Raw genomic sequence first — 72,089 nt, forward strand, 5'->3', positions numbered from 1 at the left:
TATTAGAAAACCAATGCTATAAAAATTAGTTTCAATCAACATTATTATAGGAAGTTACTAAATAAACCTAATATAAAATTTACTAAATATGAATTTTTGTTGAGTTTGAATTTTAGATATTTTTTATAATCAAAATTTGAATATTTTTATTTTTAAAAATTTTAAATAACTTTTTTTTGTGTTAAATATTGGTTGTAATATTGTCTTTAATTATAAAGATATGATCTTTTAGTTAGTAAGGACTAATACTCAGTACTCAATATTGTGTTAGAGGATCAAAGACTAAAATTAAAATTTAAGAGACAAAATTTTAGTCTTTACTAAAGAGTGGAGATACAAATAATTAAAATTTTTAGAAATAAAAACTGAAATTTTAATAATATTTTTTTAATAACTAAAACTATTTTAATAAATATTCTTATTTCATATATATATATATATATATATATATATATATATATATATATATATATATATATATATATATATATATATATATATATATATAGTGGCGAGCTTTGAAACGAAATTTTGGGGGGCTAGATAGAAGATAATTGTCAAGATGCTTTTGATATGAATCTCATTTAAGATAAGCTCGTCTAACCTCATCTCTCTGATTTGGGTAATATTGCCAAATTTGAAGCCATTTTCAAGGTATCGTTCTAAAGAATTAAAGTCAAACTCATCAGAAGCAACTCTTTAAACTTTTGAAGGTTGTATCTTACTTTTTTCGTGATTCATTAAAGTAGAAGAACTATCTACAAGTGTTGATATTGTAAAAGTTATATGTTTTCCTTCTTGAATATTAGCTTTCCTCTTAAAAAATGCATTATCAACTCTTTGATTTTTTTATGACTATTTTATATAAAAATTTGAATATATATTTAGTAAAATATGTAAAAAAGAAATTAGAAGGAGAAATATTAAAATTTATAATATTTATTGAATTTTTTTATCAATTTATACACATACAATAATATCAATATTTATTAAATATTCTAATATTTTTTATCATATAAAAAATTAAATTAAATAAACGATAAAATATAAAATAATATTAAATTACATAAATAAAAAATACCTAATTTTTTATATTTGAACTCAAAGGTAAAAGGAGTGTTGCTTATTGAATAAGAGAGCTGTGAAATGCGAATACACTCAATTCAGTCTAAATCCAATATGTTTTGAATGTTTAAAACTAAAAATTATTGTGCAATAAAAACAAGAGATGAAGATTAAATTTTGGTATTTTAAGTCATAATAAAATATTTGAGGCAACTGAACTATTTTTTATTTTTTGAAAAATATTACTAATTTTTTTAATAAAAGTTTGGGGGGTCATGGCCACCCCTTATCTGAACTAACCTCCGCCACTATATATATATATATATATATATATATATATATATATATATATATATTAAACCAAATAAAATACTATAATATAACTCAATTTTGTAAACTTTATACTAAATATAATAAAAAAATTTAATTTAATAGTCTTTTAGTCTGTCAATATTTGATTTTCAATTTCACCCTCTTCTTCAAACCGCAGCGTTACTAGTGTTTTTATGTTCAAAATGAGATGTAACCCTCCACATGGTTAAGAGAGATGTATGTATTTAATGCGTAATTACATACTCTTGTGATAAGATAGATACAGTTCTCTCTATCTTCCTTTAATACATGGTATGACAAGGCTTTTGTCATTTTGTAGCGGTGGACTTTGTCTATCTTCCCCCTAAAATTAAATGTGAACGGACGGTTTACTTTGGAACCATATGCCATAGTTGCTTGGTTTGCAACATGCCAACATGCATGTAACTATGAAATTATCCAAGTGACGAATAGATTGTGATGACCAAGAGAATATTACTACGCTCGATTGTGATTTATTGGCTATGTTCAATTGTTCATTTGTTTTCCATGGATATATCATATATGACATTATTTTATAAGAAATATATTATTTTAGCTGATGAACCGGATTCTAACATAATATTGAGATTGAGATTAATTTATTTTCTTTCTTCTAACTTGTTTTAATTTCTTTTTTAGTTCTGCGTGATTCTCTCTGCTTGCCTCGTCTTTTGTTTGTTTCTTATCATTTTCATGTTTATTCATTGGTACTTGCTTCCACCATGGCCATCTTTGGTGTCTAGCCCCGATGAGCCAAGTTCAATTCTCTCTTAACCTTTATCCTTAATGTTATTTCAGTGTTATTCTTGACTTGTGTGTAGTTTTGTCTTTCCTTGTGTAAATGTAGAAGAAGTAGGCGCCAGTGTTTAAAGGGTGCTGGCAGCGCATATACTTACGTTACCTTTTGGAAAGTAAAGCAGCTTATACATACCATAAGACACAGATAAATTTTTTTGTGACCGAATATAACACAAAGAAAAAAGAACTAAGAGAAAGAGTAGCACTCCTCTCTAATAATAATGTCTAAATTATTAGGGAGCAGTAACCACTCTAGATACACCTGCTTGTTTAAAGCAGCAGTCTTAGCCATTAAATCAGCCGCTCTGTTTACTGTGCGTTGTATGAGAACTAAAGTAGCTGTCCAATTGCGCTGGAGCATCTCTTTGATTTTGTCAAGCAGATCAGAGTCATTCCTAATCATGTTGGTTGTGCCTCGCGAAACAAGAAAAAACGCATCAAGATTATCAGTTTCACAGATGACCTCTTTGCACTCGTAATCCCAAGTCATAACAAGCCCTCTCCAAATAGCATGAAACTCACAACAGAGAACACTAGAAAGAGGTATACTGGCAGAACAACCTTTTATCCAAATTCCCATGTTGTCTCTAATAATACATCCAAAATCAGCTAATTGCTTATTTTCAAAAACGCTTGCATCGCAGTTCACTTTACAAACATTCATTGGAGGTGGTTCCCAGTTATATTTCAAAGAAGAAGGAATAATATGTTTTTGGTTGGTAACAACATTAGAGAAATCTCGAACAGCATGTTTAACCAAGTGAATAATTTTCTCCTTACTCCATGGATCATCTTGATGAAAGATGTCATTGTTCCTATCCCTCCAAATCCACCAAAAGGCCGCTGCAAAGAGAAACTCATTGTTGTTGAGGTTAGAACGAATCCAAAACACAAAATCCAAACTAGAGTCCCCAGCGGTCATTCCCAAATTTAAGCTATTCCTGATGGGCTTTTTGGCAAGTCCTAAAGCAGTGGTTAATATCCTCTTGCGCAAGATAACATCTCTGACAAAAATCAGAAGTAGCAAGACCTCTTTGAAATTGGTACCTAACTGTGGGAACTCCGTTGTTGAGGCAAAGCCAGAGCAGACACTTTATCTTCTCCGGTATTCTCAAGCGCCAAAGCCAAAGCCAATTTTCATTATCATTCCAGCCAAATTTCTTCTTCAATAGCCATTCATACCCGCTTTTAGTCGAGTAGGTGAGAATATTTGAGTTTGTCCAAAACCAACCTGTTTTATCTCCTGCCTGCTTGATAGGATCAAAGAGCATCAACTCAAGTTTAACTTCTTTTGGAATAATTGTGCAAAGAATATCCCACCGTCAATGCCCACGGTGCCAGACATCTTCTAACTTCAAGTGAGAATAAAAAATGTACACAAAAGAAACCAAAAGAGCTAGCGTTCCACATAGTCGCCAAGTATGATACCAAAAAGATTGAGACATCGTGCCTGTACACCATTTGAAATTATTAGTGTGTATATATTGTATTTGGTAAAACAATAAATAAATAAAATATAATAATTCTGAAATAAGTTTATATTATTCTTTATGATAAATTTAAAATAATAAATAAATAAAGAAATCATCTACCACCAACTCCATCATCATAGACTTATCACCATTCATACTTTGCTATAAATTAAAAAAATGGTATGTATTCTTTAAATTTTAACCTTTATTCAGTCATTAAATAAAATTAATTAATGTTTTAAATTTAATTTATTAATTATAATATCTTATAATAGATTTAATTTTTAAATTTGTAGAATAATAGAATACATTATATAACTTTTTTTTTTCCATTAAAATTGTTATATTTTTTCATTCTTCATTCAAAGCAGCAGTTACTTTTTGAATTTTAATTTTTCATCGTCATCACCGTTAATTTTTCCTGTTTTCCAGAATGAAACTCTTCAGCTTCATTGGTGGCTTCGTTGTGATACACTATTATTATTATTATTATTATTATTATTATTATTATTATTATTATTATAGAGAATAATAAATAAGTCCTTGACCGTTTGATCTCTAGATATTTAAATTGTGAACGGTTTAAAATATATTTAAGCTTTTGACATTTTTAAAATCTAAACATATTAATTTTTTATGTTTATTTGGGTTTGTCAAACGTGACTCTTGTTGTATTGATCTGTTGATATGGATATACACATGAAAAAGTTTATAAAATTGGACAAATTAAACTCAGAAATCGATATATCTAAATTTTAAAGAAATCGGACACTTAAATATATTTTTAAATTTTCATAAATTTAAATATTTACATACTAAAAAATAGAAAATCGATTTATCATTTTCTTTTTTTATTATTATTATTATTATTATTATTATTATTATTGTTGTTGTTGTTGTTTATTAATTTCTATTAATAAAGTAAATTCAATAAAACTATAGGAATAGTAAATTGAATTTATAGACACAGTAAGATAAAAGAGAACAAAGACATAAATTAAAAAAGGTTTTAAATATGACACGTCTAAAATTATTTAATTATATACAAAAGTATTTTTTGCACACATGCATCTAAAATTCTACAAATAAAATTTAAAAATAAAGTTGAGTTTTTCATATCGTATTTAAATAAAAGTACATCTAATATATTTGATCTTATTATTAGTTAGATTTTTTTACTCATTTGAATACTAACATTTATTCATTCTAATTTTGCTTCTTCTTTTTTTATCGTACGGTACTTTAACTACTTTTTAAAATTAGTTAATTACATACATTTATAACACATCTATAATAATAAAATCACACACAAAATATTTTTATACGCATCTAAAAATTATAAAATAAAGTTTAAAATTCAAGAATATAATATTTTTACTATAACACAGCGAAACATAACAATTAAAAATTACCAGTTGTTTATCTTATCACCACAAATAAAGAAGATAACAGCAGTTGACATCAGAGTTTTTTCATGTGCTGCAGAATCTGATTCATTAGCAGCTATTTCATGAAGAACTGTTGCTAGTCAGGACACTTTATCATAATTTATTCAATTCTCTACATCTTCTTACTAATAATTTTCCACAGCAGAAACCCGTGAACTGAGGGCGATAGCACGCAAAACCCCCTATCTGTGCGCATCTGTTGCCCCATCCATTCTCCTCTTTCCGGTGTTAATCTTTTACCCCTCCTCTACAGTGTGTGAAATCCCTACTTCCTCCTCTACAGTGTGCAAAATTTCTATTCTCTGGTCCATGGTGCGTCTCTATGTCGTCATGGAGTCGATCGCGTAGCTATCCATACATCCTTCTTTCACCGTCGTCGAAGTTTCTCCTTTCCTTAACCATGCGTGAAACCCTTACACCCTCTTTCATTGTGCGCGAATCTGAGCTATTGCGGCCTCTCTCCTTTCTCACTGGTTTGTTCTTTTACATTACTCTTTCTTTCTTGTTTTCATTCTTGATCACCTACAAAGTTTGAATCCTATTTTTTCAAAATTTATCTATATCTTTTTGGTTTAGATTATGCTTTTAGGTTATTTTGATTCAAATTTTGTCTATATATTCTATTAATTCAAGTTAATTCTGACTGTTTAGAATTAAGGATTTAAAAGTACTACCGTACTACTATTTTGATTTCTTGTGTGTTTTGTAGTAAAATTTTTTAATTAAAGTAAATAAATACAAATAGTTAATAGTTATTTGCTCTCTGATGCCGTTGATCATGCGCCTGGATCAATTGTGAAGGTTTGCTCTCTAATAACAAATTTAAAGTTTTGCATTTTTTTTGAAACTCAGACAATAATTTTATTGGTTTCGTTATCCTGTCATCAAAAGAAATGCCCAAATATCTAACATTTTGGATTTTCTTAAAATTTTAGAAATTGGATCAATGGAGACCAAAATACATGGGCAAATTTGGATTTGGTCATTTGGGTTTACATAACAAGTACAGATAAGAGATCAGCGTAGCAAATACTTGATGAGGTGAAGGTAAATATTCACAAAAGTAATTTTGTATATATTTGTGTCTACATATATGATTGAAATAAGTAGAACATATATATGATTAGTTGAGCTGATTAGATAAATGAAAAAATTATTGTTGTATCTATTATTTTGAATTTTTGATTTGGTTTTTTTGTGGCTGATATGAGATTGAATTGGAGTTTGTACTTAATATTAATGTACATGGTATATTAGTTGGTCTGTCAATATTATTTATTTGATAAAGGACACTATGATCTATAAAGTTAAATATGTGATGAATTATAGTCACTCCCTAGACTTAATTTAGTGTCAAATCAAAGCTTATATTTTGGATCCAAGTGTCACTACAAGAAATTATCGATTTTGCAACCGATTTTGGTTTGAAACCTTGGTTATTAAATGTTAGCGACTGATTTTTGAATAAAAACACCAAACTTCACTATAAAGTATTAGTTGTTAAATGGTGAGCAGATTTTTTGATCGCTAAATCAATTACTGAATATATCGATCGCTAGTTTGCAACCAGTATTTCGATCTCATTTGCTATCAATGTTTAAGTTTCTAATTCAATTGCTAAGTGAAGACCTGTAATTTAACAAGCAACATTTCAGTCACTAAAGCAGTTGCTAATTAGCAACCAAACATTATTAGTAACAAAAAATATTAACAAAAAATATTTCCATTATCCCAGATAGAATGAACAATCTTATTTTGCATTGAATTAAAACAAAACTTGACAACATGAATATTCTTAAATAACCACATTAATTGAAAAGCTTATTTTTTGGATCGTATACCAAATTCTTGACAGTAAAGACTTTTTAATTCTTATTCAATTCTAATAAAACTTTATTTATTCTGGAAGCACTAACAACTAACATGAAAATCGAGCAATTGCCTAAAAACCTTTATGAATATTCTTTTTTAGTCAAGTTCACCCTTTCTATCCAGGTACAATGAATAAGCAAATTATATTCCAGATTTCAATTGTCATTAAAAGAGTGAGTAACATAGGAGCAAAAACAGAAAATTATTACACATTTTAGTCACAAAAAGATTACAATCCAAGAAACATATAAGTGAATAGAAAAACAAGTGCTATTAATTGTTCACGCAATTGACACTTGTTATCACCAACAAGTTTGGTGTAGTCTTTTATACTGAGATGTAAATTAGAATTAGCGGTTGCTGTTAATTCTTCTTGTTGTAAATGTTGGCACTAACTCTTTTTTAACCCTTGGGTAAGAATAAAAGAAAGGGAGGGGTAAGAATCGCCTTTATCCTTGTCTTGGTAGATGAAAGTTGATGCTATGAATGTAACCATGTTACACAATTGATGATCCCTCCCCTCTATTAAAATTTTATTGATGATTAATTAATTTCATTTTCCGTAGAGTTGGGTTTGATTTGGTCTAACTTGTGATCCATTTATAGTTTGAGTTTCCAGAAATACCTTTCAACATACATGAGACATGTATTTTTCATAGTGCTTCCACCCAATAATCAGCCATGCAGTAAATAAAAAAAAAAATTAAAACAAAATCAACTAGATATTATGAAAATGATTCTGGACAACTACTTTTACCTAACTTCCAATGTCCATACATGTTAAGTGTGAGTTTGTGGGTTGTATTCCAGAAACGAATACATCGAACATGAGGAAATCACGCTATTGCTTTAACAGTTGTCGTGTGCTCACATTACTTCAGAACAGGCTGAGTTGAATGTTGATTCCAAACAAGCAACTACAGACATATAAAGGAAATTATTAGTGTACCAGTGCATGAAAATCAAAGGAGTTACACAGCAGAAAAGGGAGTTAGAAAGTTGATGAAACTTGCAAGTGCATACTCATTTATCATTTCCTACAGATGCTAACTCACGGTTATCATAAGTTCTAAAAACGAAAATCAAACTTATACAACAATTGAAGTGTCCTGCAAGATAAGGCATGGAGAACATGTAAGAAAGATGCGAGGGATAGGCATTGTGCCTGTACCTGGAAAACAAGCTAAGGGGCTTATTCAAATCAATTATATACAAAGAAAAGGTTAGGAAAACAATTTGTCAATTAGGTTTGAAAAAAAAGTTGCCAGGTCAAAAAATTACAAGTTCCAAATTTCGCATATAAAAAACAGGATGGAAAAGCAACAAAACAATTAAAAATCAATGAACTGAAAATAAGATTATTAAAAGATGATGGACACACCAGCAACTCCTAAAATAGACTTGAAATTCATGGCAGAAGAAGCATGGATAATAGTTGTTTGAATATGTGCCTTAGAAGAAGAAGATGATGCTTGAGAAGTTGTTATTGCTTCTAATTTTTTCTTGCTCTTTCTCTTTGATGGTGTTGAAATGCTTGATCCAAATGTCCCTGGACTTAACTTCCATCTCTTCTTTAAGTTCAACACCCTCACCCTATAACATAATCGCAAACATTACATTTTCGAAATTTTTATAGCACATTTAACAAAATTCATTTATTTTTCGTATATTTATACAGACATTCAATTTATATTCTTCTGCCAATATGAGACACATAAAACTCTTTATTCTAATCATACTATTAACATTAATCTCTTGTACTTAAATGCTATGTTACAATGGCATTACTTTGACTACTTACAATAGTCAACACACAAGAGCTCAAAATGGATAATCTTTCCCAAACATCAACCCAGAAAATCATACTTTGGCCTTATGAGGAGTTTGAATTATGATATTATTCATTTTATGCGCTTTGCAACGTTAAAATGGATGCAAATCTTGTCATTTCAGTTTTTTTTTCTTCCTTTAAAATTAGTTGGAAATAAAGGTAGGATTAGGAGGATAATTACCTTAGCTGATAAATTATCAGCAGCCACTTGCAATTTAATTTCTGTTCTAAATCTGTCACTTGGTTCTAGACTAAGTTTCATGAGAACTCTTTAGGGCTGCCTCTAGTGCCAACCTTTGAGATTCTACTCCTTTCTGCTTGGAATTTCAAGAAAAAAAGGAACTAATACAAGAGAAACACTCAGTAGTTTGAAATATTTTAAAGGAATAGCTCAAACACTTACATGACCACAATTCAATCAATCATGTGTCAAATAATTTGTTATTGTTATTATATTAAAATGTTAATATAATAAATTCCTTGATTAAATTTAGAGATTTATAATTATAATAGTAATCATAATATTAAGAGATGAATCTTTTATAATTTAATCTAAATTATTCTTGGTCATAGAATTATTAAAAAGGACATTATAATTCAAAAAAATCAATATATATAATAGTCTTCATTGGATGAAGATTAATAAATCTCATTTATTAAATTATATATATAGATGGTGCATATAGATATATGACTATTGTATTGACTCAATTTGAGAATTCCTAATAATGGTTATAATTACCGCATAGTTGTCACTAGGATATTCTCAAGATGAACATAGTAATAGAGTTTCCTTTTACCTGCGAACTATTATAGTAATTAACAATGTATTTATCATACTTTGATTTCGGATACCTAATACCCTAGGGTGCTAGTTGAATGGATATTGGGTATGATTTAAATACTTGTAGAATTAATGATTAGTCAATAAAAAATCTGTCAACTCTCGGTAAAGAGTTTGAGCTCTATGATTATAATGACTGAGATGAATAAAACCTTAGCCAAGGAGATTGAATGAATGAAGAAATGAGTTTTTTAAGTCATTCACAGTTCATTATAATAATAATAGTAACAAGTTAGAGTTTTGACAATTAAACCATACTCTAAGGGTTAATCAAGAGTTATAAAGATTGAAGGAATTATATTTTATTCTTCTGAGCTTCTTAGTAAAAGTAGATTACTTCATACTATCGGGTCGTTGAGGAGTGTTGCTAGACGCCAACCTTGATTAGTAAATTTAGTATGACTAATTTACTATCTGCTTAGTATTGAACTTATGGGGTTATACACTAACGAGTGTTCTAATATTTGCTTTAGAATTATTTAATTATTATTTTGATTTGATCAAATAAATAATTATATTAATTCAAATAGAATATTATTATATTCTTTGCTAGTACCAAAAATATAATAATAATATGATAATTGAGAATATTAAATGAGATTTGAGAATAATTAGTTATTCTATTTTTAAATTTGAATTCTAAGTTTGGATGAGATTCTAACTGATTCTGTTTCAAATTGAACTATGCTATGATTCATAAATTTGAAAGATTCAAGTTTAAAATAGTAAGATATGATTTAAATTTGAATTGAGATTCAAATTTAAAATTAGTAACAAATCTCATACTATATATATGTATGCCAAGAGTAGAGGAATAACAGATGAGAATAAAACACAAGTGTTTTATTCCTTTACCTCTACACACATAAACGTATGTGAGCCAATTCTTGGAGAAGAATTTTATGGCGTGCAAAGAGTTGCAAGAGGTTTCTCAATTTAGAGCAATGTCCATTGGTCAAAGAGTTGATAATAAATATTGGTCTCGATATGGATAAGCATAGCGCTTTTGTACCATCGAAGGAGAAAGTGATTTTTACTAGCGTGCACAGGTATTTAGATCTGATCTATACATATATTATTGGAATAAAGTATAAGCACAAAATATATCTTTAGGATTACTTTCTTTTCTTCCGCTGCATGTTATGAACACATGGTAATCCTTCAGCTTCTACCTTCAAGTTCAACTTATTATTGAGCTATTGTGTTGTGTGTTAATTTAACAAAAATAATTAATATCCTAATAGATAAAACCAAATCAAAATGAAAATACATAAACATTCTCTGGAATTATAGTGAGAAATCAAAATTGGAGATACGAAGTTGAAGTACCTTGACTGAAGGAGAAAATCAGCTTAACCGGAAGAATATTGTTGTTGTTACTGGAGAAGAAGTTATCACAGGAGGCGACGTTGAGAAAAGAACGATGCGATGCTAGCAACGGCAGATCTAGACGGAAATGTGACGATCTGCGACAATGGTGGAACGAACAGAGGAAGTATGCGGCGAGGGGCAGACGACGATAAAGACTCGAGGAGGAGAAATGGCACCGACGAGAACGGCGCCGACCAGGACTCGCGGAAAGTGACTTCTCTCTCCACTTCGCCGGAGAGTGAGGGAGGCGGCGAGAGGGACGCTGTGTAGGGAGAGAGCTTAGGGTTAGGGTTGAAAAATGATGCTTTTTTTTAATTTATTTTGAAATCGAGTTTGTTCCTATTATTTAAAACAGTGACCAATTTAGCAACTAATTAATTTGTAACTTTTATTTTTTAGTTGGTTGCAAATTCAGTCACTAACCAACTGCTCTAATGCTAAGATTTTATAGTTGGTCACTAAAATCGATCACTATATTAATCCTTAGCAACTGATTTAGTGACCGCTACCTTAGCGACCAACTATTTTATCAACATATTTTTAAGTCGGTTGCTAATTCGGTCGCTAAATTATAAAATAGCAACCAATTGATTAACTGAATGCTTTAAAACCATCATTTTATAGTTGATCGCTATCTTAACACTTAGCAACCGATTTAGCAACCGCTATCTTAGCGGCCAAATTAGCGACCAACGAACTATTTTATCAACATATTTTTAAGTCGGTTGCTAATTCGGTCGCTATATTATAAAATTGCAACTAATTTAGTGACCAAATGCGTTAAAACCATCATTTTATAATTGATCGCTAAATCGATCAATATCTTAACACTTAGCAACAGATTTAACAACCAACTTCTTAGTGATCGATTTAGTGACTAACCACCATTAAGCTTGTTTTGGTTGCTAATTCGGTTGTTAAGTTAAAAAAGTAGCGACCGATTTCAGCAACCGACTAGATTAGCATTGTTATTGGTAACTAAATCGGTCACTAATTTTTATTTTAGTGACCAATTTAGCAACCAAAAGTGGATGGTCACTAAATCAGTCACTAATTGAAATTTAGCGACCGATTTAGTAACCAATTTTTTTAAATCCAAGAAAAGTTTGATTGGTGATAAAATTGGTCGCTAAAATCGGTCGCTATTTTGAAACTTTCTTGTAGTGTGTAATTGCTCCAGAAATTGATTCTAAGATTTTCTGCAAACATGATCAACTAACATAAAAAGTCATGGCATATGGAATTACTTTGTCTCTATTTATTTTTTTTTTACTTTTCCTTCTTATTTTGTGGTTGATTAAATTTTTGTAAGACGGTTAATAGGTGCAATGGATGGGCATATGGATGGGTTTTCCTATATGGCCAAGAATCCTACCCAATTGAAATAGATATTTCTGGTGCAATGGATGGAGGTACTTCAATTCTCCCTTATTTATTTCTCATGAGTATATGAATGTTCCATTGTTTGGGAAAAATTGGCTGAAAATTTATGCTTCTAGCTCTTGGGCTATTGAAAGAAACAGCAAGAGTGAATTCTGATTGTGAAGAATCTTCTACACATTAGTGCTTTATAGTTTATATAATATAATTTTTTTTCCAATATAGTAATGCATCCGTTCTTTACAATTATGTCTGTCTGTTTATAAACTGCATTTTTTGTGTTGGAGACAGTGTTAGACTTTGGAATACTTCTGTTGAATGTTGATAATCTTATGGAGTTGGGTCACTCAACTAAGAATTCTGTAGAGGTAAGATGCTAGTTCATTTTTCTTACTCCTTTTTCACCAGTTATCCTTCCTCACATAATTTCGCAAACACTCTTCTACAGCCAGCAAGTGTTCAGGTTGGGAAGAATGCATTTTTGTAAGTATTGATGTGATTCACCAGAAAAATATTGAAACTTGTTTTAATATTATTTTTATGTGTAGCTTACTCTTGAATGTTTAGGACTATTGATCACCAGCGGGATGGTGAACTGTTTGCCACAACTGGCGCCCAAGTAGATAGATATATGGAATCACAACAGGTGTTAGTTTATTTATTTCGGACAAAGAACTTACCCATTTTCTTAATCTTTTTTTCCCTTTAGAATTTCTTTTTATTGGTTTGTCTTTCATATTGCATATCTGAGCCTATAAGTAGTTGGGTCATTTTACTTCTGTTTCCCCTGCACGATGCATGAGTTCCTGCCCGTCTATGTATGTAATGTTTGAGTTTGAATTTGTTATGAGTTACTTATTTGTCTAACCTGTTTTATTATTGTAGTGACCGAGGTATAATGTTATACGATCTATGTATGGCTTCTCCAGTGACAAAAATGATAATTGTTACGGCCTGGCCCAACATTCGCACGGGTCGACCCGGCTCAAGCTCTACCCGACCCGGTTACGCACCCTCCAACCGACCCGGACACGCATCCTGTACGGCTCACACGCGGCCGTAGGGCAGAGTCCCTTGGGATATGGGCCTGACTCCACGGGGGGCCCATGACTGACACATATATAAAGGGGAAGCTGGCTCTTTCCCCGAGGTATGTCATATTCTTCCAACTCTTTATTCTGCCCGCTTGCACATTGCTGACTTGGGCGTCGGAGTGTCTTTGCAGGTGGCACCCCCCTCACCACTACTCCAAGACAAGTGCTCGGCTACTCAACAGCCCGCGAGCAGTGCGACCCAAGCTAAGACGTCCTCACCCCTACATCTGTCCACCCGATCTGTTCGGAACCCGACCAACGAACATTGGCGCCGTCTGTGGGGACAACTCCTGCCTAAATGGAAGTCGTGCTGGGTCCCGGTGACCAAGCTCGAGTAGCCGGAGCGGAGGGGGCAGCCTCCATCGCTTCACTGAGGGGGCGGCGGAGGGAACGGGTGGCGATAGCGCCATAATAATGCAGGAGCTACGCCACAGAGTCCAGAACTTAGAGCGACAGCTAGCCGACCGGGAGCGGGATGGACGGTCTACCGATCCCAGCTTTACCCCATCTCCCGGGAGCGAGGAGGAAGACTCTCACCGAAGCTGCCAGCGGCGTACATCCGCTTCCCGGACGGAAGCGGAGAGCACGCGGGAGGAGTCACCCATAATAAGAAGGCGAAACGACAGGATCATCTACTCCCGAGGCGGGCCGACCCGCCGAGCAGCAAGAGGTCACGAGGACGGGAAAGGGAGATCCGAGAGAACCCGGCAACCCGTCATAATGGGTGTCACCCCGTTCCACCGATCTATCCTCGAGGTCCGGTTGCCGAAACACTTCGACAAACCAACGGACATGAGGTATGACGGAACTCAAGACCCTCTAGAACACCTCACGGCCTTCGAGGCCAGGATGAATCTAGAGGGAGTAGGAGACGAAGTAAGATGCCGCGCCTTCCCGGTAACCCTAGCAGGACCAGCGATCAGATGGTTTAACGGCCTCCCTCAAGGTTCCATCTACAATTTCTCAGACATCAGCCGTGCATTCCTGGCCCAATTTACAACGCGAATAGCAAAGGCCAAGCATCCTATCAACCTTCTAGGGGTAACCCAGAGACAGGGAGAGCCGACCAGGAGGTACTTAGATCGGTTCAACGACGAATGCTTGGAAATCGACGGCTTAACCGACTCGGTGGCCAGTCTCTACCTGACAAACGGCCTCCTCAACGAGAACTTCCGAAAACACCTTACCACGAAGCCGGTTTGGACAATGCATGAAATCCAGACGGTGGCCAAGGAGTACATAAACGACGAGGAAGTCAGCCGAGTCGTGGCTGCCAATAAGCGGCAGTCCGGTTACGGCCAGGCTCGGCAGTCCGGTGGCGACGATGAGAGAGCAAAAGAGAAGGCCAGGGAGGAGGCATCAAACAAAGCACCTAGGCCGTTCCCTCGAGTCGGGAAGTTTACTAACTACACTCCACTCACTCTCCCCATCGTGGAAGTCTACCAGCAAATAGCAGAGAAGGGAATTCTTCCGAAGCCCCGACCACTTAAGGACCGAACGGGAGGAAACAAGAACCTTTATTGTGATTACCACAAGGGTTATGGCCATCAAACGCAGGACTGTTTTGACCTGAAGGACGCGCTGGAACAAGCGATAAGGGAAGGAAAGCTAGCAGCGTTCTCCCATCTCATCAGGGAGCCGAGGAGACGTTATCGCGATCAAGACGAGGAAGGCAAAGCCCGCTTGGCCAAGCGGCGACAAGAACCCGAAGACAGAGACCACGGCCTCACTGTGATAAACGTGGTAACGGCAAAAAACGCCGCGCCAAAATCCCGATCGGCACACAAGAAAGACGCTAAGGTCCTGACGATCTCATCCCCGCCGGTGCAAGGCTCTAAGAAACCTCCATCCATTTCTTTCGGCCCGGAAGATCAATGGTTCAGCGACGCCCCGGAAAATCCCCCCATGGTCATAACGGCCAGAGTGGGAACCGGTCTCGTCAAACGGATCCTCGTCGACACAGGAGCTGATTCAAATATCATGTTCCGCAACGTATTCGACGCACTAGGGCTAAAGGATGCCGACCTGACGACTCACCAACACGGGGTTATCGGGCTAGGCGATCACTTCATCAAACCGGACGGAGTCATATCCCTACCAATCTCGGTGGGGCAAATCCAAGGCCGAAGATCGGCGATGGCCGAGTTCGTAATCCTCCGAGATTCCACAGCCTACAACATCATCTTGGGAAGAAAAACAATCAACGATTTTGAAGCCATAATCAACACCAAGCTGCTAGTTATGAAGTTCGTTACCGATGACGGATCCATAGGCACCATAAGGGGAGACCTCGAGACGGCGGTCGCTTGTGACAACGCCAGCCTTTCCCTTCGAAAGAAGTCCAAGGAAGCATCCGGCGTGTTCCTAGCCGACCTTGATGCTAGAGTAGAGGACAAGCCGAGGCCAGAACCAGAAGGGGACCTGGAGAAGTTTAGAATCGGTGACGAAGAGGATAAGTTCACATTTGTCAACAAGAACCTCCCACATGAGCTGAAGGAACCCTTGATTGAAATGATAAGGGCCAACAGGGACTTGTTCGCCTGGACACCAGCCAACATGCCGGGCATAGATCCAAAAATCATCTCACATCATCTAGCCGTCAAGGCGGAAGCACGCCCAGTGTCTCAACGAAGGAGAAAGATGTCGGCGGAAAGAGCAGAGGAGGTGGCCAAGCAAACGGCCGGCCTCCTAGAAGCAGGCTTCATACGTGAAGTGGACTACTCGACGTGGCTCTCAAATGTGGTATTGGTGAAAAAACACAATGGCAGGTGGAGAATGTGCATGGACTACTCTGACCTTAACAAAGCATGCCCCAAAGATTGCTTCCCCCTCCCCAACATAGATGCACTCGTCGACGCCGCGGCAGGATACCGGTATCTGAGTTTCATGGACGCCTACTCCGGTTACAATCAGATACCGATGCACCGTCCCGACGAAGACAAGACGGCGTTCATAACGCCAGGAGGAACTTTTGTCTATAAGGTAATGCCATTCGGCTTGAAAAATGCGGGGGCAACATATCAAAGGCTGATGAACAGGATATTCCACGACCTCATAGGGAAAACAGTTGAAGTTTACGTGGACGACATCATGGCAAAAACAACACGACCTGACGACCTCTTGAACGACCTGGCAAGTGTATTTGCGTCCCTCCGTCAACACGGTATGAGGCTGAACCCCCTCAAGTGCGCCTTTGCCATGGAAGCCGGCAAGTTCCTGGGATTTATGATAACTCAGAGAGGGGTAGAAGCTAACCCGGAGAAATGCCAGGCAATACTCCAGATGAAGAGCCCGGGTTGCATCAAGGACGTCCAGAGGTTGGCAGGACGGTTGACCTCACTATCCCGATTTCTCGGAGCTTCGGCGGCAAAGGCCCTGCCATTTTTTAACCTCATGAAGAAAGGGATGGCGTTTGAGTGGACACCCGCATGTGAAGAAGCCTTTCAACACTTCAAGGAAATCCTGGCGGCACCTCCCGTTCTCGGGAAGCCAAAGGACGGGGAACCACTATACCTATACCTCGCTATAACAAGCGAGGCCCTAGCCGCAGTTCTGGTACGGGAGGACGGGAAAGCTCAACAGCCAGTCTACTTCATAAGCAGGGCCCTGCAAGGAGCAGAATTAAGATATAGCAAGTTGGAAAAGCTAGCCTTAGCACTCCTAACTTCCTCGAGAAGGCTAAAACAGTACTTCCAAAGTCACCAAGTTGTCGTCAGAACGGACCAAGGGATCCGGCAAGTTCTCCAAAAACCCGATCTGGCGGGAAGAATGATGACTTGGTCCATCGAACTCTCCCAATATGACATACGATACGAGCCCCGGCAAGCCATCAAGGCGCAAGCCATGGCGGATTTTTTAGTCGAAGTAACGGGAGACCCAAGCGAAGACATGGGTACACGGTGGAAGCTCCATGTGGACGGAGCCTCCAACCAGACCTTCGGAGGTGCCGGGATCATCTTGGAAAGCCCGATTGGGGTTGTATACGAACAGTCGATTAGATTCGAGTTTCCCATCTCGAACAACCAAGCAGAATACGAAGCCCTCATAGGAGGCTTAACCCTAGCAGCAGAAGTCGGCGCAAGAAGGCTGGAAATATGCAGCGATTCCCAAGTCGTCACTTCCCAAGTAAACGGCAGCTATCAAGCCAAAGACCCCCTGCTACTGAAGTACTTGGAAAAGGTTAAAAGTTTGAGCCAAAAGTTCGAAGAAATCACGGTCCATCACGTACCCAGAGAAAGGAACACACGGGCAGACCTTCTATCGAAGTTGGCCAGCACAAAGCCAGGGGAGGGGAACCGGTCTCTCATCCAAGGCATGACAAGAGAACAGAACCAGCAATTGCACTGCACATGACAACCCTAAGTTCTTCATGGCTAGACCCCATCACCAACTTCCTGGAACACGGCCAAGTCCCTGGTGATGAAAAGGATGCGGCGAAATTAAGAAAAGAAGCGGCCAAATACGCCGTCATCCAAGGACAGCTGTTCAGGAAAGGGCTCAGCCAACCCCTACTGAAGTGCCTACGCCCCGACTAGACGGACTACGTCCTCAGGGAAGTCCATGAGGGCTGCTGTGGACACTACATCAGGGGCAAAGCCCTAGCAAGGAAATTAATCCGAGCTGGATACTACTGGCCGTCGATGATGGCAGATTCCAAAGAGTTTGTCAAAAAGTGCGTAAAGTGCCAACAGAACGCCAACTTTGCCAAGGCACCGGCCTCCGAGTTAAGCTTGCTAACGACCTCACGGTCATTCGCTCAGTGGGGAGTCGACCTCTTAGGGCCCTTCCCGGTCGGCCCTGGGCAGGTCAAATATCTCATAGTTGCAATTGATTACTATACCAAGTGGATAGAAGCTGAGCCACTAGCTAGCATATCCTCGGCCAATTGCAGAAAATTCATGTGGAGGCAGGTGATAACACGATTCGGGATACCGGAAGTCGTCATCTCGGACAACGGCACACAGTTTACGGACAAGAAGTTCACGGAATTCCTCAGCGGCCTGGGTGTGAGGCAAAGGTTCTCTTCGGTAGAACACCCTCAGACGAACGGACAAGTGGAGTCCGCCAACAAGGTTATCCTTTCAGGGCTGAAAAAGAGATTGGACAACAAAAAGGGTGCTTGGGCCGACGAGCTAGCATCGGTCCTCTGGTCTTACCGAACAACCGAGCAATCCTCCACCAAGGAAACTCCTTTCCGACTAACGTACGGGGTGGATGCAGTGATACCCGTAGAGATCGGTGAACCGAGTCCGCGGTTGCTTCTGAAAGGAGTAGAGGAAACCGTAGAAAAGGACCTGATAGATGAAGCCCGGAAAATGGCCCATTTGACAGAAACGGCGCTAAAACAAAGAATGGCTCTGCGCTACAACACCAAAGTGCTCAAGAGGGAATTCGAGCCAAACGACCTCGTCCTGAGGCGGAATGATATCGGCCTGCCAACCCCCGGAGAGGGCAAACTAGCGGCAAACTGGGAAGGCCCCTATAGAGTCAAAAAGGTGATGGGAAAAGGAGCCTTTAAGTTAGAAAAGCTTGATGGCAAGGAGGTCCCGAGGACATGGAACGCGGATAACCTCAGAAGATTCTACTCCTAGAGGACGGAACGACGCGCCGGCTAATCTAGCTAAGTAGTCAATTTATCATTTGAACTTTATAGTAACTTTCAAGCCCTTTATGTGGTTACCGAATAAGATATACTTGTGCAAATTCTACACCCTATTTTATCTCCGCTTTTCAGATAAACCATCTCGTCATGACTAACGACGACGTGCGGCCCGGGACTGATCACCCCGGGAGATCATCAACTACCGTTGTAACAAATAACTACACGAAAGGCCACGGGCCGCCGGTATAAACGACTACAAACCAAAAACGGTTAATAGGAAAAATAACATGATCAAGCGAATAAACGACAACCATAAACCAAAACGGTTAGAAACGATAACGCAATCAGACGAATAAGAAAAGGTTTATCGCGACAACACGAGCAAGCGACCAAAAAAGGTCATTGTTCACAAGCCAAAATAAAAACGGCTAAGATCAAATTGTTCACAAGCCAGAACGGCTGAAATCAAGATTATTCACAAGCCAAAACAAAACGGCTAAACAAAAACCTTAAAACAAAAGATTCATTTCTTGGGGACATCGACAACTTGGCCATCCTTAATGACTTTACGAACGCCGATTGCCGATGTGTCGAACTCGGGAGCAATGATTTTGACCTGTGCCTTAAGAGCCTCTTCGGTCGCCAGAATCGCACCCTTCTCCTGTTTGACGACGTCTTTATACTTTGCCTTCCATGTCGCCAGTTCGGCTTCTACGGCCTGCTTCTCTTTTTCCACTTCGGCCACACGCTTTTGCGCCGCGCCGACCTGACCCTCCAAGGCCATTTCACGCTCGACCAAACGTTCAACCGTCGCGTCCGACTCCTTCTGTTTCTTCTCAGCAGCTGTTGCCTTTTGTTCGGCGGCGGTAGCTTTCTGCTCGGCAGTGGTGGCTTTCTTCTCAGCGGCGTCCAGTTTTTCCGAAGATTGAGTCAATTGCTCCCGAAGGGTTTCAACTTCACTTTTTAGCTCGTTGTTAGCCCTCCCGGTAGATTCCAACCTCCTACGGAGAGACTCCATCCCGGACAGTTCGAACTCGGCCTTCCGAGCTATGACCGCGCCGCGCAGGAGAGTGCGATACATCCACCTCGCTTGCCCGGCAAGGGATGACTCGTGGAAATACTCCTCGGTACCGGGGATCAGCTGGGAGTCTATGAAGTTCCCGGCGTCAAAATTCCTTTCCATGACAGTAAGGACACCCTCAGGGCTAGACGACGCTGTGGAGGCCTTCTTCCTTTTCTTCGGGTTGGGGACCTCTTCCACCTCAACGTCCGGGTTAGTCATGGAATCCCCAGTTACAATCACCTCGCGGAGAGGGGAGGCATGGACTGCCTTGCCACCTTCAACCGCGGCACCTTGAGCCGAGGTGCCAATCCCGTCGGTTGCGGCACTCTGCTCGGGAACATCCTCGCCCTCCGGAGGAGCATCAGGCCCCTCGGGGATGGGCTGCTCGTCACCCTCCTCGTCATCACCACCGCCCAGAAAGGTTTGAAACAAGTCGGGAAGACCCGTCACCGACGCAGACATATCCACTACAGGAAAGCAAAGAAGGTCGGTTAATCGCCACATGATATCAATAAAAGGAAAAAAGGTAAAGAGCAAAGTAAAAAGCTTCTCACAAATATAATTACGACCGGACTCCTGGTCACCCATGAGGAGGTGGGGATTTACTTGGTTCCTCCCAAAAACTGCCATCAACACCTCGGCAATCTGCTTATCCACCGCCGACATGCCTCTATAGGTTACCTTAATAAAAGTATTGGACCCTGCCCCGAAACTCCAATAAGTCGGGATGAGTCGTACCCCCTCCAAAGACAACCAAAAGGGATGACGACCTTTGGCAGGGCGGACCTTAAAATATTTGTCCTTAAACCCATGGTAAGAATCTTCAAACAAACCGAAAATCTTCCGACCCTGGGCAGACCGGAAGGACATGAACCCTTTTTTGTGTTTCCCCTCCTTGGAAGGGTTTGTGAGGGTGAAGAAGAAGAGGTAAACATCCACGGACACCGGCAGTTCGAGATATTCACACACCATCTCGAAACAGCGGATCGAAGCCCAACTATTCGGATGCAACTGCGACGGTGACACGGAAATTCTATTTAAAAGCGCCATTTGAAAGGCTGAAAACGGAATACGAACTCCGACTTGAGTGAACATGGCTTTGTAGAACCAAATCCAGTCGGCGACTCGGGGGTGGTGGAAGTTGATTTCATACAATCGCTCGTGAGGAGCCGGGACGTAAACGTCGTAATTAGATTCCTCGTCAGTCCCTCCACACAAGTATCCGGCTTGTCGGAACTCGGTGAGCTCCTCCTCGCCCATTTGGTTGGGCGAATCCTTCAAATCGGAAACAACCCAAGCATAGGGATCGTACGCCGCGGGGTTAACGGATGCCCGGGAAACCGTGCGAGCCATACCTACATGGGGGGACCATCCAGTCAGTCTAAGAGATCGGTCGCTCAGGCCGAATACAGACACTAACCCCACGACTCCCCGACCAAGGCCAAGCGAGACTAAAACACGAAAAGAACAACAAAAAACCTACCCTGGAATGGTACTTTCCCCCCTAACACATCTAGTCGCAATCAAAAGGTAACGCAACAACAGCAAAAACCAAACAACAACGCGCAAAAATAATGCATAAAAGGGAGATTGATTCGAAAGTTACCTAAATTGATGAAAGGAGATGAAGTTGTAAGTCTGGGAAAATGCAGGAAGGATGAACAAGGACGTCACAGCAACACTCTGAGATCTTATGCCAAATGAGAAGGAAGAGAGGAATGAGGAGTGTGGAAAACTGCAGAAACATAAAGCCGAACAGTTTAAAAACTGCCTCCCCAAAAGCGCGAAACACTTGGGGGCAGAATAGTCTTTTCAAACAGGGTTTTTCCACCCCATTATGAGCATTCAATGCTCGGCACAAGGAACGATGCGATGAAACGGTTGCTTGTGCAACCAAGGGACACGCGCGTTGAGGGCATACCCTTCCCACGAGAGGCCGATCAGACGAGACACGAGACGACGCGCCATCGGTAGCTCCCACGACTACCATTGGCGCGTGGGGGCACTGTTACGGCCTGGCCCAACATTCGCACGGGTCGACCCGACTCAAGCTCTACCCGACCCGGTTACGCACCCTCCAACCGACCCGGACACGCGTCCTGTACGGCTCACACGCGGCCGTAGGGCAGAGTCCCTTGGGATATGGGCCTGACTCCACGGGGGGCCCATGACTGACACATATATAAAGGGGAAGCTGGCTCTTTCCCCGAGGTATGTCATATTCTTCCAACTCTTTATTCTGCCCGCCTGCACATTGCTGACTTGGGCGTCGGAGTGTCTTTGCAGGTGGCACCCCCCTCACCACTACTCCAAGACAAGTGCTCGGCTACTCAACAGCCCGCGAGCAGTGCGACCCAAGCTAAGACGTCCTCACCCCTACATCTGTCCACCCGATCTGTTCGGAACCCGACCAACGAACATTAATGATGGTAATTGTTCTATTTAATTAGTTTCAATTTCAACACAGGTGTAGATTTTCATTTTCATAAGTCGAGCAATCAATTTTACTTTACTTTAGTAACTTATTCTCTTATTACTTCTAATTTCATAGTAGATTATATCATTGGTTCATTTCTCTATTGCATTCTTGCTATCATCATCATATTTGTTCTTTCTGTTTGCATTTTTATCCAAATTACTTATTCATGACTATACTGACCTTTTTCTCCCTATGTGGCAGACCAAAACGAATTCGATAGCATGGATTATGGAACCCAATAAAACCAATAAATTTCACAGCTGTAAGTTCATGAGATGAATTTAACCAGTGTTTTTCTAAGCTATTATTGTATAAAATTTTGGTTTTAGCTAACTTCTAAAATATTTATCTATGTTTTTGAAATTCTATCTTTTCAATTATTATTTGTATTCTTATGGAGAAATTCCATGACCATGCAGGAAAATAAAGATGGAAATTGCTATAGCTATGATGCTAGAAAGTTAGATGAAGCCAAATGTGTTCATATGAATCCTGTTTCTGCAGTGTGAGATCAATGTTTCCTAAATATTTGCTATCTTTTTCATTGTGTGCATATATGTACAATTTAACAATAGACAGTTTTGTCACAAAATGGATATATTTTTTTAATAGAATAGTTGTTGATTTTAAGCCTTACAATGCTATTAAGCCTTAAAAATAGCACTACAGCACCATAAAGTAGTTCAAGAAACCTAGAAAGTAGGAATCATTATTCCTTATCAAACTATATTAGGTGCTTGCATAGTTTTTTATTGCGGATCGCGGCTCATGGCGGTGAGCCAAAAATTTGCCATAAAATTATAGTGAATGCTATTGCGAAAAATGACGAAAATGACGGATTACCTAAAATACACATATATGTACAAAAAAATATACAAAAAAATTGCAAATATAATAAATTATAAAATCTATCTATATAAGCAACTTTTCAGTCATAAAACATCTAATTAATATAGTAAATATAGTAGTAAATTTAGCAAATAAATATAACATTAAGTTCATATCATAACTCAAAAGTCATAAGCAAGCCATAAAATAGAAGATATAAAACATAAAAACTATAAACCATCTACATTCTAGCTCTCATCAAATTCATCCAAATTAACACGATTATTATCGTGTTCCTCTACCCCATCATCGTCATCTGATTCAGTATCATTGAATTGAATCTCCTCTTCTTATTCTTCTTCATTTTCAGAATCCTCTTCATCTTCAAATTCTGGTTCTTCTTCCTCTTCCACAATTACTATTTTTCTTTTTCCCTTTTTTTAAGCCTTAGACCCACTTGGTCCACCCTTTGCACCACCTCTTACGTTGCAGGTTCTTTTTTTTTTATTTTGTTGTCTTCTAGTATATATTGTAGGCTCATGTCCTCCCATTGCTTCAAAAACAAGGTTCCAACTCAAAGTGTTGTCATCTTGATGAACCAAATCAGCATCATCCATATTATTATCATCTCGAAAGGTGGCAGTCCCAATTTCTCCCACTAACCACTCATTACACTCATCAATGTCATTGAGTGCAATAGGGTCAACTTCATCTTTAAGGTTGTACCTCTTGATGAGTTGTTGGTTATACTTTATGAAGACCAAACTCTCCATCCTTTCATGATCAAGCCTATTTCTTTTCTTAGTATGAATATGCTCAAATATACTCCAATTGCACTCATATCCCAGAAGCACTACAAGTCAAGCTCAAGATCTTGATAGCAAGGTCTCACATGTTTGGAGCTTCATGCCCATATATCTGTCTCCAAAATGCTATAAAATTAAAACAAATTTGTCTAAGCCTTTAATCGAACTAAATTTATAAAGCTTTGTAAAATTTATAACAATCTTACGGGTGAAAGCTTTTTCCTTTGAGATTTTGCAAAGGATGATCCAAAAAGTCCATAGCCGACCTTATATAGTGCTTGCTCCTCCAATATCTTCTCTTGCACATCGATACTTGGCACCAATCTAGTGATGCACTCAAACCACTCCTTTGTAACTTCTAAATCCAACTCAATGCGAGGATTATCATAAAACAGCTCCAGATTCAGAAAATGACCAGCTGATGCAACGGACGATGAAGTTGGCAATTCTATCTATTGTCAACGATTTTAAAAATTTCAGAATATTTGCTCACATCATTAGAAAATGTTTTCATGATGCATTCCTTTGCCTTCTCCATTGCTTCATATATATAACCCATTGATGGCTTCTTCTCCCAATCAACAAGTCGAAGCACCCGAACAAGAGGCCCCATGATCTTAAGGGTGTATTTGACATGATTCCAAAATGAGGGCCTAATAACAATCTTTGTTGCCTCCCTCCCCTTTGCCTTTCTTGACAACTTATTCCTTACCCACTCATCTGAAGTGAACATTCTTCTTAGATTTCCTTTCTCCTCATAAAAAGCCTTTCCAAAGAGAGAAATGAAGTGGCAAATCGGGTGACTGCATGCCTCACCAATTCCTTGTCATTTGTGAATTAACTGCCACAATTAAAAAACAAACTAGTAAAGCAAAACTATGATTAGCAGTGGTTGTTCAAAATTGCTACAAAATCTACTGCCCGCATTACTAACTAAGGCGGTTCACTCAATCGCTGGTATTGGTTTTGATAGTGGTTTAAAATCGCCGCTAATCACAGAAAAAATCGCTGCAAATCTCCATTCTTCTTGTAGTGTTTTATTATTGGGTTTATCAAACTTGTCAATAGAAGTCTACTGTTTTTCCTTTCTTTGGACCACCACAAGTATCTTTTTTATTGGCATTATGGTTGTACACTGCATATTGAATATATAAAAAAGTTAGAATTAAATATACATTTAAAATTATAAAAATACATACTAATTATTTTATTAATACATTCAAAACTCATGAAGAATCTAAAATATATTAAATATTGATTTATAATTTACAATCCAACATTACAAGATTTGTTGATAACTCACTCTAAACTATTCATAAAACAAATCAAAACTTAATATTAAGAATGTATAAAAACTCACCATTATCTAAAAATATCACCATCATTTATAATATGGTAGTTCTAATTGACCATTGATAAGGAGGGTTGAAAATTTTAGCATATTTAGATAGCTATTAGAAATGCCATATAATTCAGCATATAGTATGTTGAAAATATATTTACTTAATTGCATGAGACAGCCGCAAAATATATATATATATATATATATATATATATATATATATATATATATATATATATATATATATATATATATATATATATATATATATAGTAGGAGTAAATATCATTATACAAAAAAACCAAAACTGAACTAAAAAATTACAGTCTCTCAAATAATTTTTTCTTGTTGAACTCTCAACCCAACATTCAAGCATCTTTCAATTACATACTATTTTTGTGTAGACAACTAAAACTCATATAATTAGTAAAACTCACATAATTAGTTGTTTTCACACAATAAATTCTGATTTACTCAAACTTTTAACAATAAAAAATATAAAAATTCACATGCAATAGTCTGAAGTTTATAATTAATATCTGTTATGTGTATTAAATAGTTGATAATTGTTTATCAACTTCACATAAAAATAAACTACATGAGTCTTTTTACTCCAAAAAATGGTAAAAAAAATTTTCAATTTATACATATCTATTAAACATTCTTCTATTCTTTTTTTTCTTTTTTACGGTATTTCTCAACCCGACAGGTCATCGGATTCGAACTCTCGACATTTACTTAAACAAACTATTGAACTAACCATTAGATCAACTCAAATTAGTTTCGGTACATTCTACCATTCTAGGTTCTAGCAAAATACTAGACTTGGTGAAGGGTACCGATTTCTTTTTCTTATTTTTTTTCGGGTTTTGAAGGGTACTCATATCTTTTTGAAATCCTTACACCTGTGGGGGCCTAACTACATGGGCTAACAAAGTGCGGGCCCAATAACTCAAAATCCCCAAATCCAAAAACGAAAGGGAGAGAGTAGGGTTAGGGTTTAAGTTGAGTTTCTACTCTCTAGCTTATACCTTTGATTCCGTTTCCGTTTCCGTTTCGATCGATTATCTCGCATAGCGAACTGCCAAAAAGAAAGGGCGGAAAAAAAAACCGAAGTTTGTGAAATCAATGGCGACACCGGCGGCAAAGCGAAAGCCAGTGTTTGTGAAGGTGGATCAGCTCAAACCGGGAACAAGCGGTCACACTCTCACAGTCAAGGTTGTTAGCTCGAAGCCCGTCAAGACAGTCAGCAACCGTGGTGGTCGGACGTCGATGCTGGCGGCGGCTCGTCCTTCTCGCATCGCCGAGTGCCTCGTCGGAGATGAAACTGGAACCATAGTCTTCACTGCCCGTAACGAACAGGGTATGTTTCTTGTTTCTGTCATTTTGTTTTTTGAAAGTTCAATCCGTGTATGTTGTGTGTATGTAATTGTGATGATTTGAAGTTCTATTTGGTGTATGATCAAGGAAAAAACATGTAAAGTTGTTGACTTTGTGATAGGATTAGGCTTCAGTCCCTTACGTTAGAAGAAATTGGGGATTATGTATGCTGGAGTTGCTAGCAATCCCACTTTGTTACTCGTGCATGTTGATTTAATAGCGAAAGTTGCTATGGCTGCCATAAAAGTTTCAATCAATAGTGTTTAATATCAAAGGATACATACCTCTTGGCCTGGCAATTTTACTGTTTAGGAGTTGAGTTCATTCAGAGAAGCTTTTTTTTTTTTTCCCATTTGAAAAGCATGTTATGATTTTGAACTTAAAAAGGGAAGCAATCCATGTTGCTAATGCTAACATAATAATTTCGCCCCATGCCTTTTGTACTCGCTATGTCTCTCCATTAGCTGACTTAACGAGTTCTTCCACAATTGGGTTGCCATTGTTTGTTGTTTCTCGGAGGAGAATTAGTGGGAAAACCAGCCGGTATTCTGAATGGTCTATGATATCATAGAGGTGATTATTGGTCGGTAACTTTAATTTTGAATTCTTAACGGACTTTCCGGTTAGGGCTTAAGTCGGAACCACGTATTGATTCCACTTTCCACTTCTGCGCATTACGAGCATTACGAATTAAATACGCAAATGCTATTAATTAATGTATTTAATTATGTTAGTTAGAAGTTAGGTTGATCGTGATTTATGGTATCTTGCATGTTGTAACCAAGATATTTAACATCTCCCCTAGTAAGCCAAACATTATAGGTGAATATGCATTAGCATCTGTTTGTGGAAACATGATACATTTTCGAGTCCATGGAGTAGTCAACATGTGTGGTCTACCAAACTCATGTTTGTTTTTCCAGTCTATGCTAAAATGCTCTCAGCCTTTTCTTGGTTTTTTAAGTTGTGGTGATTGATTCATTTATTTTTGTGCAGTGGAACTCATGAAGCCAGGATCTACTCTAATTTTGCGTAATGCAAAGATTGACATGTTCAAAGGATCCATGAGGCTAGCAGTTGATAAATGGGGCCGTATTGAAGTCACTGAACCTGCAACTTTTGAGGTTACAGAGGATAACAATCTTTCATTAGTTGAATATGAACTAGTCAATGTTGTTGAAGAGTGATTTTGATTTCTGGGTGTCTCTAGAGTTGCCAGAGGTTCTGATCTTTATTTTTACAATTGAACTATTGGCTGCGGGGCAGTCTTAAATAGTGGTACAGTCTCTGTTTATTTTAGTCCTAAATTGCTGTGGTTAGTGCACATTTTTACCCTATTTAAGTCAGTTTTGAAAGATGATGGTTCTTGCGGTTAACATGCAGAAGTGAATATTGCTATAAAGTTACATAATTTAGTATTTTTATGGAGTCATCTTTCATGCAAATGTAATCATGAACCGTAAGCTCGTACAGATAATTCTTCTGTAAATGCTATCCTTTTCATTTGATGCATCCAAAAGTTGGTCTAAACTCGTCTATATTCTATGCTAGTTGCCCTCTGCAATTTTAGAGTGGTTGTTATCATAGCTGTTCGTGTGTATTCACTTCGGTTTCCCATTATTAACTAAACAAACTAATGTAATAATATCTAGTCTATAAATTTACTTTTAATATCTAATCAAAGTAATTTATTACATTCGAACTTTCAAAAATGTGAATCGACCCTACTATTAATATTGTCTAGAATTAAAATATAATTAGGAATTCTATAACTAAACATCCTCAAGACGATACTAGTTCAAGCTCATTTTTGTTACTTTCCCACAATGAAATTGGGGAAGCCGGTAAAGAATTAGGAGAGCTCTACAAAATGTTTTGGATTATCATACCCTGTGCATTCTGCTGTTAAATTGTTGATTAGAATATCTCCTATAGCAGTGAGAGTATTTGAAGTAGAGTTGATTCACGTTTACTTTTCTTGTTAAGATATTGTGGTTCTTATGATGTCGAAAGTTATTCGTGAGAAATAGGTAGGATTCCAGTTGGTTTGAAACGGCCATAGCTAAGGGAGACAATTGTGATGGATTACACTGGATTCTCAACATGACGGGTAGCAACAAACGTAGATAGTTTGCTACTTTGCATATTTAAGACGGAGAATCACTGAAAATAAATATCTAGTGCAGGATTTAGACACAGAAGTCGTACAAGTTGCAGAGTCTTCAAAGGAACAAATAGAATTAGTACTTGACATGGGGAATTAAGACCTAAATGTAAGAGTTCTGTACGTTGTTATCCAAAGCTCAAATTCTAAGAAGTGAGCTACAAAAACTGGCCAACTTTGATACTCAAGAAATAAAATTTGAGCATATTCGGTATTGCATTCGGTAGTTATCATCACATCATGATCCCTCTCCTTCTGAAAGTTGAGAGTAAAAAGAAGTATATAAGAACGTATCATCAACTGTCTAATTCACAGAAAGGTAGCAATCTAAAGACAAACAAGTTATCATGTCAACAAAAATATGAGACCTACTTATTCGCAGTAAGTAATTGAGAAAAAGGAAAGTGTATACTAGATGAATTTGGATCAGCCATATAAAGAAGGATGCTTAATAGGCACCCTTTAAGAGTTGAAGTTGAATGTAGAAGTTTGACTACATAATCCAGCTCTAACATTCACTAAACCTCCCTAGCTGATCCAATTTGAAATTTCTAAACAAGGACAAATAAGTCAAAACTTTATCCAATGATGCGCAATACATTTTCAGCTTATTTGCCTTCAGAAACTAAAATCAAGGTGGATAAAGTAGCATCCTTTTATGCATCTGAAATAGAAAAAGAAGTACAGATGGCTCAGTCAAGACACTGCCTCACGAAGCAGATTTGTACATAAAAGATTGCTTGCATCTTCAGAACACTAATCACACATCATCATTGCAATCTGATTAAACAAAAAATATCAGTATACACCTTAGTCATCAATTCACCCTAGTACTATGCCAAAAGAAATGCAAAAAACACGGTTTAGTGAATTTCAGCAGCACAGCCAAACAAATCAATGTATAATATTCCAATTAAGGAAACATTAAATAACAAAGCACCAAACTGAACTCTGGAGAAATGTTTACCGACGATTTTTAATACAATGTCTTAGAAACTCACATCCTCACCGAGAAATAATGCCTACTGTTCTTTTATTCCTGTGAATTGTACTCACAAATTTTAAACATGATAAATAAAATCGGAAGCAAGTAATTATCTTCTAAAACACGATATAGAACTAAGAAAAATCTAGCATAATGACATAGTGATATTCATGATCCCAACTTAGCAAAAATTCTGAGAGCTGACAAATGTGCTCTGTATAAAAATAATTGGGGATAGATATCTAGCAATTCTTCCTAATAAGGACTCCATGTCATCCCAACTTTGCTCTTGATCTTCAAATAGTCTTCTCCTTGCCTACAAACAAAAGTAGTGGGTACGGCTTCACTAATAAATTTAGTTGCATGAGTTGGGAAAACAGAAATTCCAGGGAATAAGTTTATCTATAAATATCCTAGGTACAGAATTAATAGATCACGAAACACCTGATCAAGCATTAGACACAGTTTTTTTCACGAAATCTCACAAGACCCTATTAAGTTGAACCAGAGAATTGATAAGAAACACTCACTTACCGGAAAATCAAATTGAAGAAAGAACACAAGGAATGACACAGATGTTTAGCTACCTAATTCAAAAGTAAAATCCAACTGTCAGGAAATTAAAATGAGCACAGACCAGCAGACCCAATGAGGAGAACCACATTACACAATACTCTTCCCCTCAAACATAAACTGAAAATATCTTCAGAAGTCTTTCACGTTCTCTTTCAAAAACTCATATCACAACTTCCAACCATATGGCATGAGCATCAATACTAAGAATTCTAATAAAACAGGGAATTAACATCGTTTTGTAGGCCATTTGCAAAAGATCACAGTTACTAAAACAAAATATGCACATTAAATGCATGGAGTGCTACCTACAGTATAATGTGACAAGAGATATCTTCCAAAAACAATGCCACTGAACCAAAGCCATTTTAATAAAATCAAATGAACCTCTTCATAATAACTAAAGAAGAAACTGCTTTAGAGTAAGATAAGATACCTTCCGAGAGCCAACCATAACTGCGGCGAGAGACAGCGAGCATGGAAGTCATCAGTGCTGATGCAGTGACCGTATGGTAAGGCAGCATTGATTCCACACAGAAGCTCAATTCCGCAGGACACCTTCTCAAAAAACCATAAATTCAATTCATCACAAATTGATAAACAACGAGATTAGAATTCAGCACTAATAATGATAAGCATTGCTCAAATGCGATTCTGCACCAAAAAGCTTCTAGCACAGAACAATTGCATCTTTAAATTAATCATAAACAAAATAGAAATTCAGCTAACCCAAGCTAAGCTCAACTCTACCTGTAATTCACCAAATCTTAGCATGTCCTACTTTATTGGGGAATCTGTGGGTAACGCAAGTAAGTAACTTACTCACCTAAGCATGGATTGTGGCGGAGGTTTATTTGAGCCAAGACGGAACGGAGAACGAGCTGCTTTAGCTTCGGCGCCGAGACGGAAAGCGGCGCGGCGAGCAGAGCATGACCGGAAAATCGACCTCGCGGTGGCGCCGGCGGCGGATGCCATGTTCCTTTTTAATTAATAATCGAAATGATCGGAAAATAATGTTTAGGGTTCCTTGCTTCCTTAGTTCCTCACTCTCGCCGGCTCTGTAACTGTAACTGTAAGGGTTCTACGAAGCTAAAACCCTGCACCGGTTTTGGCGAGTAGCCGTTTTGTGTTTTTGGGCTCCGAAAATTCCAATTGATTGTTTCTCTCTAGATTTGGGCTTACTATTGGGCCGGATCCTTTTCGGGTAGAACAGGCATCGCTTTTGAAACCCGAGTGTGCGTGCGTGTGAGTGAGTGGGTTGAGTTACTCTCGAGCAGCTTGTTCCGAAACCTACTCTACGGAGCTCCTCCAAATCCTCCCCAAATCCGTCGCCACCGTCGCCGTTGTTGCTTGTGAGTTTCGCCTTTTATTCTCTCTGTCTTTCTGTTCTTCGCTGTATTTGATTACAAAAAGCTTGTAAAATTGTAAGGTTTCAATCTTTCTTCACTCGAAATTTTGAAATTATTTGAGGTTTCACTCTATCGTTGTTTCGTTGCTTTGTTTTCTTTATGAACTACGGGTGCAGTCAAACAGTGTCGCTACTGAGTTATAGAAGAACGCATGGCTTCGTTATTTAAGGTACGGTATAGTAATCTATTTCATTTGAGCTTGTTTTTTTTTTTTTTCCTTCTAGGGTTCATGGACTAGGCGGTTTTGCAATCTTATTTGGTTTAAAAAAAAATGTGTAGCTATATAAAATGTGTTTAATTTATTTTATTATTTGTTCATGGTGGTGGTTGTAGGATCCAGCGAAGCTTTCAGCTTATCGAGATAGAAGATTTCCCGGAAATCAGGAGGAGTTTGAGCATGCTCTGCAGACATCAACAACGGTTTATGTTGGAAATATGTCATTTTACACGACAGAGGAGCAAGTTTATGAGCTGTTTTCCCGAGCTGGAGAAATCAAGAAGATCATCATGGGCTTGGATAAGAACTCGAAAACACCATGCGGCTTCTGTTTTGTTCTGTAAGACTCAAATTGCTGGATTACATGGCATTATACTCTTATTGAATGCATGGACAAGGTGTAAATGTGGAAAAACAAATTTGCAGAGTCCACTCTCTTTATTAGCAATAATTACTATCTGGTGCCCCACAATTAAGAATAAATTCTGCTTCAGCAATTCATTATGAATGTGCTCTGTTAATTTCAGTGAGTCGTTATGAATATTCAAGAATTATTCATTGTGTAGTATTTTCTTACCAGATATTACTCACGTGAAGATACAGAGGATGCTTGCAAATATATAAGTGGGACAATACTTGATGATCGCCCCATTCGTGTTGATTTTGATTGGGGGTTCCAAGATGGAAGACAATGGGGCCGTGGTCGTAGTGGTGGCCAGGTTAACTGTTATGCCTTTTGTTTTCTCTGAATATTTTTGTTCTGGTCTTATATGAAGTTGTTTTTTATCTTTCATTTTCCGTAATTCATGCAGGTTCGTGATGAATACCGAACTGATTATGATCCTGATATCCTTTTAATTGCTCCAAATAATTTTGTCTGCAACAGTTGCATACTAGATAGTTACTTAGTTATGTGCTTGATTTTCTTCCTTACAGAAAAAGGAACTAACGTTATTATTTTAAATGCAGTTACACAAATGTGTCAGTTCTTAAAATTTGAGGGTATTATATAGCTACTATGGTTCACTGTCGATTGGTATGTGTAATAAACAAATATAATTGAGTTTTGCTTTAGTGAGCATGTGTGATTTCTTTCTGTGTATTCACTGAGCATGTTTCTTCAAAGTGATGATGATTTATGAAAACTCTTGCACCATTCATTGATCTAGAACCAGGAAATTCACTGCATCATTGTTGAAGAATGGAATACTCTAGTTTTTATCTAGTTTTCTTTTGTCCATTGAAGCGAATAGACCAGAGACAAGTCATTATATGCTTCTCCTTTTAGTTTCCTTAATTTTTCATACGTAGAGGTGGTTATGGGAAGTTGGTCCAGAAAGAGTTAGAAGTACAAAGGCAGCTTGTAGACTATGGCGCTGGTTCTTTGGGCTCTTTCCCACCTGTTATTCCGCATTCATGTAAGTGACTTCAATCTGTATTTTGCACAGATCTTCAGTTGCTAGGAGTGGCTCTGACACAATATTTCACTAGTTTTCAAAATTGAAATTACCAAAAAAATTGGTTCATGTGTTTTCCATTTATGTAAATTCAAAATTCTGCTTCATTTGTAAGCTATTCTCCTACTCCCTTACTATGCTTACCTCTGAAATTTCAAGTTGCGGTTAAAATTGTGCCTGCCTCTCTGGAAATATTCAACTCAAGGCAGCTTCCAAATATATGTATTCATGTATACTAGGGTTTAGGTTGTGAGGAGCAGCCTACCCCCTGCATTGTATCTGCCTGCAGTGTAAAGAAATATCATAAAAGTGAAAGCCAATGACACCTACAGTCCTACATTATTTCTTATTGATTGAAGACTAAGGTTCACAATTTCCTGTTAGAAGTTCTACTTTTTTTTTTGTTTGAAATAAATTTTGTTGGCAAAGTAAATCACAAGTAAATGTAAATGCCATTGTGGATGCTCAAGTTGGACATGGAAATTGCTGCATCTTAATATTTGAAACATGGGTATTTTTTATTGTGTTCAACAGCCAACTGTATTGGATCGTTGGTTAAAATCCAAATATGTAAATTCATGTTTTAGTCATTCCTTATCATTTTTTGTGAGTTTATATTTCTCGCAAATTAAGCTTTTGGCAATTTTGCTCCTGCAGATGGTAGACATGGCGGAGGCCATGGCCATGCTCATGGTCATGGTGGATCCCATCGGCATGGTAGAGGTAGTTCCATCACATGACAATCTGTTTTGTTTTTTTGTCCGGTAATTTGGTTTTCCAGAGGTACCTGTAATTTTCCCGTTACTGATTTGCCTTCGAATTTACCATAGACTACCATAGGAAGAGATACAGAGATGATGACCGCCACCCTCCACACGAATCCTCAAAGAGAACATCAGATCATGAATCTCGGAGAAATGCTGACCCTGATTCCAGACCGGTAAACTCTACTGAACTTAATTCCATTTTTCTCAACAGGAACTTATATTTTTCAAGTCGAGGAATGGTTTTGGTTTTATTCCTAATACTTGTGCTTACATTTCTGATGTTGGTAGTCTGTCCATATACTTATTTTAGGCATGTCATGTTTTGACAGTTGTTTAGGAGTTCAATTTGTCTCAATCAATCGCTTACTATGTCAAATTGTGGCAGGAAAAAAATCCACGATTTCGCGAGAGTGGTGATTCTGACGAGGATGAGGAAGATGATCGAAAGAGACGGGCTTAATCAGAATTTCATAAATAATGTACTAGTTTTACACAGAAATTTTTACAGACTATTAAAAGTGGAAGATTGTGGTGTCTATTAATGAAAATTGCAAAGATGGAATTGTTAACCCTTAATTCTGGGTTGGATACTTGGATCTGCTACTTGTGGTAGTGCCATGTTATGTATTATTATTTCTTCTTTTGATTTTTCGGTAGCACATTTTGCTTGGTAACTAATCTTTAAGTTATTTTAGCCATAGTAACGAAGCAGAGGAATTGTATTTCTACTTGTACTTAGTGTGTACAGTACTTGAATATAACATCTTAGAACCAAATATCTTCCCATCATAGTTTTCTTTTGATACTCAAAGGAAGCGGTAATCGTGAAATAAAAAGGATACAAGAAATCAAGAAAAGATGGAAAATAAAAAAGGGAAAGTGAATGTTCCACTTTACAGAAAAAAGATCACTTTAATTTTAGCATTGAAAGAATGTAGAGCTAGACTGCTTTGTTGATTTAGCAAATATCCATTCTCCATGAATTGGTGAATTTGTAGTGCTAAAAAGTAAAAGTAAACTAAGCTCTAGAAAAATAAGTGCATTAGTACGGTGCCTTTTTGACTAAAATGTAACATACAAGCATTCATGATTGATACTAATAATTACAGCAAGCATGCATAAATCATGTTTCTGAATGATATCCATTTAAGGATATTTCGGTATTCTGTCTCATCTCTAATACTTAATTGTGTCTGTCTACAATGTTCCCAAATCAAATGTTACAAATAAATATAAAGAAATAATCATGCCAACCAAAAGGAGGAGCCATGAGTTAACATGAGAGTATGGATTTGCTTAATTATGGGGACACTGAGAAATAACGAAGAAGGATAAAAATAATGAAGAAAGCAAGAAATTTACTTCATATAATTGTTAACAGAACATTTGAGCACAAAATGTAAGACTTTCCATTTGGTGAACTACCAAAGAAAGCTAGAATCTCACACTGCACAAAATGACAACATTACATCATACTTTCCATCTTTTGGATCTGCAAAACAAGAAACTGTGCAAGACCACTGATGAAACTAGAAAATAAAGCATTACAATGCCCACATAACTTAGTATCTTTGTTCTTCTGAATTCGTATGCATTCTGTTTAACTCACTCTCTAATTGTCTAAAAATATGATGGAAGAAAAAAATAAGGAAAAAAATAACACTCATGGTGTATACCCTTGGCTTTCTTGCTGCTTCTCATACTCTTCCATGGTGTCAAACTCATTAGGGTACTGAGTTTTCTCATAGTATCCTTCATTCTCAGTTTTTCCTCTCACTGATTCATACTCATTGAGGTTATAATTCTGATTATTATTGTTCTTCACAGGATAATAGTACTTGCCATTCTCCATGAACCTTGTGTCACTCATTCCTTCTCTCTTCACCTCATCAAAGACATTGTTGTAGTTGCTGTTGTATTCATTGTTAGTGTTGTAGTTACTGGTATACCTTTCATTGTAGTTGTTTTTGTTGTTGCTGTATTCATTGCCATTGTTGTAGTTATTGGTGTACCTTTCATTGTAGTTGTTGTTGGAGTAGCTGTCCTCATGGTTCTTGTTATCATAGCCATTGTTGTAACTGCTCCTGAACTCTTCTTCATTGTTGTTGGAGTAGCTGTCCTCATGGTTCTTGTTATAGCCATTGTTGTAATTGTTCCTGAACTCTTCTTCATTGTTGTAATTGTTGCTGTTTCTTTTCACCACATTGTTGCTGTAGCTGTTGGGGTTGTAGTTATAATTATTGTTGTTGTTGTTGTTGAAGCTCTCACCAATGAGATCTTCATCAAGAAGCTCATTCTCAAAGGTGGTTGTGGTGGTGATTGGAGTCTCCTTATTGGGAGAAGAATATTGAGTAGCAGAAGACTCAGTGCCATAAAGGCCATAGCCATTTCCATTGTCAACAAAATCAGGCTCTGGTGCTGGCCCTGATTCTACTGTTGTTGATCCTGATTCTGGTGCTGGTGCTGGTGCTGGTGCAGTGATTGGTTCTGGTGTTGGTGCTGCTATAGGCTCTAGTGTGGGTGCTGGTGTTGGTGATTTAGCTTTTGGTTTCTCAGGCAAATTTTGATGCTCTTTGACATTGTAGATGGTTCTAAAATGGGTGAAGAGGCTAAAGACTTTGCCTTCTCTGGCTTGAATTTGAGGGGAGAGAACAAGGACAAAGAAGAAGAAGAAGAAAGAGAGTTTGGATACTAAAGAAGCCATAGTAGTGTTGAACAGACAGTAAGAGATGACTGCTAAGAGACTAAACTTGTTAAGGGTTATTTTATAGAGTCCTAAGGGCTAAGACCTTGGCTTGTTGGTTCTATAAAATCAGAGTCAGAGGCCTTGTAATTATGCGGGGATTGTGGAATAAAAGGTGGGGTTTGTGGGGTATGATTATAGTGATTAGTGACCATTTGGCTATCATGCATGTGCAAAAGGTTTGGGAAAGTCAGCAAGGGAAATATTAGGATACATAGTGCAATGAAGCACACTGACCACTAGTCTTGGTCAAAAAGTGTAAGTATTTTTTTTGTAACTAATTAGAGAATTTGAAAACATATTCTAATAAAACTGATTTTTGTTTTTAATTATAGGGTTATGAATTCAAAATGTTTAGAAAGATAATATGTATAATGGGTTGTTTTTCACAACCTACAAAATGCTGCTTATGTCAGATAAGATTGTTTTTCACAACTTAAAAAAATGTAATTTATATGCTATAATATATCTTACAAGTCTATTTTGGTAAAATCCACCAATTTTAAATCTCGTTTTGTGTATCCAATAATGTTAGCGGCAAAATTTTTAAATAGAGTTATGATTTGTGACGAATTAATCATTAGCATAACGAATTGGGAGATACCGTGAAAAACAATATATATATATATATTATTTAAAGTTTTGTTAAATGGAATAAAGAGCACTTCGTTTTCACTTTTTCTTCAGAATTTCTCTGGTTACATTGCTAAGAACCCCTCCTTTGCTATCTGAATTCAGAATTGAAATTTCAAGGTCCCTATGCTCATTTTCCTGAAGTGTGAACTAGGATGCTGTTAAGGTTGAAACTATAAATCGCTTGGTCACTGTGTTATTATTGTTTATGAATAAACTTTTTTCCAACAACCCTGCACTGCTAGAGTGGTAGTTTGGTAGGTTTAAACACTATTTATCTGACAAATTAATTAGTATTAAAGTTACAAGTTCATTATAATAGTTTAGATCACACGGCTCATTTTGATGATTGTCAAAATTCATGCAAGGCACTACTCATAAAACAAAAATAGTTGCTGTGTACTATTTAATTTAATTAAATGAAAAAATATTTATTAATGCAATGCAGGCTCCAATCAAGCAAACTTAGTTGCCATGCCAAGCTATACACTGAGTGGATTGATATCAAGTTATAACCACTGATTCTGGAAGGTTTACATAATCAGTAATCACCTGCTTTAAGGGGGACCAAAAAACATGCAAGTTAAAATAAAGGCATTGTGCCTAAAATATAATCAATTTCATTGGCCCACGATAGTTGTATAATCTATATAGCAAAAGAACCCATATTTGTCTTTTGAAAGGGAAATTATCATGTTAGCTCAATGGCCGGTATGATTAGTTAAAGGCATATTATTATTATTATTATTATTATTATTATTATTATTATTATTATTATTGGACATGGACATGTTTTGGATTAAAGTGATGTTGAAGCATCGGTTTACTTTGGAATATTGTGGCGCGATCAGTGGGGGAATAATCGAAGTGAAGATGGGAACATGCCTGTTGGAATTGGTGGTTGAACCTTTTGACTTTTTAAGTTTTTATTTTGAAGCCCGCTCCAGAAAATAAGATGCGATTTTCGGAAGCGTTATCTCAAATTTTAATGAGGTAAAATTCAAGTGACTCCCTTCAACAATACTCAAGGTATAACTTATCATATTCCTAGTGTATATGTTTATCATTGGCTAATGTGTAATTAATTTTATATGAAATTTATAATAAATAAAGAAGAATAACAGGATTGATATTTTGATAATTAATGGAAGGTTGGTAAGAAATCAAGAATAAAAATTATTATTCGAGAGTTCTATAAAAATTTATATCACTAGAAATTTTTTTTACCTAAACCTGGCCTGTAACTTAGTATAGATTTTTTAATGAGTATTGAGCGTGACTTGTTGTTAAATCTGGTCTGACTTAAAGTCTGTCAATAAGTCTGTTTTGTTTTTAATAAATAATTAAATTTAAGATATAATTTAGAATTATTTTATTTAATTGACTTTTGATATTCCAGCATAAAAATTAAAGATATTAATAAAATAGAAACACACATATGTAATTAAAGAGACAAATGGTTTAGTGGATAAAAATATTTTAATATTATAGAAGACCCAAATTTAAATTCTTTCGATTGCATTTTTATTAGTATAATAAAATTCTACATATATCTTTGCAGGCTCAAGCTGGCCTGACAGGCCCAACAAGCTATTTTAAAGCCTAAGCCTAGCCTTTTAAAGAACATGGGCTTTTTTTAATAGCCTGAACCTAGGACAGGCTGCAAGCCCCTGGCAAGCTGCCTGGCCTTTTTCCACTTCTAGTTGCGGCTCTAGAGGTGTTGCTGTTGGTTGAGGAGATTAGAGAGGCAGTATGAGATTGTGAATCATCTAGGGCACCAAGAAGTGACGGATACAACATGAATTTCATCAAGAAGTGCTGGGATGAGATTGGGGCTGAGTTCACGACAGCTGTGTTAGGATTCTTTCAAACATCCAAATTACCGACGGACTCTAATATCACATGGGTTACGTTGGTACCAATGTTCATTGGAACTAAGGAGATAAAGGACCTTCGACCAATTAGTATGGTTGGCTGTGTGTATAAGGTGATTTCAAAGGTTTTGGTCAGGAGGATGAGATCAATTATATCAGGTCTGGTTGGAGAGACTCAGAGTGCGTTTGTCAAAGGACGGAAAATACATGATGGATCTCTTATTGCATGTGAAACGGTACATTGGCTTAAAAGGAGGAAGAAGGAAGCGGCAATAATCAAGCTCGATTTTCAAAAGGCATATGATAATGTCAAGTGGAGATTTGTGGACATTGTGCTGTAGAAGATGGGTTTTGAGCGAAGGTGGAGGAAGTGAGTGAGTTATGGAGTGTGTCAGCACAACCTCTATGTCGGTGTTGATAAATGGTTCGCCAACGAAGCCGTTCAAAATGGAAAGAGGACTGAGACAAGGTGACTCTCTATCTCCATTTTTGTTTGTGCTTATAGTTGATGTTCTACATAGAATGATTTTGCGAGGTAGTTGAACGACTGGATATCCCCATTGTTTGTTGGGAGAGACAATATAAAATTTTCACACCTCCAGTTTGGTGATGATACTGTGCTGTTCTGTCCGCCAGACGAGGAGAATATTAAGAATTATAAGAGGCTTCTACGATGTTTTGAGTTGATGTCGGGTTAAGTATCAATTTTGATAAATCCAGTTTGATCCCAATCAATTGCGACCAACGGTGGATTCAAAGTACGTGCAATCTGTTGGGGTGCAAAGAGGTGGCTCTTTCGGTCCGATACCTTGGAATCCCCTTAGGAGCCAATCCGAGGTTGGTTAAGACCTGGAAGCCAATCATAGATAAAGTGGAGGAGAAGCTCAGCTTGTGAAAATCTAAGGTACTCAACAAAGCGGAGAAATTGGTGCTCATAAAAGCAGTACTAAGTAGCCTGTCATTATATTATTTAAGTTTATACAAGATGGCGAAAGCGGTTGCAGAGAAATTGATTTCATTACAGAAGCTCGCACTAACCCGTCAATTTGAGATCCAATTCAGAATTTTTCTTAGAAGGTATCGGAAATGAATTGGAGTGTAATAATATCGATTCATTGCATCATAAGAATTACAAAAAATAAAGGGTTCATTTTTTTTCGTATATCTATTGTTATTATTGTAAATTCTTTCAGTTTTCGAATTTCTACAATTACACGAACTATACCTATTTGCATTAATACCTCGACGATTCCCACTCGTTAATATATAAAGTCCAATAAGAAGGTTCTTGAACAAGGAGGATGGAAGGAATGAAATGGCTTTAGTTAGTTAGGATGTAGTCTAAGCCCCCAAAAAAGCTAGGGGGTTAGGAGTTGAAAATGCGATTATTTGAAACATTGCACTCCTGTTTAAGTGGTGGTAGAGATTTTCAAACGAGGAGTGTCCTTTGTGGAATATGGTGGTTTGCTCGTGTAATAATCTCTATCCTAATAAGCTTTTATCTTTTCAAACTTTACCTATTAAAGGGGGTCTACGGAAGGACATATATCAGCTACAGATTAAGGAGCAACATATAAGAGACAAGATAATAACTGGCTCGCCTATGGAGATTGGTGATGGCAGAAGAACTCACTTCTAGAAAGATGTATGGCTCAGTTGTGAACCTTTAAAGGATAGATTTTCAAGGCTCTTATCTGTTTCAGCTCAAAAAGGATCTATCATAGAGGTTTGTGGTTTCTGGGATGGGTTTGAGTGGATTTGAAACTTCCAATGGATGCGTGAGCTATTCCAATGAGAGTTGGAACTTGTGAATCAATTACATAATACCCTGAGACCGGTTAAACTAGCTATTGAAAGAGAGGATAGAGTTGTCTGAAAGTTTGACAAACAAGGTGTATCTCTACTAATTTATTTGTGCAGGTATTGCAGACAGAAACACTTCTGAATGACATAACAAGCTATAACTTCACTAAGACTATTTGGAAAGGGTTAGTCCCTCTAAGAGTTGAGCTGTTTGTCTGGTTTGTTTTGATAGGCAGGGTGAATACAAAGAAAAGGTTGTGCCAACTCGGAATTGTTAATCAGGATGAAGATGTGTGTGTTATGTAATAAAGATGTTGAATATGTCCACCACTTGTTCCTTAGTTGTGAATTTTCTTGGCAGGTGTGGTGCACTTGGTTATCTGATTTTGGCAGAAGATGGTCCTTCCCGGATTCTCTGAAGGAACACTTTCAAAGCTGAACATGTGCTATAAATAGAAAAGAGGAGCGCAAAAAGTGGTTCATAAATTTCTTCGCAATTGTGTGGAACATCTGGTTAGAAAGAAGAGGATGTTGTTTCAGAATAAAGCAAAATGTGCTGAAGATATCATCAACTTGTCGCTCCTTAATTATAGGGAGTACAGATGTAAAGATCCCTTTGGTTGTTGATGACAATATCGGAGATAACACTGGAATAATTTATTGTTTTGGATTCTATATAGGGTTACAATAGGTGTTGTTTTTGTTATTCTCTTGTTTGTTCGCTCCACGTTTGTGTTGAGCTTTTTTGTTTCAAAACAAAAAAAAATTATAATTAATATTTAATTAATTTCATATAAAATATCTAAATATGAATTTCTATATATTTAAAATAGATGTTTTTGTCATGCCAAAATCATTGAGTATATTTTATACTCTAATTTTGTATTTAACGGTATTATTAGGTATAGTTATACTAATTTAAATTTTTTTGGTAATTAAGTCTAATCAAGTTTATTTAAGTCTAATAAAAATTAGTTTTATTAGTAGAGCGTGAATACATACTTCAACTACGTGAACGTTTTTGTGTTACTCTCCTCCTCCTCCTTCCTCTTCTCCTTTTTTACTTTTCGTGTCTTCTCTTCCTTTTTCTTCGTATTTTTCCTCCTTTTTCTTCGTGTGTTTTCTTTTTATCGTCGTTCTTTTATTGTTGTTGCTGTATTTTTTTCTTTTTCTTCTCCTCTTTCTAATGATTTTGCCTCATTATACGTTTTTTCTTCTTTGTTTGATTTTTTTTATTTTTATTTTTGTTAAAAGAATAAATAAGAAGATAAAAAAAAAAGATCAAGAAAAGAAGAAGATGATGATTAGGGGTGGCAACGGGGCGGGTAGGGGCGGGCTTTTGCTCTATCCAATCCCGCCCCGCCGTACACCAACCCGCATAGAACCCGCCCCACTTCTACCCGCGAGTAGTAAAACGCTGAACCCTAACCCGCCCCTGCGGATACCCGTCCTGCCCCTAACCGCCCTATAATTATTAAAATCCAATAAATAAAATTAAATTTCAAAATTTATATAACCATCATCACATACATAACATAAATTAAAGTAAAAATTTAAATATGATACAATATTATTAATTATTTACTAATTATTTTACATATATTATACATATTATATATTAAAATAATATATATTATATATAGAGCGGGGCGGGTAGGGGCGGGTATTACCTAAACCCGACCCCGCCCCGCCCCGCCCCTCCCAAGAACCCGCCCCGCTAAAAACCCACCCCGGTGTTGGGCGGGTAATTACCCGCCCCGAGCGGGTAATTACCCGCCCCGAGCGGGTAGGGGTGGGATGGGTACTCACGGGTTCAGGTGGTATTGCCATCCCTAATGATGATGATAATGATGAAGAACAAGAAGAAAGAAGAGGAGGAGTTTTAAGTTATCATTAAGTAATTTTGGTACATTCTGGATTTAAATAAAGTGAACTTTTGGTCTGTGCTTGTTTTGAATTAAGTTTGTTTGTGTGTTATCATCATCAAGTATTTTGGTGCATTTTGGTTTTAAATTTGATACATTCCGGATTTAAATAAGGTGCTTTTTTTGTCTGAACTTATTTTGAATTGAATTTGTTTATATGTCATCATCATTAAGTAATTGCGGTGCATTTTAGATTTAATTAAGATGTACTTTTAGTCTGAACTTGTTTTAAACTGATGTTGTTTGTATGTCGTTATCATTAAAGAATTTCGGTGTATTCTAAATTTAAACTGTTATCCATATATATAAAAAAAAAGACAACGATGATGACAATAACGATAATGAAAGAGAAAAATGAGGAAAAAAAAAACGAGGAGAAGAAAAAGCAGTAGCAGCTTCTTCTTTAATTGTGTTAAAAGTCATCCAAAATTTTAGGACAAATTGATACGAAAAAATACTGAAAACTTATAAGCACGACACTGAAAACAATTTTATATTACACCAAATTGTGTTTCAAAATGTACCGAAACTACCATTAAACGTAACATAAATAGATTCGTCGAAAAACAATTCAAAACTCCCACATTTCATTCAAATTCAAACCTTCAACCATAAATACCGATTAAGAAAAATAAAATTATATTTTATAATGATGTTATTCAACTCATAGATAAAACAACTACACCAACATTAACTACTAACGAACTATATTAATTAGGAACGAATCAAACTTCATTCACTTTATTCGATTAAGAATAATAATTCAATTCGCACCGATTAAATTGATCTAAACTTGTATCATTCATTATTTTCGAACATGAAAAACTTATATAAATTTTATTTCATCGCTTGATTTCACTATTTGATCGAAAACGAATTTAGATTAAACAACATTCATCCTAAAAGCAAAAATCTATTAAGAAAGAGAGTCAAAATTGACAAAAAAATGCAAAGAAATTAAAAAAGAAAACGAAATTTGCAGTGAAATCAAAAGAAAAAAAAAGAAATTTGCAGAAAAACGTCAAAAGAGAAACCGTTTATATTAAAAGTCTGTTACACGTTACAAACACGTGTATGAAAATAACTTGATCGAAGTTAATTAGGCAAATCACTTGATTGTATAGCATTATTTTATTAGTTATATCAATATTTAATATATTTTACTTTTGTCATTAATTTTTTGAACATCAATAATCAATCAAATGATATTTTAAAATTATTTTATATTTTAAATCCAAATCTAACACCAACTTATTGTTACTACCCTTATTGGCCCACTACCACTCTTAATTGTCAAATTAAAAAAATAAATTGACTAATTATTTATTGTCAAAAAAAATATCAATAATCATAAAATTAAAATTTATTTTAAATATAAAATACAAAATAAAATTAAGTATTAATAATATTTTTAAAAATATTAACAAAAAATGTTTATTGTCCTATTAGGAGAGGTTCAAATCCGGGATCATATAAATTACATTTCATCGGAAAAAAAAAATTATTTGTTGTCTCCGACATTTCCTATTTCTGCAACCCAATTGAGTTTTTTTATCCTCCATTTTATTCATCTCTTCTATTTTGGTCATGATTTCGTCTTATTGGTACAGTCTTCTGTTGTTACAAGAGGGCCGAGGCCCAACAACCAATTGGAATTTTGGAACATTACATAATGCAACATGCAAAATTGCAAACGTTTACCTTGAGTAATCACTTATCATTTATCAATTAATCTTTTGCTTTTTGAATAAGCTAATTGTTTGCAGCTAACTATTTTTTTTTTTTTCACATTGTATCTGTGAGATAAATCATAAATTACTTTGTTGAACTTTATGATTATTCCCATTGCTTTGTATCCCACGACGAGGATTAAATGCCGATTTGAGTGTAATCAAATTACATTTACATTCTCCAACACTAACTCGTATAGAACGTGTACAAGATTTCTCCTTCCAAGAAGGGTAAATGCGAGCATGCATGCAAAAGAAACTGATTTCCCTGTACCATTCAAGTGTGTGTTTGGATTGTGGTTGATTAAACTGGAGTTTGAATAAAAACGATTTTATAAAATTGATTTTGGATAAAAATAAATTTGTGTCAACATGATTTATGTTTGGCAATTATTTACTAAAATTGATTTTGATAAAATAAATATTGTTTGGATAATATTAGTTAAAATTACTTTTAAATAGATAATTATTTAAAAGGACATGATATTAAATTATAATATTATTTTTGTATACATGTTTAATTTTTTTTATATATTTTTTATATAGTATATTTTTAATACTCTTAGTACTCTTTTTAGTACATTATAATTTTTAACTATCATTATTTATGATTAATTTTTTTATTTAATTTATTTTACCTAATGGAATCAATAAATTCTATTATAAAAAAATAATAATAAATACAATACATAAAAATTATAACTATAAAAATATATAATATCAAATAAAAAAATTAATAAAAATATAAATAATAAATAATAAAAAAAGAGTTCATATAGGGAGAAATGATAAGAATTCTATAAATAATGCAATAATACGTATAAAAGATAAAGTTGGTAAAAGAAAAATAAATATTGAAGGTATTGACTAAAAGCACGTTAGTGACTAACGGAAAAGTTAGAAATTATTGCTTCTTGTAACCGTGATTTTATGAACAAAATTACTTCTGCTTTTGTAGCGAAGAAAATTAGCCAAACAAACAAGTGAAGCTTTATTCCTTTTAAACGTGATTATCAAACACACCCTGAATATTTGCACAAGTGAAAAGTCACAAAAGCTTTGATATATATACAGTATCAATATTAAGTCGTGACTTTTGATGTTGATTGACAATTAATCCATTTTATGGCACCGAGGTACCTTCATCCGTTCAATGTAGTATTATAGGAAAACTTTGATTCGTATTCCATGGTACTATTCCTGTTTCTTCAAATTCCAATCTCTAAATTCACGTAAAACACAATGGCAAATAAACACGCCATAGGAATCGATCTTGGCACCACATATTCATGTGTTGCTATCTGGGAGGAGCGAAATTCTCGCGCCGAGATCATTCACAACGATCAAGGAAACAGAACAACCCCTTCTTTTGTTGCTTTCACTGATTCACAGAGATTGGTCGGGGATGCTGCCAAAAATCAGGCTTCAACCAACCCAACTAACACTGTCTTTGGTACTATCTTTATCTCATCTTCTTTTTCACCAATTGTTCTTATAGCACGAAATCTTCACAATGCTACTTTCCACAGATGCTAAGAGGTTGATTGGTAGAAAATATAGCGATCCTGTTATTGAGAATGATTTGAAGCTTTGGCCGTTTAAGGTTGTAGCCGATGCTGAAGACAAGCCAAAGATTGTTGTTAACTATAAAGGCCAAGAAAAGGAACTTACTCCTGAAGAGATTTCATCTATGATCCTCACAAAAATGAAGGACATTGCAGTGGCATTTTTGGAATCTCCTGTGACTGATGCTGTTGTTACTGTCCCTGCTTATTTCAGCCACTCTCAGCGGAAAGCCACAAAAGATGCCGGAACCATTGCCGGCCTAAATGTTATGAGGATCATCAATGAACCTACAGCTGCGGCTCTTGCTTATGGCCTTCAGAAGAAGCCTAATTGCGTCGAAAAGCGCAATGTATTTGTTTTTGATCTCGGCGGTGGCACCCTTGACGTCTCACTCCTTACGATTAAGGGTGGCACGTACCAGGTTAAGGCCACCGCCGGAGACACTCATTTAGGAGGAGAAGATTTTGACAATAGAATGGTGAGTTATCTTGCTAAAGAGTTCAAAAAGAAGCACAAAGAAGACATGAATGGGAACTCAAAAGCTTTAAGGAGGTTGAGAAATGAGTGTGAGAAAGCCAAGAGAATACTCTCATATAACAATGAAGCCACCATTGACATAGATGCTTTGTTTCAAGGCATTGACTTCCATTCAACCATGACTCGTGCCAGGTTTGAGAAACTCAACGATGATCTATTTGAGAAGTGTATGGACACAGTTAAGAGGTGTTTTGATGATGCCAGAGTCGACAAGAACCATGTACATGACATAGTTCTTGTCGGCGGCTCATCAAGAATCCCCAAAGTTCAGAAGCTTCTGCAGAGTTTCTTTCCCGGAAAGGAACTCTGCAAGAGTATCAACCCCGACGAAGCCGTCGCTTATGGCGCCGCCGTTCAGGCTTACATGATAAATAACGGTCAGGGAGGCAATGATAGCAAGACTTTGAAGAACTTGGTCTTAATGGATGTTACTCCGCTTTCGCTGGGAACATCGATAAAAGGGGATCTCATGAGTGTTTTGATTCCAAGAAATACTCCAATTCCTGCAAAGAAGAAAGGAACATACTTCACAGATTCTGATGACCAACCTACAGTTTGCGTTGATGTGTATGAAGGAGAGAGGTTAAGAGCAAGTGAGAACAACATGCTTGGATTGTTCTCTTTCGATGTTCCTCCGGCCCCACGGGGCTTTCCAATCTATATATGTTTCGATGTAAACGAAGATGGGATCCTGAGTGTGTCTGCGGAGGAAAAACTCACCGGAAAGAAACAAGAGATTACAATAAATAATGGCACGGGAAGGTTTTCGGCCAAGGAAGTTGCGAAAATGATTGAAGAAGCTGAAATGTTGAAGGATGAAGATGAGAAGTACAAAGAGAGAGTTAAAGCAAAGAATGCTTTGGATGAATGTGTGTATAAAGTGAAGAAAGCTATCAAGGATGGGAACTTTTTCTCTAAGGTTTCTGCAATGGATAAACAGAGGATTATGGCTGCTATTAGAGAGGCCAGAGAAATGGTTAATAATGATGGGGTGGAGCAAGGGGAAACCTATCAGTATAAGAAGTGTTTGATGGAGTTGCAGAGTGTTACTAATGAAATAATGGGCAAAATTAACAGTGATTATGAAGAAGGTGATAATGAGGATTAATTAGCATAGTTTCTTTTTGTGAGGATCAAGTTTTGATCGATGACCCAGGCAGGGAATACAAAATTATATTTCAGACTTAAATGCTCTTCCGTTGTGCTAACTTATTTTAGCCTATAGTTCACACTACTTGATCATGATTTTTACTGTGCTGTGTCTTGCACTGGTTTGCAATGTGCTTAATGTGATAGAAATTTCCTCTAATGCTAACAGGAAAAACCTTTTTGCATTGATTGAATTTAAAAATATGAAAAGAAATGAGAAATAAAAGTAGAATATCTAAAAAAAAATTTAGAGACCAGCAACTTTATTAAATTCTGATCAACATATAATAACTAAAATAAAGTAAGTAATTTTATATTATTAGATAAAATTTTATACCATTAAAAATATTATTAATGATTATTTAATAGTTATAAATTACAAAAATTACTACATCTAGCACTCCTCTGTATAAAGAGCCCAACATAAAGCTTTTTCAGAAGGACTAATCAGCTAATTCTCAGTAAGAAGGCGCATGATCCCATAGACTTCTTGAGAAAATAAAGATAAGAGAAAAGGATAAATTAGTCCCTGACCTTTTAACCCGCAGACATTTTTGTCCTTGACCATTAAAAAATACATTTAAATCCCTGACGTCTTTGAAAATTAGACGGATCAATCCCTCCGTCCATAACCCTCCGTCAGATCCGCCAAAAAAGGTTGACCTGGCTCCCCCTCTGCTTACCTGGCTCAACGGCGTTCCCACGTGACACGCTAGTGGGATGCATCTTTTGAAAACGGGACACATAAGTCCCTCTCACTCAAAACGACGTCGTTTTGAGTGCTGCCCTAATCTTAAAATTCATTTGGGTCGTTCCTTCATGGTGGTGGCTGGTGGTGAGAAGAAAAGTTGTTCAGATTTCAACAATGGCTATGAAGGGGCATCATCAACTTCAAAAAGAAGCGTTAATGGGCATCATCACACCTCACACATAACAGAGATCATAATCATAAGCTTCTTCCGCCATAAGTCTTAGATCCTTTGCTTCAGTTCTCATCTCCATGGCTCCTTGAGAAATATATTATCTCTATCTTCCATTCCTTTTTCTTTTATCCCTTAACACACATCATCACCCATGGCGGGTGGGAGGCTCTTCAGCTCTGCCTTCTACAACACCAACAACAGTAACACTGTTCTTTTTCATCAGAACCAATCTTTCCAGCCGCTTCCTCTTCCGTCCCTCTTCCTATCTTCATCACTTCCTTTTCTCGGTCTGTAATTTTCTTTCCGTCGTTGACCCCTTTTTTTTCTTTTTTTTTCCTTGTACTTGTTATTGCTTGTTGTTCTGTAATGGTTCTGATGATGTGATCAAAATTTGTCACATCGAATCATTAATCTAAGTTAGCTAGCTAGCTATTTAATCCACTACAACAAGAATTTTCAAAATATTATATTTTTATATTCATCAAAAAAACGCACTCACCAAAGATTTGATTGGTTCAATCTTATTATCCAATTAATTGAATTGTTTAAACGAGCCATGTTCAATTGTTCATGTTAATTGATCAGGTTCTCGATCCATGGTGAACTTCGAAGATGTTCCAGGAGGGAAGGGGTGTAAAAATGGTTAGTTCTTCTGGACATGAGGAGGACGGGGAGGATAGCATGGAGGAGTACTTGACGCAGCCGGCGGAGCAAGTTGAGTTCCCAGAGGAACAACCCAAACAAATTTTAGGATTAGGGCATCACTCAAAACGACATCGTTTTGAGTGAGAGGGACTTATGTGTCCCGTTTTTAAAAGTTCCATCCCACTAACGTGCCACGTGGGAACGCCGTTGAGCCAAGTAAGCAGAGGGGGAACCAGGCCAGCCTTTTCCGGCGGGTCTGGCAGTGAGTTATGGACGGAGGGATTGATCCGTCTGATTTTCAAAGACGTCAGGGATTTAAATGTATTTTCCAATGGTCAGGGATGAAAATGTCCGCGGGTTAAAAGGTCAGGGACTAATTTGTCATTTTCTCTAAAGGTAAACTATGGCTTATCCAGATTTTCATTATATAGATTTAGCTCGTGTTGATTTAGAGCTATATGTAGAGAGATTTCCTTACTCCGTTTTACTGCTGAAGTATGTATTGAAGAATGATGCATAAACATTGACACGACATCAGATATAATAATATGATATGGGATATATTGAATTATTGATATACGGGTTTAAAATTTTATAAGAAACATACATGTATATATATAAAATATAAAATATTTTTTAGATTAATTATAATAATATTTTAATATTTTATTAATATTAAAATATAAATTAATTTTTTAATTATTTTTATATTTTATTTTAATTGTATAAAGTATTTAAAATATTTTTTGTTTTAATAAATAATAATATATATTATTTCTATATTTATTTAAGAATATATATTAAGAATAAGGCAGGACACATTGATACGTGATGGTATTTAGGTATTTTCAAATATATCTAAAAAAATTTTTTTTATTTTCTATTAAGACACGGTTGAACACGGTAGATACAGATGTCATATGAGTATCGATGAATGTCGTGTATAAAATATGCCTAACACATAGATATGACAATTCAACAAAGTGTCCGTATTTTATAGGTATTGAATCTTAATCTCTTTGGACTTTTTAAACTAGTCACCAAAAAACCATTTTGTTTAACAAAAAACATCATATGGTGCTTCGTAATTATTTCAATCAATAGAAATTTAATTGCAAACCAAAAAAAATCAAAAGAAATTTAATTTATAGTTTATTGAGACCAAAATAAAAAAAAAACTTCTTTGATAAAATTTCTTAAAAAATTAAAAATAATATATTGTATATCAAACAAATAAATATTAGTAATTAGTTCTCAAACTTATATAATTTTTTCTAAATAAGTTTTTTTTAATTCGTTAGTTATCATCGCTTTAATTACAATATTACACGAAAATCCCAAAACAAAAAATATTATGTACATGTTCTTGTGCATATAATTATATAAATTATATATTATAATACTAAATTAAATCAATATGATTTAAATTAGTACGGAATAATGTAAATCAAAATTATTTGTTTTGATTTACCAAGAAAAGAAATTCTAAATACAGGAGATATATACTAAATCGAATCAAATTGATTCGATTTACTATATATGCTATATGAATAGTAAATCGAATCTAGTTGATTTGATTTATTATTGAACAGCGCATATATAGTTAATTAATTCTCAAATTATATATTGTATAAATATAGATGGTCATTTTATAATGTATAACTATCTGTTACTTCTAACTCTGAAAAATTTTAAGTTTTAACTCCTATATATACCATTTTAGAGGACTATACTTTATATTAACTTTTTCAACATCAAAAGTCTAGGTAATGATTCTTTAGATGCTAATGAGTCAAAGGATAATTTTTATTAAATTTTTATAAATCGTTTAATATTCCATTTTAAATTTATAAATTTATAAAAATGTAGATTTTGTAAAATTTAAACTAAAATACAAAAGTTAGACTTTTATTCTTATTCGTTTTAATTTTTTTAATATTTTATTTGAATCCAAATGGAAATATTTTCATATTGACATTTATATTTTAAAATTAATATAGTAAATGTCAATAGTCTGATACAAGCAGTAAATCGAATCAAGCTGATTCGATTTATTATATATGTGTTATTTAGTAATAAATCAAATAATCAACTATATTTGATTTACTATTGATATATAGTAATTTGATTAGTATATATTTCTTGCATTTTAAATTTCATTCCTTGAAAAATCGAACCAAGTAATTTTAATTTATATTGTTTTCTACTAATTCAAATCATATTGATTCGATTTAGTATTATAATATATAATTCGAATTTAACCAATTCAATTTATATAGATATATGTACAAAGACATGCATATAACATTTTTGGTTTTAGAACCTTCACATAATATTAATTGGTATTTAGTTTAATGTTGTGTTTTATCCAACCTAATAAGATTAGTTTCAATGCATACATGTGAACTTATGAGATTTATTTGGTTTTTCCCTCCATATATATAACTTTTAAGGACTTCTACAAACCAAATAGAAAATGTTTATGTAATTTTTGTTTCTTAAATGTTAATGACTTTTATGTATTTTAGGTAGTGTTTGTTTTGAGATATTCCGACAGAGATTAAAAGACTAAAATTTACTATTATATTTGTTGGTCTAGAGATTGATACTAAAATTTTAGTTTCTGCTTTTAAAACTTTAATATTTTAGTACCTTCAAAAAGTGGAGACACAGAAGAATGAAATTTTTTGGAATGGAGACTAAAATTTTAATAACATTTTGTTAAGTTAGAAAAATAATTAGCACATTGATGATGACAAACATGATTAGGTTGGGTTCATAACCCAAATGATTTTTGATGAATTGATTCAAGTGTGCAGACCCATTTGGTTTTTGTTGTAGCCTAATAAAGAGGTTTTGTGCTGGCATAAAATTTTTCTATAGAAAAGAACTTCTTCGTTGTAAGTATAGTTTAAACCGGCAATCGATCCTCGCGATTAAAGTTTAAATAAAGATTATCACAATCAAAACAAAATAACCAGAAATTTTAAATCCTGGGTTATCTTGCCTCGGACTAGCAATTGAGTGCGCACTTTTAGTTGTGAAATGGGAGTTTCAAGCATAGAACGGAAGTCAAAGAAATTAAAAATTAATTGACTAAAATTAACAATCAAGCAAGACAATAGAGTAAACAAGCAAGAATATAAACAACTACCAAGATAGCATTAGATCAAGAGACAATTAATATAAATTGAAGAAGATTGATGCAACAAACTAGTAAAAATGGAGTGCAATGTATAAAAGAGCCTTGACTTGGGAATGAGAGTTAAGGAATTCTATCCTTATCATAACCACAACTATGACAATTATAATGAGTTAATCCCACTCCGTCAACCCTAATATTGAGGATAAGTCAAACGAGCATAATTGGCCTTAATCCACAAATCCTAGCTAACTTACTAATTAATTTAGTAAAAAGCTAGAATTAGTAGAAACAAGAGCAACTAACAATCCAAAATCACTAGTAAATGTCAGATATTATGAATCTAGTATCCTAGTTACTCATTTCCCAAGTCAAGGAGTGAAAATCTACTCAAAATTCATAATTGACATTTTCACAAACACTTGGTGAGTATAAAAGCAAAACATAGCAAATTGTAAAAAATAATAAAAACTATATCCAATCTTTGAACAAAATCAACTATAGAAACTCAATCAAGTATGTATAAATCATAAAACATCAAATTCATCAACAAAAGACTAAAAAAAAATCAAAAGTGGATATATTAACAAAGTAACTTCAACTATAAAAAAGTGTAGCATAAGTAGTGTAATTAAAGAGAGAATTAAAGATTACTTACAATAGAAGCACGCTATAATCCAAGATCAAAATTGTAAATGTGCAAACCCTAATTAAACCCTAAGAGAGAATTAAGAGAAAATTACTCTAAATCTACTTCTACTCCTATTAATGTTGTATGTATTGTGTAATAATGTCCCCCCTTTATTATGGAATGTTACCCCTTTGATATAGCCTCCAATTCAATTTCAGGACTTCCAAAATTGGGCCAAAAAGCCCCGAAAATTACAAGCCGCATGACTTTTTAAGTAAGTCACACATCAAGACTTGTGCGTATGCAAACCTGTGCGTACGCACACCGGAGTGTGTTTTTTCTCCTTTGTTTTTTTCATGAAATCTCCTATTTGCATGTTTTCTTCCACTTCTACCTAGCCATTCTTACCTATTGAACCTGAAATCACTCGAAAAAATATATCACGGCATTGAATGGAATAAAATTAGAATTAAATTGATTAATTTAAGAACAAAAAAGCATATTTTTACAATTAGGTAAATTTTAGAGAGAGATCACAAAAGTATGCTATTTAAGAGAATAAGTGTGAGTTTATGTGATGAAATTCACTCAATTCAAGACAAAATTTATCATCAAATCTAGACTCATTACAACCCAAACCAATAAAGCAAAGTGATCCAAGTGAAATCTAAATTAAGCCAAATATCAATCAAGCAAAAGAGAAGTTACCCTAAGCTAAGCTTCACAAGTTCCCTTTGGATAAACCCCATAGAGAGAGAGCGCTTCACCTTCGAACTGAAATACCAAAGAATAAGGAAAGATAAAATTAATCAAGAAAGCAATATCCAGTCAAACAAATCAAACGCATGTTAAGCAAGTTTAGAGGTTAAAGGTAATTTGTTTCCATTTGTATGAAAGTTAATTTCTTTACATCTTCTCCCATTCTCTACACCACCATTTTGGATAATAAGAAGAAAGTGGCAGCTGAATTTTTTTTTATATGAATCAATGGCTTACATTGTTACTTGGATCCAAAGCACAAATTTGATGGTTTGGATTTCGCTAAGTTCATTGAAAAAGTTGATTGGTGCTACTATTGTATGTGTCTGCTACGATACTAAGTCCTAATTCAAAATTCCTAATTTTTTGGGTTGATTGAAGAAAGATAAGAGAGAATCTCAGCTAGTCCAAAGACCAAGGGTGTGTTTGGTTTTGCGTTAGAAGGAAGAGAAGCACGTTTGAGTGCATTGAACGCTTCCTCTTTTTGTTTGGATGCTTTTTTTTCTTTAAATGCTAACGTGATTTTAGGTTCTTAACGTGCGTTTATAAGAAGCTAGAAATTGTAGCTTCTGCGTTTAGATAATCACGTTAGGATTAGATTTATTTTGTTTTATTAATTCTACCATTTACTTCTTTACTTGTAGTCCTTTTAATATTCAAATATTTTAAATATATAATTATATTTTTTTATTAAATTTTTACTTTTGATTTTGTATAAAAAAATATTTTTGTTTGGCTTTGTTAAAATTTGTAAGTGTAATTTTTGTATATTAATTTATTATTATAATTTTGTTATAATATAAATTATTGATCTCATTAAAAAAACAAAATAAATAAAAAATTAATTATAACTAAGAATCAAGTCATGAATAATTAAAATTTATAGTTTAAAATAGTATTAAATAAAAGAGTACTGAAAATATTAAAAAAATTATAAGTAATATAATTTAATAAAGTATATTTTGATATATATTTTTCATATATTATTTTTGCTTTTGATATAAAAATATATTTTGTCAATTTTTATATATTATTTTTATTTTAGTAAGTAAATATTAATTTTATTATAAAATTAATTAATAATATTTATTTAAATAAATAAATTAAAATGATAGAATAATATAAAAAATTTATTTAATTTAATGTCTATTTTAGTAATTTTTTATCTAAAAGTAATTTTGAGTAGTGTAATCCAAACAATATTTAATTTACTATAATCCATTTTGATAAAGAATTACCAAACATAAATCACTTTAACACAAACTCACTTTTCATCAAAATCAAGTTTGCAAAATCAATTTTATGCAAACTCCCGTTCACAAACTGAAATCCAAACACACACCAAGAAGTTGACTTTGAAGGAATTCTAATCGTGGCTCAAAACAAGATACAAAAAGAAAAAATGATTCTCATTGTTGAACAAGAAGAAAGAAACTGAGAGAGAGAAAAGGGTGTAACCTCACTAACAGAGTTTGAAGTCTTGGAAGTATTACTCCTACACTAAAGGAAGCACTTTGCCAAGATGAAGAACAACATTTTGAGTTCAGTTGTTAGGTTCAGTACATAGAGTTAAGGCTGTGAATCATCATCTCCTTCATGTTTTACTGTTTGTTTTTTCTATTTCAATGTATATCCTTTTTTGTTTTCTGTCTGAGGTAAAAGACAAGGAAGCGAGGCATTGATAAAAGCCAGAAAGAAAAAGGTTGAGTGATACACTTGAGAAAAAAGTCAAGAGTGATTTTAGATCTCTTTTGTTTGTACTTCTGCGTTGTATCAAGTACCCGTGAGGTATCCGTTACTAAGTTGGGTAAATATTTAGTGTATTTAGTTTAGGTAATTGTATTAGCAAATCAAGTTTACGTTGAAGTTTGATGAGTCTCAAATAAGATTATGTTGAGTCTTAGAGAATTGGTGCTTGTGGAGGGCTTCTGAGGGATACAAATGGAAGACTCAAGGTAGGCTTCATGTTTAACATCGACACGGTAACCATTACCACAGCTGAGCTCTGGGGAATCTATTTGGGATTAAAGCTCGCAATTGATCTGGGGCTAAGAAAGCTTGTTATAGAGACGGATTTCCTGTGTGCTTTCAACCTTATCCACAGCGCTTCTGCCTCCCAACATTCAAGTACCTCTCTGGTAAGGGAAATCAAGCGCCTTCTAGCGAAGCCTGGAATTTTTCAGGTGAATCACATATTTCGAGAAGCAAATTTTGCAGCTGATGTCCTTGCAAAACATGCACATCACTTCCCCATGGTTTGAGTTGCTTTGAAGAAGCCCCTCCTTTCCTATTTCTTTCGCTGGACGCTGATTGCAGAGGGATAAAGTTCCCAAGATATTTTAGTTAATTTGTTTGTTTCTTTGGGCTTTTGGCCCCGTGCTTTATCAAAAAAAAAATTTCCCGATTTTAAGGCTTAATTAATCAAAACTAAAGAAGGTCATAGATTTAACCCCGTCCTTTTCTCTAAGCTTTTTGGAACCTTCACATTTTATACCTAAAATACTCATATTTTAATTAATTAAAGTCAACTTTATTATTTGTGCAAATTAAATTAGAGCTTTATTCTTATTTCAGTCTCTGTCTCTCCTTTTACATTCAACAGAATCCTGAGACTTATTTTAATTTCTGTCTCTTAGTTTCTATTTCTCAATCTCAGTCTCTCAATCACCGTCTCTCTTCCAAACACTACCTCAATGTTTCTAAAACTAAATAAATAAAAAGTAAACTACTAAAATGATTGTTGATTTTTTAAGATATTGACAAAAATATTTTTACTTTTGATCATAAAAAATGTCAAAATAACATAGAGCGCAATAAAAATATTTTAAAAAATATTTTAAAATATAACAAAATAATAAAAAATATTATTTTTTATAAATGATAAACAAATCTTATTTTTAGATTGTTTATATATTTGGTCTAAAATTTTGTAAAAATATTTAAATAACTATTTAAAAAGTACATATAGAAAAATCATGCCAAATTTTGATCTCTGGAATATGTTTTTTATTTTTTAAAAGTATTTTTGACATTTACAAAAAAAATACTTAGTCTAAAATTATCAAATTTTATAGGTAAAAATATTTTACTTTTTTAATTATGTTTAAAAAATTGTATTAAAATTTAATATTTAAAATATTTTTTTAAAAAATATATTTAATATTGGATATTTTGTTGTGCTTTATAATATTTTAATCACATTTTTATTGTTAACAAAACTGATAACATTTTTATCTGCGTTTATAAAATTGAGGGTGGTTTATTTTAAATTTTTAATAGTTTATCAATTATCATAAATAAATAAATAAAATATTAATATCTGATGGTTAATAAATGCCGTAAAATTTTAATAAGATTTATAATATTCACTTTTAAATAAATACTGATATTTATATTTAATGGTTAGAAAAATGAGAATGAATAAATAATTTATAATTAAGGTCTTTTAATTTAGTTTATGATATAAGTTCATATCAAAACCGTATCCAAGAAACTTGCAAGATGGATAAATAAAATTATTATTGGAAATATTAAATTAATAATAATATCTCAAAAGATGATATATAAACAAATGTATAAATTGGTTCTTGTTGTTTAAAATTTTAGCTAAACTAGTGTATGTTTCCGTACTTTGTACGGAATAATACATAAAATTATATTAAAAAATTTATTAAAAATTAAATAATATATATAGTAATTATTATTATAAATATTTTACAAAGTTATAATTAAAATTAAACTCTTAGAATTTTTAATATTAAAATATTAAAAATAATATAATTAGTATTTGTCTTAATCAATTTGAGTTTGTTAAGTGATTATCTCACTCGTTCGTTTAAACAACTATTAGAAGTTAAAATCTCGCCTTGTGTATATAATTCATTGTCTAGCGATAAACCCTTAACAAATGGAGTATCAATACGTGGTTAGACTTGGCAGGAGTTTCCGAATACGCGGGTACCCGACCCGTCCATACCCGGATGGAAAGTGTAATAACTTGATCCGAGTCGGGACAGATTTTGCTCAAGACAGGATATGATCGGGTTTAGGGTGTACCCGCCCCAGATATATACATATAAACACTTTTTAGAAATTAGAATTTGCCTCACATCACAGATGATTCATAACTTCAGTCTATACTCTATAGTCATGCAAGATAAACTCACTCATCCTCACCCAGAATCTTCTTCTTCTCGACTTCTTCACAAAAAAAACCGCATAGCTCCCATCATGGTATTGTTGAGTCCATCGCCGCCTACCTCTTCACAACTCTCATCTTCCTTCACAGCCAGGGACGGACTCACGTTTAATATAGAGGGGGCATTTGCCCCCACAATTTTTTTTAAAATTAATACTTCTATACATATATACCACTTATTATATTATATTTGTCTCAAAATAAAATATAAATAGTTCTTTTGTATTTTATGTTAAAAAATATTTTGTTAAACTTAACACATAATAATAATTATATTGTTAAATTTGATTTAGTATGAAAAATAAATAAATACACTCAAAAAAAGTGATAATTAATTATATTATATTAGTTAATTAATTAATAATTAAATTAAAACTTAGTTTTCTAATTAAATACAACTTAAATGATTAGTGATTTTTTAAAAATTGTTTAAGATAAAAAATATATTATCTATGTATTAATATACTATAATTATTTTGGTTAAAAAATTTATTTATACTATAAAAATAATAATAAGTAGATTTGACAATTAAATATGAGATAATAAAAAGTAAAATAATTGTTTAAAAATATATATAGAAAAATAATATTTAGTCATGTTAAAAATAAAAAAAAGTCATTATAAATATTTTTTTGTTATTTTAAATATTATACTATGTGTATGAAATTATATTTTTATTATTTTAAATATTATAATAATGATTGTGTGTATATTTCTAGTTCTTATCGGTACGTATTAGATAGTTCTAATTTTAAATTTTGAATATATCTAAACCAATTTAGATTGGTCAAGTGATCAACTTAGTCATCCGCTTAAGTAAGTATTGAGGGTTCGAATTCTGTCTCGTATGTATAACAAATCATTGCCAGCCAATTGTAGATTTTTAAATGAAATTCAAATTCATGACGAATTTGTCCTTAACTTGTTGAGTATTGTGGGAAGCAAAAAAAAATATCTATACCTAAATTTTATTATATTTTTGTCCCCATTACTAAATTTTTCTGAGTCCGTCGCTGTTCACAGCTTATGTCATCATCGCTGCTCATCCCATTACCGTCGCTGTTGAGCCCGTCACCACCTTTCTCCTGCCGAGTCCCTTTTCTCTAGGTAAATTTTCCTCTCTCTTTCTCTCTCTCTCTCTCTCTCCCCCTTTCTCTCTCTTTCTCTCTCTCATTGTGAGTCTGTTAAATTCTTCTCTTTTTCTTCCACAGACTCATCACTTAGTCGCCTTCGCTATGAGCCCGGACGTTGCCGTTGTAATTTCATCTGAGTCTGTCACCGAATAAAATAGAATTTTTATTCAAATTAAAAATAGACATGCATGAGATCATTTTTGCATGTAATCTCTGAATTTTCTCATCCAAATTTGATCTATGTGGTTGAGTATTTTAGTATGGGATCATCGTGGTTTTGTTGTGACACTAATGTGATAAAAATTTCGGTAATTTCATAACTAATATATGAGATAGATCAGATTATGAAAGTAATAAGAGAAATAACATTTAGATTTACGTGTAAAATTTATAAGAGGTTATCTCAGGAAAATATATATTTATAACCCAAGTACGTAGAAGATTGTTAGACAATTATTATTTCTTAATATATTTATGGATAATACATATATTAATTATAATCGTAAATTAAGTAATTTCACATTAAATGACTCATACAACGGTGATCTCATTTATTATCATAAATGTTGAATTAAATAAGTCATTATTACTTTTGATTTAGATAAATGAGATTAAAATCATAGATACTATTTTATTTGAGTTTTAGGGTTTATTAAGTGTCACATTCAAATATAAATAATGACTTTAGAATTTTGGTATCCAACACATCAAACTCGCCTTCATAGCTCTTTTCCCACAGTAAAATTAAGATTCAGCCATATCAAATTCTCTTATCTCAATCATACTCTCGAATAAAGAGACGCTTCCATGCTCTTAGTTATATTTTTTAATGAGTTAACATAAATGATCTTGAGGTTGAGAAATCCTAAAATTTTCAGCTAAAATAAAAAATTTTATTCAATCAAATGATAATAAATAATTTTATTGAATTAAATTATATTAATGTTATCATTGGATGATAAATAATGCTAGAAAAATAAATAAATAATATTTTAAGAGTATATAAATATTAAATTGTCATTTCAATTTAATTTTTTAATCAACGATAATAAATATCTTAAATTAATTAAATTTGTATAAAAATTATACACCTAAAACTATTTCATTTTTTCAAAAAAATTTTTATAATACAATGGTTCAATGAGAGGTTGACTATTGAGAATTGAGTATAATATTTTTAAATTTGTATTTTCAATAAAAAATATACTTAGTTCTATCCATCCTAAATAATTCTATATTCACTATTACTTATCCATCTAAATAATTCTAACATTGATAGAATATTATTTTTAGATGCAAAAAATTTAAAATATATTTATTCTATTTCAAAAATTAATATTCATATTTAACTTAGAATTCCAACAAATATGACAAAAAATATTTTTTAGTTAAAAAATTAAAGTAAAATATCTATAAATATATTTTTGTACTTTAGCTTTAGATTTTTCAAAAAATTTTGGCAAGTTAATGAAATCAAATTATATTTCTATAACATATATAAGAATGTATATTACACATAAATAAAAAAAATAGGTATAGTAAGAACAAATACATAAATTAAAATAAAATTTAGAAAAATAAGAACCAATAAAATATTGAAGGAAAGAAATATAAATAGAAGGGAAATAAAATTATTAGATGAAAGAGAAATAATTTAATAAATTTTATGTGTATATAAAAAAAGAATAAAAAGAAGATATACAGTGCTTTATTTAATTTAGCAAAATTTATGGGAATAAACACATAGAATAAGAGAATAAAAAATGATAATAAAAAGAAGCTAAACATCTGAATTAATATCAAAAAATAAAAACTAATAAAATAATGATAATCTATCATAATCTTAATCTTTTAATATAATTAATTAATAATAATATAATTAGTCTACCATAATCAATTTTGTTACTCACTTTAACCTTATTATTCATTTATTGTATCTAAAAAAGTATATAATGTCACACTTATTTTTAAAAAGATGAAACTCTTCAAATACACGGTATAATATATAATTTAAGAACAATAAAATAAAAATATCTAGACTTTTATAATAGTATTTGAAATTTCCAATGACGATAATACAAAGTATTTAAATTGACCAAATGAATTCAATAGTTATCCTTTGCACATCTTATTTAAATTTGAATCTTAAAATTTACTTTTATCTTTTTTTTCTAATATCAATTATTTTTGACAAAAAATAGAGAAAAAATTTATTGGACAAAAAAAATATCCGATCAAAAAATTATTATAAGGAGATTTATAATTAGAGAAAAAAAGAATAAAAGTATTAATAATAATTAAGAAAAAGAAACGAAGCTTGTATTAAAAAATGTTAGAAAAGAAATAATAAAGTTCATATTAATAATAATAATGTTGAGGAATGATGTTGCTGCTTTAGACTTTTAACCTTCGTTTTTGGCCATCTTTTTTTGTTTTTTACTTTTTTTAAAATTATCAAGTCATAAAAAAATAAAAAAAATAATTCAAGAAAACGAAAATAGCAAGATTGAAAACAGTAAGATTAATAGTAACTATACAAATCAAAATACATAGAAGAAAAATAAACTATTATATGATAGAATTAACATGAGTATATTTCATCATTAAATAAACAAAGTTAATGCACAACAAAATTACATGTAAAGAGAAAAAAAAGAAAAAAGAGTTAAAATATCCAAAGTGATAAAAAGATTATTTTATAGAAGACTATAAAATAATGAACTTCTAACTAAATTAAAATGTACTTATTATTATTAGAAAGGGTAAGAGAGAGCAGTAGAGAAAAGGTTTGTGTGTATTCAAGTTGTGTAAAATGATACAATATAGAAGGGTATTTATAGGTGCTAAGAGAATCGAAATAATAAAGACGTAATATCTTATAATAAATATTTAGATATGTTAAATAATGCTAATTGATCTATACTATATGATATCAAAACAAAAAAGAATCACGGTGCTAATATAATATTATCAATATTATATAAATCATCTTTGTATTTATTTTTCGGTGCGTATATAATATTTAATTAACACATTAAGATATATATAATATTTTGTTAATACATATATAATATAAAGTGATTTATAAATTATTTTATTGAATATTATAAATTAGAATGATTTATAAATTATTATTAATTCGTATATAATGTATAATTAAATTTAATGAATTCAATTAGAATAAACAACAAATATATTCTTTTTATTTCAGACTTTATAAATGAATAAATTAATTAACTAATATAATAAATTATAATTAATGTAGTAAAATTAATTAAATAATATATATTATAATAAATTATATTAATATTTAAATATCTAATCAAATCAATTAGCTGATATAATTAAGTCATGGTAATAAGTTGTATTGAATGAGTTAAAATAATTAAATCAAGAAATACTCTCCAGAACATGCCACGTCAGCTCTATCATTAAGTGCAGACATCCAATTTTTATATAATAGAATAGATATTAGAAAGTTTATATAATAATATTATCATAATCAATACTATATGATATCAAAACAAAAAAAAAATACTGTGCTAATATAATATTATTAATATTATATAAATCATCTTTGTATTTATTTTTCTGTGCGTATATAATATTTAATTAACACATTAAGACGTATATAATATTTTGTTAATACATATATAATATAAAGTGATTTATAAATTATTATTAATTCGTATATAATGTATAATTAAATTTAATGAATTCAATTAGAATAAACAATAAATTATTTATTTTATTTCAGACTTTATAAATGAATAAATTAATTAACTAATATTACAAATTATAATTAATGTAGTAAATTTAATTAAGTAATATATATTATAATAAATTATATTAATATTTAAATATCTAATCAAATCAATTAGCTGATATAATTAAGTCATAATAATAAATTGTATTGAATGAGTTAAAATAATTAAATCGAAAAACACTCTCCAGAGCATGCCACGTCAACTCCATCGTTAAGTACAGACATCCGATTTTTATATAATAAAATAGAATAGATATTTAAATTAAAATAAATTATTGTAATCAAGTAGTAATATAATCCTAATTTTGTTGTTAAATATTTTAGTAATATGATCCTAATTTTGTTGTTAAATATTTTAAGTTTTAATAACTTTTCACCTAATTTTTTTAAGTTCGGATATAAGACTAATAATGTATTTGCATATATATTTTTTTTAAATTAAAAGTGGGACTCCAATCTAACATGTTTAAATGAAGATAAAAAAATTATGTCAATTGAATTTTAATTCATTGATGTTTATCTATATACATTTATAAAAGAAAAAAAACATACTATATATTATGCTAATTGAAATATACCTCATTATTATTTATCTGCATACATTTGTAAAAGGAAAAAACATGTATATATTCTAAATCATATTATCATAACTCATATTAGGGAGTAAACAAAAACGTATTCTTATTACAAGATACAAACAGTATACAACCTCATACCTTAATTAGCATGAATATAAATAGACGCAAATTGATCACTCTTTTGCATAACTGAATAGCTAGCTTAGGATCAACTTACTCATATCATGAGATTTAATAAGTAATACAAAACTCACAGCTAGGGTTTGTATATGATAATCCACAGGGTCATGGATACACAGAATGATGAGTAGTGAATAGTAGTGATGGCAAACAAGTAATGGTAGTCCACTCTTTTTGTTAAAAGTATAACGACAAATAAACTCTTAAAAATTTATATTTTGAATAGATTAATCTCTAAAAACAAAAGTACTAATAAAATTTTTTAGGATAATAGATGTGGACAAATTAGTTTAAATTAAGACCTTCTATCATGATTATAAGGACTAATTTAAAAATAGTATATTCGCATCTACTATACTAAAAAATTTTATTGGTATTTTTTTTAGAGACTAATATATTCAAAATATAAATTTTTAAAAATTTATTTGTCATTTACTCTCCTACTAAACAAGCAAAAAAAGCTGAGAAGTCGTCGAATTAGGGTTTAGCATAAATCAAAGGGGCAAAAAAATAGAGCCCTCTCCTTGAAAGATTAATTAAGCACAGGAGTTGCGGGTGGAATTTTTGGAATTCCTTGTCTCTGTAACTCACCCACCACACACTCTACCGCTGGAGCTTTAAGCCCAAGTGGCAGTGGCAGCCATGGTTTTGATAATACATCACCAATCGCAGCATCTACGCTTTCCTTTGACTGTTGATTAATTAAACACAATAACAACAACCAGAAACAAGTTAAATAATTGAATCAATCATGCATGAAATTGTATTTACCGAAACAAACGAACAGTGAGTTTCTTGTATTATTTAATTATTGGGATTAACGATGAAAATAGAACAAGGAAATTAACTATCCATGGAACGTGACGAATCCAACAAATGAAACTTTGTATTTATGGACAAAGACGAAAAATGACAGAAAGAGATGGATTTATATGGAGATGAAGAAGAATTACAAGCATGGTACATTTAACCAATTCAAACTTATTTAATCACAATATAGTAATTATATTCAAAAATATTATTCATACACTAAAATTAGATACTAAAATCAATAACTAATGTATTTGTGTATAAATATATGTATGAATTTAATTTATTTTTAACATATATTTATATTTCAATATATATTTTATACTAGTGAATGATTTTAGTGACTAATTTTAATATACACGTAACATAGTCAAATTATATTTCTTCTATTTTTTCATCTTTGAGTTATTAACATCAACTCAATAATAATAATTTGGGAGTGTTATTATTACTATTACTATACAATCATATTAAGTGTTTATATAAAAAATTAACTACTAAATTATTAATTATTAATATAAAATATATATTAAAAAATAAAATACATATTAAAATAAATTATATATATTTATTTATACATAAATATATAATGATCAATTTAATAATAAAATTTTATGTATATATAATATTTTTTATTATTATATTATGAAGACCGTTTTAATTTAAAAAATAATCTAAAAAATTAACTATGATATAAGTTAACTAAACTAATTTTTTATTTTTTTTAAAATTCAAAAAATTAAAATAATAAGAAATTATTTTTTATTGTTTTTGTAATAGACATATTTTTTAGTTAATTTGTCAGAATTAGCTTCATTTATAGTTAGTTCCTAATGGAACCGATTTTTTTTTTATTATACAATTGTGAGCCTTTCATAATGTAGTGTAGTATGTATGAGTTATTTAATTTATTGATTCAGTTTTATTTACAATTCAATTTTATTTCTAACCATTAATAAATGTTGAATTTATTGTAGCATGACTTTTGTAGTCTTTTCTGTTTTATTATAATATAAAATATATATTTATATATAAAACTTCAGCTTGACCCATATGAAATGTCTGACGAAACATTAAAATATATGTATACATTAAATTTCATGACAAATAAATTCATATGTATTTTTATATATAGAATGCATTGTATAAAATTTTCATTACAATTATATTTTACTACTCTAACTAAATATATCCTATAAAATCCTAGAATTTTATTCAAAAATTATTATCGATGATGAAACCAAAACATTTTTTAAGATTATCTATTACACATCTACTCTTAATATCTACACTTTTTATATAATGCCAAAGTTTTATTTTTAAATCTACGGGAAAAAATTAAAAGTAAAGATTTATATGTAAATCTTTTTATGTAAAATTAATAGTTAAAAATTATTAAATAATTTAATATATTTAATTAAATTATTATTTAATAATTTTTAATTATTAATTTTATATAAATAGAACTGTTGGTGAGATTTTACCAAAATTAAAATTAACATCTGCAGTTCCATTTCGTAGTAATAACCAACTATTTTCTCTTTTTTGTTTGTATTTGTACCTTTAAAAAGAAAAAAAATTGATTTTTTATATATATAATTTGTATTGATTAATTATAAAAGTTTTTTTAAATAATTATTCATACGATTAATATAAAAAATAATTTTTTATGTATAAAATTATTTTACACAAATTATATATATATATATATATATATATATATATGCGCGCATATTTTTTTAATTTTTATATATTCATATTATAAAAGAGCTTTATACGATCCACCATTAAATCGCTTAAATATTTTTTAAAATAATACATTTAAAATTAATTATTTTTAATGATGTAATAATACAGGATTAATTATTTATCTAAAATTTTTTATATTAATAATACATAGAAATTTTTGGTGACTTTTCTAATTTTTGGTGACTTAATAATGCATAGAAATTAAATTCATATAATACTATACAACTTGTTTATTCAATAGAAAGAAGTGTTACTTTGATTTACTTCTTTTAACTGTGTTTGTATTAAAATAAACGAGGTATACAGTACAAAGAGTGAAGAAAATTTACCGGATGGAAGTCAACTAGGGGCTTGGGCATGCCGGGATCTACTTTATAGATGGCACGCGGTGGTGGTGGGATACCCGCCACGGTGGTGGTTGGCGGAGAACCAAATCTCTGCATGTTTAATTGTATTTAATTTCCTCCATATTGGTGAGTGAAGCAAAAGCACACTTTAATTTTGAGTTGAAATATGTGACAACATGATTTGTTTATGTATGTGTGCTCATGGTGAGATATTATATAAAAAGATTAGGATCCAAGTTTGAAAGGAGAAGACAAGTAGAATGGTTCCAAATGGGGTCATGAGTAGTTACCGTTGTTGTCAGAGGTTGTGGAAAACACGGTGTTCCTGGGGGTACTGCCTTTTGATGAGCCTGTACTCAAACAACAATAATATGCACGCCTCTTAGAGTTTAGACACAAATTAAGTGCATACAAATACCAATTATTAATCAAGAAAAGTGTTGTTTTAACCCTAAACCCTAACTAAGTAATGATATGATCAAAAAGTTAAAAGTATTTTTGAAGCTGTTCTCAATTTTACTATTAGATAAGATATGATTAAATCAATTGAATTTCGCCCATAATTCAATGATAGAGAAAAATACATTATGTGAAAAAAAATTAATTTTGATACATTGTGATAGAATAAAATTATTTTACATTTGGATCTAATCATATAATGTTATATTAGTAAAAATAATTATTTTTTACATTAAACGCGTAAATAATTATCTAAAAAAATATTATATAAAACATTTTACATTATTATTAATGCATGAAAACTAAACTTATATAAAAAAGTGAATTTTCTTAAATAAAAAAACAAAACATTTATTATCAAGGGAAGGTAAACAACTTATATAATGCTTACATAACAAATTAATTATCAATATAAAATATATATTAAAATATAAAATATATATTAAAAATAATTAAACAATAAATATATATTTATATATAATTACATAAATATATCGTAACTAATTTTTTATATATAAAAATGTAATATTTTTAAAAGTGAAATTATATAAAGTAGAAGAGAGAAAGAGTTACCCTTTGGTGGTGAGGGTGGTGCCAAAAAGAAGGGTCGGAAGGCCAAGGTGCAGGAGGCGGTGGCTGATGAGGTTTAGGCGGCCACATGTGCATGGTGGGATGACCCCACACATGTAAGGGTCTAAACTGGGGCGGCATTGGTGTAATTGGAGTCGGAGGAAAACCAATGGTTGGTGCAACCCAAGGGCTCACCTCTCTCTTCCCTCTCCCTCCACCATACATCTGCCTCCGTTGACTCCAACTTGCTGCTTCAGCCTCCCGAGCTAGTATATGCTTCCTATGTGATCGATATTTCTGCATTCAATTTTCCACGGTTTAGAACAATATATACCTCTTCAACAGTAACTATATATATTGTTACCTGAAGGTGGCTAGCGATGTTATGGCGGGTGAGGCAGTCAATTCCCATGATCTCTAGAATCCTTGAAGGGACTGCTTTATCAACTCCCAGCTGCTCCACTGCTTGAACAAATCGCCTGTGCAATTCTGGGGTCCAATCCACCTAATTTTATTTATTTCACACAAATTAAGCATCATCAAAATTACTATATAGGACAGTTGCATTAAATTTAGATCTTCTATGACACCCTGTAACTTATGGTACCCGTGAGTGAGTACCTTCACACTCTGGGCGCGACAGTATACAGATAGAGACAGAACCTTAAAACGTTCATTAATTTCATCAACTTCATCCAAGCCTAATTACTTAATCATCTCATATCCAATGATTTCGAGTCAAATTAATTATTAGTTGAAGAGAAAGTAATTTCAAAAGTTATTGTACTTACCTTCTTAACCTTTTTCTTGGTTTGATGAGGATTCTTTGATTGACATGATGAGGAGGATGATGGTTTTCTTCCTTTATTATCACCTTCTTTATTACTAGGGGATGGATTCACTACGATGGATCCATCCCTTTTGCTCACTATCTCCTCCCCTCGACTACTCGAGCCGGATTCCGAAGAAGCCGATTTACCACAACCATTCAAGACTAGGGATGAAGAATTGTTCGCGGCGTTGAGTGAGAAGTCGGCGAAGATGTCAGGATCCATTTCGAGATCCGGCAAGACATCTGCGTGGTTGATGCCGGCGAAGAGATCGTCGAAGTTGATGCTTTCCAACAAGTTGCCCTCGGATAATTCAGCAAAGTCGTCTTCTCCAATGATGGATAAGGTCTCCATGTCCTGTCCTTGGATTTCATCATCTCTGTTGGTCCTCAAAGGTGACACCGCAAGCATCAATCCTCTCCCCAACACACTCTCAAGTGAATGAAAGATAATTTGAATTTGAAATTGTGATGAAGAAGTAAGGAGTACTAGCTATTTAGTGCATGAAAAGTAGTTTGGAATTGAATTATTTGAAGAGTTGGAGAAGGAGACCTTGGTTGGATGTGTGTGAACCACAAGTTGTGTTATGAGAGAAGTAAATGAAGTCATTTTATATATGTTTTTGTTTGGGCGTGTGGCGTGCTACACCAGCTACATGCAACTTGCAATGCACCTCTCATCTGCGTCTCCAAACAATAATTCTTTCTAGAGTAAAGCTAGGAACCAAAAGCATATCAGCCACAGCCAAATACCTTTGAATGAATTCAAAATTTTTACGAGTTAATATATATGGATGTTTCTTCTATTAAGTATTAGAATATTTTTTTTTCATATTAAATGGATGTTCTTTTATATATTTTTCGAATTTGTGATTGTTAGAAGTGGATAGATTAATGGGAGAAAAAAAAGGAAGGTTTTTATAGGTTTTAATTAGGTTTACTTAATCAATTTAAAATTTTTTAAATTTTGAATTTAAAAAATTTAAAATTAATTAATTATTGATATAAATTAATATAGTTTTATTTAATTTTTGTCTGATAAGCTTTTGGTTACTTATACTTTTCCTTCTTTTTCCGTCATATTCCACAAAATCAAATCAAATCAAATATAATATTAAAAAAAATATAAGTAGATAATTAAAATATTAAACAATGTGAATAATAGATATATCGAATGTTCATTTCACTAGGTGTACAGATGGTTATTTTAATATTAAAATTTAGGTGAATAATTTAAAAATATAGTGTATTTTTATTTGATTGGTAGTTGTTCGTATTGTTTAAAATAGTCATTGTTTACCTAGCACTATCTTATTCAAAAAGCATATCGACTTGATTTTTTATACCAAATTTAACTATTTTTATTCATCTTAAATTGATTTTTTTCCTATTCACGTTATTTTTCACGATAATTATTAAGATCTGAATTTTTTTTGGTGACTTATTAAGATCTGAATTTAATTTCATACACATTTTTTTCATGAGATTTTGAATGTTGTTGTGCTATATAGTTTTGAATATTCATTTGAATGCTAATGTGAATAAAAATTAAATTTAAAAAAATTAATTGATATTGACAAATAATAAGTAGTTAATTTTTAGTTAGACTTTACAGTATTTTGAGTAATTTTTTATTTATTATAGTAGTATTTTTAACTCAACGAAGTAAGGACTAATACACGATAAATATGAGTCATATTAAAAAATTTATTTTTAATTAATAGATTGTTGCATCACAAGATAGAATTTAAATTTTTAATATTTATTTAAATAGATAAGTAAATTAATAATTAGACCAACTTAAAATATTACATCTTTAGTTATTATAGAACATTGGTAGGTGTTTAAAGAATATAAAATACTAAATAACTTCATGAGAAAAATTTAATTCACTTATAGGTTTTGTGAGGGAAAATTATTAAATCAATCCATAAAAATTGAAATATTAGATTTCTAACATCTAAAAGATTACAATGTTAAATATGATTCTTCGTTCTGAACCTATAAATCCATTATATTATAGCAAGTTTCAAGGGACTTATTTATAAATTTTTTTCTTAAAATTTACTTGCTACTTTAAAAAAAATATTATAAATCTATTGTAAAATTCCTCAAAAAAAATTTGTCTTATTTCTCTATATTTTATATTAACTGTTGTCACCATAAATGAATTTGCAATAATAACATTATTAACTCGCTATTAATTAGCTTTCCTCTCATATATATATTACCGTACCACCTAGTGGTCACGAGTTTAGTTAATAAAAGTTTTAAAAAGAAAAAGAAAAAGAAAAAAAATGGTTTTGCATATTTTGACCCCTTTCACTGGTGTTTATTGTTTATAAAATTTTAATATTAATTCTATAATGATCTCCATTAAAGGATAAAATAAACCCTAAATTAAATTATAAATAAACTGATTAATTATATTTAAAACTGAACTAACTAAATTTAACAAAAAAAATCAACTATTAAATTAGTCATTACATATATGAGTATGTGGTATTTTAATTTATTTTTAATTTATATTTTGTATTCTACCGCTAATTTAATAACTGAATTTTAGCATATAAATAAGGGTTGAAATGTAATATATACTAACCAAAACGGCCTCTTTTTTGGCTCTTGTATATTTATGTTAGTTTGGTTCGTGGATGTCTTTTCCGTATGTTTATAAGATTGAATGTGCTGAAGGAGGGTTGGCGATTTAATGAAGGAAATTTCAAAGTTGTAATGGAAATGGATATATACTAATTAATACTAAATGAGTAGGAGAAATGGCTAGTGGTCTCAGCTGAAGGTGTTTAT

At 33.2% G+C, this 72,089-nt stretch overlaps 6 protein-coding genes and 1 long non-coding RNA gene across 17 annotated transcripts; 4 read left to right on the top strand and 3 right to left on the bottom strand.

The window, feature by feature from the left end:
* The first annotated feature begins 5,121 nt into the window (after window positions 1-5,121).
* Window positions 5,122-6,406, top strand: LOC140174601 (uncharacterized). Its single transcript, XR_011864336.1, has 2 exons — window positions 5,122-5,610; window positions 6,073-6,406. It is a non-coding gene; the product is annotated as an uncharacterized lncRNA (long non-coding RNA).
* A 20,151-nt stretch (window positions 6,407-26,557) lies between these two features.
* Window positions 26,558-28,559, top strand: LOC112707154 (uncharacterized protein At4g28440). Its single transcript, XM_025758763.2, has 2 exons — window positions 26,558-27,012; window positions 28,026-28,559. The coding sequence occupies exons 1-2, from the start codon at window positions 26,778-26,780 to the stop codon at window positions 28,214-28,216; spliced, it is 426 nt and encodes a 141-aa protein (XP_025614548.1). The 5' UTR covers window positions 26,558-26,777; the 3' UTR covers window positions 28,217-28,559.
* A 658-nt stretch (window positions 28,560-29,217) lies between these two features.
* On the bottom strand, window positions 29,218-31,816 carry LOC112707155 (protein NUCLEAR FUSION DEFECTIVE 6, mitochondrial). 10 transcript variants are annotated; one of them, XM_025758771.3, is made up of 4 exons: window positions 31,578-31,816; window positions 31,188-31,309; window positions 30,713-30,765; window positions 29,218-29,973 (listed from the first exon to the last, which is right to left on the bottom strand). In XM_025758771.3, the coding sequence occupies exons 1-3, from the start codon at window positions 31,724-31,726 to the stop codon at window positions 30,758-30,760; spliced, it is 279 nt and encodes a 92-aa protein (XP_025614556.1). In that variant the 5' UTR covers window positions 31,727-31,816; the 3' UTR covers window positions 29,218-29,973; window positions 30,713-30,757. The 10 variants fall into 10 exon arrangements, with proteins under 10 accessions (XP_025614556.1, XP_025614553.1, XP_025614552.1 ...); XM_025758768.3 differs by having other exon boundaries at window positions 29,218-30,494; XM_072201170.1 differs by having other exon boundaries at window positions 29,583-29,857; window positions 30,713-30,761.
* A 149-nt stretch (window positions 31,817-31,965) lies between these two features.
* Window positions 31,966-35,247, top strand: LOC112707153 (nuclear cap-binding protein subunit 2). Of its 2 annotated transcripts, none has more exons than XM_025758761.3 (9): window positions 31,966-32,103; window positions 32,277-32,329; window positions 32,494-32,717; window positions 32,958-33,096; window positions 33,190-33,223; window positions 33,685-33,795; window positions 34,492-34,557; window positions 34,665-34,774; window positions 34,987-35,247. In XM_025758761.3, the coding sequence occupies exons 2-9, from the start codon at window positions 32,312-32,314 to the stop codon at window positions 35,059-35,061; spliced, it is 777 nt and encodes a 258-aa protein (XP_025614546.1). In that variant the 5' UTR covers window positions 31,966-32,103; window positions 32,277-32,311; the 3' UTR covers window positions 35,062-35,247. The 2 variants fall into 2 exon arrangements, with proteins under 2 accessions (XP_025614546.1, XP_025614547.1); XM_025758762.3 differs by having other exon boundaries at window positions 32,013-32,103; window positions 32,271-32,329.
* A 692-nt stretch (window positions 35,248-35,939) lies between these two features.
* Window positions 35,940-37,423, bottom strand: LOC112707151 (uncharacterized). Its single transcript, XM_025758760.3, has one exon. It carries the CDS (start codon window positions 37,303-37,305, stop codon window positions 36,265-36,267), a length of 1,041 nt encoding a protein of 346 aa, XP_025614545.1. The 5' UTR covers window positions 37,306-37,423; the 3' UTR covers window positions 35,940-36,264.
* Window positions 37,424-46,407: 8,984 nt separating this feature from the next.
* On the top strand, window positions 46,408-48,542 carry LOC112708409 (heat shock 70 kDa protein 4-like). Its single transcript, XM_025760570.3, has 2 exons — window positions 46,408-46,762; window positions 46,839-48,542. Exons 1-2 carry the CDS (start codon window positions 46,552-46,554, stop codon window positions 48,518-48,520), a joined length of 1,893 nt encoding a protein of 630 aa, XP_025616355.1. The 5' UTR covers window positions 46,408-46,551; the 3' UTR covers window positions 48,521-48,542.
* Window positions 48,543-64,386: 15,844 nt separating this feature from the next.
* On the bottom strand, window positions 64,387-69,979 carry LOC112707156 (transcription activator GLK1). Its single transcript, XM_025758772.3, has 6 exons — window positions 69,244-69,979; window positions 68,817-68,957; window positions 68,456-68,749; window positions 67,714-67,773; window positions 67,406-67,513; window positions 64,387-65,208 (listed from the first exon to the last, which is right to left on the bottom strand). The coding sequence occupies exons 1-6, from the start codon at window positions 69,691-69,693 to the stop codon at window positions 65,050-65,052; spliced, it is 1,212 nt and encodes a 403-aa protein (XP_025614557.1). The 5' UTR covers window positions 69,694-69,979; the 3' UTR covers window positions 64,387-65,049.
* Between the last annotated feature and the right edge of the window lie 2,110 nt (window positions 69,980-72,089).

The sequence above is a fragment of the Arachis hypogaea genome, chromosome 8 (genome assembly GCF_003086295.3).
Source record: "Arachis hypogaea cultivar Tifrunner chromosome 8, arahy.Tifrunner.gnm2.J5K5, whole genome shotgun sequence".
In the NCBI taxonomy this organism is placed as follows: Eukaryota; Viridiplantae; Streptophyta; class Magnoliopsida; order Fabales; family Fabaceae; genus Arachis; species Arachis hypogaea.

Bases quoted from the DNA above. Each gene is read 5' to 3' on its own strand.
- LOC112707154 (XM_025758763.2), top strand. From the start codon at position 26,778: ATGGCGACACCGGCGGCAAAGCGAAAGCCAGTGTTTGTGAAGGTGGAT. The intron at 27,013-28,025 runs GTATGTTTCTTG...ATTTTTGTGCAG, and splicing joins CACTGCCCGTAACGAACAGG to TGGAACTCATGAAGCCAGGA.
- LOC112707155 (XM_072201169.1), bottom strand. From the start codon at position 31,726: ATGGCATCCGCCGCCGGCGCCACCGCGAGGTCGATTTTCCGGTCATGC. The intron at 30,762-31,187 runs GTATCTTATCTT...TGAATTAGGTAG, and splicing joins TTATGGTTGGCTCTCGGAAG to CTAAACATCTGTGTCATTCC. The intron at 30,495-30,712 runs GTAAGTGAGTGT...TTTTGTTTGTAG, and splicing joins TTCTTCAATTTGATTTTCCG to GCAAGGAGAAGACTATTTGA.
- LOC112707153 (XM_025758761.3), top strand. The intron at 33,097-33,189 runs GTTAACTGTTAT...TAATTCATGCAG, and splicing joins GTGGTCGTAGTGGTGGCCAG to GTTCGTGATGAATACCGAAC. The intron at 34,775-34,986 runs GTAAACTCTACT...AAATTGTGGCAG, and splicing joins CTGACCCTGATTCCAGACCG to GAAAAAAATCCACGATTTCG.
- LOC112707151 (XM_025758760.3), bottom strand. From the start codon at position 37,305: ATGGCTTCTTTAGTATCCAAACTCTCTTTCTTCTTCTTCTTCTTTGTC.
- LOC112708409 (XM_025760570.3), top strand. From the start codon at position 46,552: ATGGCAAATAAACACGCCATAGGAATCGATCTTGGCACCACATATTCA. The intron at 46,763-46,838 runs GTACTATCTTTA...TACTTTCCACAG, and splicing joins CCCAACTAACACTGTCTTTG to ATGCTAAGAGGTTGATTGGT.
- LOC112707156 (XM_025758772.3), bottom strand. From the start codon at position 69,693: ATGCTTGCGGTGTCACCTTTGAGGACCAACAGAGATGATGAAATCCAA. The intron at 67,774-68,455 runs GTAACTCTTTCT...GTTTGAGTACAG, and splicing joins ACCACCCTCACCACCAAAGG to GCTCATCAAAAGGCAGTACC. The intron at 65,209-67,405 runs GTAAATTTTCTT...ATTAATCAACAG, and splicing joins CCCTAGTTGACTTCCATCCG to TCAAAGGAAAGCGTAGATGC.